The 72,089-nt window shown below is 39.6% G+C and overlaps 3 protein-coding genes across 4 annotated transcripts; 2 read left to right on the top strand and 1 right to left on the bottom strand.

Moving 5' to 3' along the window:
• Nucleotides 1-8,354: 8,354 nt before the first annotated feature.
• Nucleotides 8,355-12,851, bottom strand: kcnf1a (potassium voltage-gated channel, subfamily F, member 1a). Its single transcript, XM_053231604.1, has one exon. It carries the CDS (start codon nucleotides 11,984-11,986, stop codon nucleotides 10,535-10,537), a length of 1,452 nt encoding a protein of 483 aa, XP_053087579.1. The 5' UTR covers nucleotides 11,987-12,851; the 3' UTR covers nucleotides 8,355-10,534.
• Nucleotides 12,852-15,829: 2,978 nt separating this feature from the next.
• On the top strand, nucleotides 15,830-20,232 carry erh (ERH mRNA splicing and mitosis factor). Its single transcript, XM_026917555.3, has 4 exons — nucleotides 15,830-15,978; nucleotides 16,572-16,659; nucleotides 16,757-16,877; nucleotides 19,721-20,232. Exons 1-4 carry the CDS (start codon nucleotides 15,976-15,978, stop codon nucleotides 19,821-19,823), a joined length of 315 nt encoding a protein of 104 aa, XP_026773356.1. The 5' UTR covers nucleotides 15,830-15,975; the 3' UTR covers nucleotides 19,824-20,232.
• Nucleotides 20,233-20,461: 229 nt separating this feature from the next.
• Nucleotides 20,462-38,788, top strand: smek1 (SMEK homolog 1, suppressor of mek1 (Dictyostelium)). 2 transcript variants are annotated; one of them, XM_026917778.3, is made up of 15 exons: nucleotides 20,462-21,495; nucleotides 21,577-21,632; nucleotides 22,475-22,573; nucleotides 23,035-23,652; nucleotides 28,107-28,184; nucleotides 28,277-28,393; nucleotides 28,926-29,042; nucleotides 30,459-30,590; nucleotides 31,956-32,058; nucleotides 32,377-32,535; nucleotides 33,851-34,020; nucleotides 34,419-34,561; nucleotides 34,831-35,021; nucleotides 35,789-36,000; nucleotides 37,561-38,788. In XM_026917778.3, the coding sequence occupies exons 1-15, from the start codon at nucleotides 21,354-21,356 to the stop codon at nucleotides 37,678-37,680; spliced, it is 2,457 nt and encodes an 818-aa protein (XP_026773579.1). In that variant the 5' UTR covers nucleotides 20,462-21,353; the 3' UTR covers nucleotides 37,681-38,788. The 2 variants fall into 2 exon arrangements, with proteins under 2 accessions (XP_026773579.1, XP_026773580.1); XM_026917779.3 differs by having other exon boundaries at nucleotides 34,834-35,021.
• The last annotated feature ends 33,301 nt before the right edge of the window (nucleotides 38,789-72,089 follow it).

Consider the following 72,089-nt stretch of genomic DNA (forward strand, 5'->3'; position numbering starts at 1 on the left):
GATTTTAGATTCTAGAGCTATAATGCAATCTGCTGTATATATGTGGGGTAAAACAAGGCATGAGGAGCTGGATTGGAAGAGAGCAGAGTGGGATAAAGAGGCGGGCATCTTCACAGACAAGCTGCATGCAGACAAGCAGCAGAGAGAGCAGCAATTTTCTTTTTATAAACACTTCCCGGGTTTTTTTTCCCCTCTCCCTGCTTGGTAAAGGTCGGTCTTGATTAGTGTTATTATTTTTCCTTTCCATATTTAACCACAGGCTTAGTCAGCCGCTTCAAGGAGGGAAAAGTGGAGAAAAGGGAGCAAAAAAAGCAGATCTTCTCACCTGTAATGAGAAAGTGTAATTTAACTTTAATACCAAGCTCTGCAGTCTGCAACCTCTGCCATTCTCTCTCTCTCTCTCTCTCTCTCTCTCTCTCGCTGTCTCTCTGGAAACTGACAGAAGGTAGACGGGTTTCATAAATGCCGTCATTATCCGCCAACTCACTCTTTTAAATTAGAGCGGGTTGCCATTGTCTCGGCGCGCGTTCACGTGTGCGTGCGTGTGCGCGCGCGCGCGGTGCAGCGTGTTCATTAGGCGGTAATGCTGCAGTCAGTGCGGAGGCGCTCGTGATTGACACCTGTTGTTGCGAAATTCATTTCTGCTCCCGACTGACAGCTAAAGCACATTTCGCTTGACTAACAGACCTGTTTGAAATCATTCTCGCACAGCAACTTGTCTAGTGCTGGATTACAGGGTTCATTTATGTCGAGCTGAATTTAGAGGTGCAAGCTGTGCAGCAGTGGGAAACTAAAAAGTACTCAGAGCATCAAGTCTCACGCGCACAACTTTTAGCCAAGGGTCTAGAATGAAAAGGGTTCACTGGGTTGTTCCTCCAGGAGAACTTCAAGCAAAAAACCCACCCTGAATGACAGAATCAACACCATTTCTTTTAGAATGAAATTCTGTTTTAGTTTGAAGTTTTTTTTAGTCACTTGATTAACAGTTTCCTACATTACCCATAAAGCTTTTCAGCTACCTGCTAATAGTGGCACCAGCGGGACAGTTTCACCTCTACCTGAACAAAGCAATGCAGCAGCACTTTAGTCCTCAATCTGTCCATTTCTCTTGTCTGTATACTCTGCTCAAAGTACACAGCTTTAGGTTCCAAAGCTGCAACTTTCAGTCTAATACTGCCATCACACTCATCATCTTGTAGATAAGTATCTAGCAGCACTGAGTTTCTGCCATAACTCACCACAACCATGCCTATATCTGCATTGCGTTCTGGAATTGCTGAATGCTGCTGGAAAACGGTGATTATGAAAAGAAGCTTGTGCTGTTTAGTTTGTAGGAGCTAACAGTGAAACCGGACAGTTATCCCTTATGCTTTAGATTGTTTACCTTTATTTTCTAATAAACCCCGTAGTTACTGTGCTAGCATTGTCCTTCTGTGACATCAGCATGGCACACAAGCACTAACTTCTCACAGGAATAAAGACAATACAGTACCAACCAACATAATAGCACCAGAAACGTTTATCACATCAGGAATATATATATTAAAAAAAACCATATCTAATATGCTTCATGGTGGACTTTTCATTTAAAAGTTTTACGTAAAGTTCTACAACAGAGTGTTTCCCTTAGAGCTAAAACATACCTTACATATCTATGTGAACGTATATGCTTCAAACTACACAAAAGTAGATTTCACTTGTCATTGCATTCAGAAATGTGTCACGGCAAAACTTATAATGCAGTGTAAGCTGGGTGGATTTAGTGATTTGGGGGCCCTAATTTACCTCGCTTATCCTTGAGCTTCCTTCCTTTCCTTCCTTTGCATTTTTAGGGACCCTTGGCTTCTGGGGGCCCATAGTGGTTGCCTACCTTTGCCTCGTGCTAAGTCCGCCCTGATGTAAGCGCAAGCTGCATTATGAGCATTCCAACAAAGCATGCTATAGTCAGCTAAAGACAGAGGCTAGTATCTCCCCAACAGCTGTCATGGCAGACCAGCAGTTCAATCAGACGCTGGTTGTTTCATGTAAACATATATATGATACATCATCAGGACTGCACTCAGATCAAAGAGCAACGGGCTACTGGCATTCTTGCATTTGAACTAGTGCGCCTCTCACGATTTTTTACATTTGTCAGTTCGTGAGACAACGACTTGTCCTTCAGGTTCTTCTAAATATTATTCCTATATTTATATAAGGTATTTATGTACATACAGGTAATTTATATATAAAATAGTTATTTTCTTGCCTTTGGAGTTGTGTATGTATGATGAAATCATAGGTTCAAGCCTTTCTCTAGCTTGCTAGAAACAGATTTGCAGGTGTTCTTATGCTGCATTCGTGGTGCCTTGTAAGTGGTAATTTTCAACTGTAATATCATTTCCCACTTGGGGACTTTCGACATGTGAAGTAGACAAAAAAAAACATGGCTGCTTCCACAGAGTGTGTCTTTTGTTTGCTCAGACATGCTTGATTACCTTTTCAGTAATAAGCAATGTCAGTGTTACAGATTTAATCAGGTACTGTGTCTGTATATTAACTGATCTAAAGCCAATACTGCTATAAACTCATGTAAAAGTAGAGAAGGGGGACTTTACACTGTTCACAGTGTGAGCAGCCATGTTGATTTGATGTCACTCTGTAAATGGGGAAGGAACTGGTAGTTGAGAAGACTACTACAAGTTGACAAGTTGAGATTTCAAGTTGATGGGGTATTTTCTGTGGCTTTCTGCTTTCTGTGGCTTTTACTGGTTGTAGGAGTGAAATTCTAGGTGCAACTTCACCTCGAATACAGCAGTACATAGCTGATGAACATCACTGACAGTCATCTTTGGGAACTCTTGCAGACACTGAATGAAAAATACTACCGTTGCGAGTGTAGTGAAAGAAAGAGAAACACTGGAGCAATTTTAAGAAGAATGGGGAAGAGTTTGTGCATTTAGCCCATTGAAAATTACTGGCAAGAAATTGCATTTTCTGTTAATTCCGTCAAGAAGAAGAAACTATCAAGAGAAAATGGAAACAGTTTGGGGACAGATTTGTCCTAACCAAGTAGAAGTGGAATGTTGTCAATAGTGGAGATGCTGTGAGTGGCTATTCTGGAAAGGCTTGGATGGCTCTATAATTTCATAAAGCACTGTATGACTTTCATCATTCGGTAATGTTACTGGAAAGATTTCAAAGTTTTAAGACACGCTCTATCACCGTCTTAAGTACTGAGCCACAATAACGTAAGAACACACATTGAGTCTCTCTCTCTCTCTCTCTCTCTCTCTCTCTCTCTCTCTCTGTTGAGCTACACATACTGCTCCTGTGATATCAGTGATCCTGACCCCTTCTGCTCTCCAGACTGATCCATCCTGATGCTCTTACATCTGGTCTTCTGGTTAGAGTTCTCATCACCTGAAAATCACTCTCTGCTGCTGAAGATGGCCCCACATGGGCAGCCTAAAGATCAATGAGATTACTGTGGATGGCACCATACAGAATCCATAAAGATAGCTGTGGATATTCTTCCTTGGATAGCCTTAGCACTGCAACGAACTACGAACAGTTTAGCGCTCAAGTCTCCATCATTGAATGTTGATAACTTCAACAAAATAGACTTCAAGTTAAAACTACAATTCAGTTCAATTCAATTTTATTTGTACAGCACTTTTAACAATGGACATTGTCACAAAGCAGCTTTACAGAAATAAATACATTCAAGATCTAAATTTTAAGTGTATGAATTTATCCCTAATAAGCAAGCCAGAGGCGATGGTGGTGAGGAAAAACTCCCTGAGATGATATGAGGAAGAAACCTTGAGAGGAACCAGACTCAAAAGGGAACCCATCCTCATCTGGGTGCACTGGATAGTGCAATTATAAATAAATCCCTTCTATAACTGTGTACTACATGGACAAATAATTCAATTTTATAACCAGGAAATTCATCACAGCTTTCACATGACATATGTTTGTTGAACCTATCCACTGTTCACTGATGGAGACTTGAGTGCAATTAGTTCATGGCAATTACAGTCAAAAGCCATCATAGCATAACTGTTCATATGAATTGTGGTCCAAAGCCATCTTCATGGTTTTTAAGTGGTACCATCCTCAGTAATCTCAATGATCTTCAGGCTGTCCACATGGGGCCATCCTCAGCAGCAGCGAGGGGTTTCCAATTGATGAGAACTCCAACCAGAAGTAGGGCATCAGGATGGATCAGGCAGGTCCATCCACTCCTCTCAGTTCATGGGTCAAACAGGTTTGCTCTCCTCAGTGAGGCATCCACTGAGAAACCTGAAAGAGCTCTGGTTATGGGAGGCTCTATCTTAAGGTACATGAAATTAGCTAGGCCTTTAGGGGCACCAGCAGCACTAGTTAGGTGTATACCTAAGCCAGGGAGCCAGGGCTCTGGACATAGCAGGTATTCTTAGGGTTTCAGGCAAACACAGGTTTTCGAAGATAGTTTTTCATGTAGGAGCTAATGATATATGCCTTCGTTAGGTCGTAGGTTACTAAGAATAACATTGTAGAGGTGTATAAATTAGAGAAGGCGATGTCCAATGCAGTAATATGCTCTGGCCCCATCCTGACGTGGCATGGCAGTGTAGCTTACAGCAGGTTATGGTTGCTGAACTGCTGGATGTCCAGGTGGAGCTTCAAAAACAATGTGGGCTTTATAGATAATTAAATTTGGGAAGGTGCTGCTCTCATTTCTTGCAGCATAGGTCATACTCTCAGTACAGACCTAGTTAATCACTAACAATCCAGAGCCAAGGCCAGGGAGCAGACAAGCAGGCTAAACCGACCGTCTGCTAGTCGTCACTCAGGTTCCACTATATTGAGACTGTGTCTGTTTCCCGAGCTAAAGAAAAATGTTAAAATACTCAGAAAGTTTGTTTTAGTTACCTAATTAATGTAAAATTATATCATACTGAATGCACAGCCAGCACCTTTGATCTGAAGCTAGGACTGCTAAATATTAGATCTCTTATGTCTATAGTGCTTATTGTTAATGTAACTATTACTGACCAGGAATGTAATGCACTGTGTTTAACAGAAACGTGGATTAAACCAAATGAGTATGTAGCATTAAATGAAACTAGTCCTCTCTGATACAGTTATATACATCAGCCCCGTGTAACTGGCAGAGGAGGAGGTGTCACGGTTATTTATAATGATCTAGGCATCACACAAAAATCTAGTCATAAATTCAAAGCGTTTGAAGTTCTTTATGCCAACACAACATACATAGCCACAAAAAATAAGTCTACCCACTCAATTCCACTAATTACTATTTACAGACCTCAAGGGCCATATTCTCAATTACTTTGTGAATTTGCCGATTTCATCTCAAACGTGGTTGTTTCTTTAGATAAAGCCTTAATCGTTGGAGACTTTAATATTCATTTTGATAACCTGGAAGGTCCTCTGAGAACAGCTGTTGTGTCTATTCTAGATTCAGTAGGGGTTAATCAGAACATAATAGGACCCACTCATAATGGTGGTCACACTCTTGATATAATACTAACATTCGGATTAAATATAGAAAATATAGTCACATTTCCACAGTCTGAAGCTATTACCTCATCATTAGATCATTACCTCATCTCATTTAAAATGTGTCTTAATCATAATATATGCACCTTGCCATGCTACCATGTCTAACGTACATTCACATCAGTAACTGCACAGAGTTTTATCAATAATCTCCCAGAGGTTCCAACCATGACCAGATCACTGTCTGATCCTGAAGAACTTGATCAGGGAACTAAATGTTTAGAGTCAACGTCCCGCTACATGCTAGATAAGGTAGCTCCATTTAAAAGAAAAATAATTAGAGAGGAAAAAGCTAGCACCCTGGTATAAGGATCACACATGCACCTTGAAACAGACCACTCGAAAATTAGAACGTAAATGGTGTTGAACTAAATTGGTAGTATTTCAAACAGCATGGATGGAGATCCTCCTGAGCTACAGAAAAGCTCTTCATGCTGCTAGATCAGATCTGTCCACTCTAACTGAAGATAACAAAAATAATCCTAGATTCTTATTTAATACTGCAGCAAGATTAACTAGGAATAAGACCAGAAACGTGCACACAATCATTATATAGCAGTGATGACTTCATGAATTTTTTCACTGGCAAAATTGAAAATATCAGGCAAAAAATTCAGACTATTAATTTAATAACAGTTTTATAACTAACCCCTGCAGATAATAATATAACATCAGATATAATATCAGATCACTGATTAGAATGTTTATTCCCCTTTGAGAGACTGAACTAATTTCACTAATTTCATCATCAAAATCATCAACCTGTATAATAGATCCGTTACCTACTTGTTTCTTCAAACAGATAATTCCAGAAGCAATAGAACCTCTTCTAAAAATAAATCAATTCTTCCCTTAGCACTGGCTATGTACCTTAATCTTTTAAACTAGCAGTTATCAAACCCCTGATTAAAAAACCTGATTTCAGCCCCTGTCAATTGTCCATCTATAGGCCAATATCAAACCTCCCCTTTATTTCTAAGATCCTAGAAAAACACAGCAGCTATGCTCATACCTACATAGGAATAACATTCATGAAATGTATCAGTCAGGATTTAGGCCTCATCATAGCACAGAGACAGCGCTGGTTAAATGATAAATGACGAACTACTGGCCTCTGGTCAGGGTTGTGTCTCCTTGCTTGTGTTGCTTGACCTTAGTGCAGCTTTTGATACCACTGATCATGCTATTCTCCTCGATAGACTAGAAAATGTAGTAGGCATTAAGGGAATGGCCCTCTCCTGGCTCCGGTCTTATTTGACTGATCATTATCAGTTTGTAAATGTAAATGGTGACTTCTCTATGCATACTAAGGTAAAGTTTGGTGTTCTGGAAGGTTCTGTTTTAATCCCATTGCTCTTCTCTTTCTATATGCTACCTCTGGGCAAAATTATTCATAAACATGGTATTAGCTTCCACTGTTATGCTGATGACACACAGTTGTATGTTTCAGCAAAGCCAGATGACAGACACCAGCTTAATAACGTTGAGGAATGTGTAAAGGACATTAGAAACTGGACGCTTATTAACTTTCTCTTACTTAATTCTGACAAGACAGAAGTACTTGTACTAGGACCACAGGCATTACTGACTCCAGTCTTTCATTTGAAACTCTAGATAATATTACTAGGATAGCTTTCTTTCATCTCAGAAATATTGCTAAGATAAGAAATATAATGTCACTAAATGATGCAGAAAAATTTGTTCATGCTTTTGTTACCTCTAGGTTGGATTATTGTAATGCCTTACTGTCTGGATGTTCCAGTAGATGCATAAACAAGCTCCAGTTAGTCCAGAATGCAGCAGCGAGAGTCCTTACTAGAACCAGAAGATATGACCACATCACCCCTATCTTATCCACACTGCATTGGCTCCCAATCAAATTTCCCATTGATTATAAAATACTACTGTTGACCTAGAAAGCAGTGGTCTCGCACCACAGTACCTGAGAGAACTTTTGGCCTTTTATGATCCGTCACGCCTACTTTGATCAAAATGTGAGATTAGAATGTGACATTGAATATAAGAAACAAAAATCACCTGGTCTTTTTTCAGTCTTCAGCTGTTGGGTGAGTCTGTGCCCATGATAGCCTCAGATTCTTGTTCTTGGCTGACAGGAGTGGAAGCTGATGTGATCTGCTGCTGTTGTAGCTCATCCACCTCAAGGTTCAATGTTTTGTGCAGGCTAAGATGCTTTTCTGCTCCCCACGGTTGTAAAGAGTGATTATTTAAGTTACTATAGACTTCCAGTCAGCTCAGACCAGTCTGGTCATTCTATTCTGATCTCTCTCATCAACAAGGTGTTTCAGCCTGTGGACCCTCCGTTCACAGGATGTTTTTTGTTTTTGCACCATTCTGACTAAAATCTAAACTCTAAACTCTAGAGACTGTTGTGTGTGAAATTCCCAGGAGATCAGCAGTTTCTGAAAAACTCAAACCAACCTATCTAGCACCAACAACCATGCCACAGTTAAAGTCACAGAGATCACACTTTCTCCTCATTCTGATGTTTGATGTGAACATTAACCGGAGCTCTTGATCTGTATCTGTATGATTTTATGCATTGTGCTGCTGCCACATGATTGGCTGATTAGATAACTGCATAAATGAGCAGGTGTTCCTATTAAAGTGGATGGTGAATGTAGTATACAGTTATAGAGGATAAATTATTTATAATCACACTATCTGGTGTCACCCAGATGAGGATGGGTTCCCTTTTGAGTCTGGTTCCTGTCATGGTTTCTTCCTCATATCATCTCAGGGACTTTTTTCTTGCCACCATCAGTGACACCCTGGCTTCCTCATTAGGAAAAAGTTTATAAATTTAAAATATCGAGAATTTATATATTTCTATAAAGCTGTTCATGACAATGTTTATTGTTAAAAACACTGTACAAAAAAATTTAATTGAATTGAGTATGTACAACAGGAACATGCAGACGTTGTCATTTGCGTTTGCATGAAAACATAGGATACGTCTCGTCCATTATAGTAAAGCATTCATATACAAACCTCTCTGATCAGTTAACCATGGATGGTACAGACACTTTTTAAGAGTGTAGAGGAAGTGGTTAGTAGCTTCAAAACTTGTAGAAACTTCTAGATCAACAATTTTATTTTTTTCTGACAGGGAAATTTAGTACATGTGTGACAGATGTAATTTCACATAAATCCTACAAAATTCAGAATCCGCATATGCTGGATCTATTTACCGAGACCAACAGAGTCGGGGGAGTTTGAGCTAGTGTGTAACCCAATCCTGATCCATGTGTATTTCAAACAGAGGAAGAGATTTGGTCTGAGTGTCCAATGCATGACGCATATTCTTCTTTTAGATCATGGCTTTAAGTGAGCAGTGGGTTTTATCTACTGAAGTATGTGGGTCTGCTGTGTGTCTAGCTGAATGAAGAGTTCTAGAAAGGACTTGTGGAGAGCAAACTTGTGCATGCAAATGTCTAAATTAATACTTTAATCATGCACAGTGTCTGTTGTAAGGGTGAGTGCGTGAATGTGTGTGTGTGTGTGGTACGAGACTGAGGGGTGTGGGCTGATTGCAGGCTATTAAGAGTGTCTGCTCATCTGTCCACCCACGTGCCAGCTCTGTGCCATATCTCAGACTCCAGGCATGAACACACAAAGCAAACACACAAAGAAGTACACACACTCATGCTCATTGCACATCCATACCATATAGACATAGTCCAACATGCATCACCCCAGCCTTTTGCTTCACTCAAAACCCACACACGCCTCCTCTTCCACTCTTGTCTCACAGTACATGACAAATGGCTCACATAGTGAGACACTCAAAGCACTGCTGCAGAATTTAAACCTCCTTTCTCAAACAGCACACACACACAGAGGTCACACATCTTAAATGCTCATAAAAGCCTGCCTTTAGACTCACATCACCAAAGAGCTTTGCTGGAACATGCATTAGATGCATTTAATCGCATACAGTATACAGTCAGCATTTAAGCGATTTCTATTATTTGTGATAGATCTTAGCCAATTGCATCATACCATCTATAAATTACTATTAGAACAATTAAAGCGCTTAGCTATAGTTCAAAAAGAGAACAAAGGTTGAATAGAAAATCAATGCCTTTTCCCCCAGGGAGAATGGAGGGTCAACAATGATGAAGTGCATGAAAAAAAATCAAACAATAGAAGACTTATTCCTCGAAACATTCTTTACTTAAGGCATTTTTGACTATTTGTTTAATATTTAGGTCTAAGCATACATGCTTTTCAGAAATTCACAAGCTGGTAGACGTCTAAACACATACAGTAAGTTATGTAAAGAGGTAGCATATAAATATAATATAATATAAATATAATATCCTGCTGTTATACATACAGTGCCTTGCATTAGTATTTAAACTTTTGCACATTTTGTAGTGTTAAAACCTGGAACTGAAATGGACTTCACTGGGATAGTGGAATACTTACGTAATCAAAGGAGTAACCTTTTTTTTAAATAAAGATTTTCTATACATAGGTTTTTCTTCACCCTTCATTTTTATTAGCTATTTTCAGTTCCAGGTTGTAACACTACAAAAGGTGGGGGAAAAAAGCTCAAGCAGGTGAATACTTCTGTAAGTAAAAGTATTTTCATGACAACAGAAGCGCTTATAGATTGTTTTGCACTTTGAAGTGTCTTATTCTTCACACAGCTTAGCATAAAAGCATAATAATTCTGTTGTGCAACAGCTCAGTGAATATCATAGATTAATTTGATATTGTGTTGAACAGTATTTAACACCACAAATTTGTTAATACTACATTTATCCTGGATTGATAAAGATTTTCAGTGGAAAAAATTCCACCTGGCAGTTTGGCTCGGCTTCATCAGTATATGAAAAATCAGCCTTATTTGTATGCAAGCAGTGATTACAGTAATAGCTTGTAAAAGACTCTGTGCTCCAAAGGTTCCATGAATGCACTGATATCTTCCAATCTCAAAATGTAATACTGTATCCCTCCACTATCCATCTCTCTTTTTGCATTTCTGAAATGGTGTGCTCTGTCCAGCATCCTCAAGTAATGGAATGTGGCCATCACTTTGTGAAGTAAGATTGGCACAGTCCCACGCCACTCGATCACCCATCAATCGACTTGACTTCTGGAATTCCAAACCACCAGCATCCACAGGCTCTCCTTCCTTGGAGCGCAGTGCCATAAGCTCTATCTCATGCTTAGCAGCAGTTTCAAGAACACGCTGCTTGCTGTAGAATACGACAAAGTTGTTGATGATGGGGTGTATGGGCAGCGCAATGGCAATGACACCACACAGGAAGCTGACGGCGGCGTTGCACCGCCCCAGTGTGGTCTTGGGGTAGATATCACCATAGCCTACTGTGGTCATGGTAATGATGGCCCACCAGAAGGACTGCGGGATGCTGGTGAACATGGTCTCCGGGTGGCTCTGCTCCACCGTGTAGCCGAGTGCTGAGAACAGGAAGATTCCTATGCCCATGTACATGAGCAGCAGACCGAGCTCCTTGCAGCTACTCCTGAGTGCGTACGTGAGAGTCTGCAGGCCTGAGGAATGGCGTGCCAGCTTGAGGACGCGTGCCACACGCATTACACGGAGCGCCTGCACCGCCTGCTGCACGGTGGCCAGCTGCAACACGGCAGTGCCAAGGTATGACAGCACTAGGAGCAGGTAGAAAGGCGCAATAGCCAGAAAGTCCACCACGTTCATAAAGGAGATGGCGAAATGCAACTTGCTGGGCGCCGCAGCTAACCGCAGCACATACTCCACCGTGAACCAAATGATGCAGGCTGTCTCTATGGCTTCCAGGCTTGGATTCTCAACTCGATTTCCATCATCATCCTCCTCATGCAGCTCAGGCACAGTGCCCACACACATCACCACAGACGAAAGAAGCACGAACAGAAAGGAGAGAAGGGCAATGGTGCGTGCTCCCCAGGACGACTCCGGTTTCTCCATGAGCCTCCACAGGAACGCCCTGCACTTTCCGCTCGAAGGGCTTCCCTCCATGTCATCCAGAATGGCGCGGACCTTCTCAGCAATCTCAGACAGCTCGTCCTCTGCTTCCTTTAGGTTGCTCTTGCAGCACTCGTCGAGCAGGTCCATGTCAACTCCCCAGAACTCCATCTCCTTGCTGAAGCGTACCGGGCACGTGCCCCTGGCCATGTGCACCTCGCCATACTGATACACCTCGGCGATGCATCTGAACGCGTCCGGGTCGCGGTCGAAGAAGAACTCGCGCGTCGCCGCGTCGTAGTCGTCGCAGAATCGCGAAAGATCGCACGAGCTCTCCGCGGCGCGGTCGGCGAGGTGCGCGAGGCGCGTGGCTGGGTAGCGCTCGAGCTCGCTGGCGCACAGGACGTGTCTCGCGCCGCCCACGTTCACCACGATCTCCGCGTCCTCGCTCGCCTCCGACCGCGTCCTCCTCGGCGTTGCCCACATCACGGCAACAGCAAGAAAGTGTCTTTTAGTTTAAACCACGTCGAGTTTACGCATCTGCTACGGCGGAAACAAAAACAAATAAATTATATAAACGGTGCAACCGGCATGATTATCTGTTTACTGCATGACGAGCTCGCGTTTCGGGTGTACAGCGGCGCCGTGCAGAGTGCAGTGATCCCGCAGAAGTGTACAGAGAAGAGAGCTCCAAGCAACCAGTGAGGTGGAGAGGACTAACTGATGAGTGTCAGAGAGAGAGAGAGAGAGAGAGAGAGAGAGAGAATAAGAGAGAGATTGACAGAAGAAAGAGTGAGAATTAATAGCCTTGTATTTGTAGAGAAAGACGGGTTTCCAGTTTTCAGTAGTAATTCTGACTACTTTAACATTGCAAATGTTTAAAATACAGGTTTTCGGTTGCACCCCGTTCCCATACCTTTGTAATTTTTTTCACATTCAACCCAAAACTTAACGATCAGACTGGAGAAAAAGGACCTGATCCACCACCGGTATTACTGCTGCGGATTTAAGCAGAGAATCGGTGCGCAATTACGCACATGGCACAACATCAGCATTACAGGGGAAAAGTCTCCCTCTGGTGATAAACAGCTCGCTTGGACTACATGTTTCGGGAGGATGCTTATCTCAGATTTAATGAATGAATACTATTCACGGACCTTCTAAAAATGAATGGGTATGTTTGTGAATAAATGTAAAAATAAACATATTAACATAAACACAATGTAATAATATAATAATTAAAATCTGACATTAAGACTGTGTATTCACCTCTCTTTTTCCTCGATCATTTATTTCTGTTAATTTTGCATTTCCTAAATCCTAATCTTAATCTCAGTATTTAAATCCTTATTTATTTATTTCTGTATTTTCCTGCCCTTACATTAATAAGAGGGATGTCAGTTAAACATGTCACAGAATTCCTACTGCTGGATTGACATTAAGTTCTGCAGACTGACTATACAATGTATAAAATAAAATTTAAAAAAGACTAAAAGAAGCACATACATAAAAATATAAAAATACATAACTACATTCTCACTAATACATTGAATATTAAATGGGAGGGCTAAAATCTAATTAATAATTAACTATTGAGCAATGCATTATATCACAAGGTCTCATCCATGTCATAATAAGAATAATGTGTGGAAAACTCTTAAGACACTTTAAGACAGATGGGCAGCTACAGTTCCCTCCAAAAGTACTGGAAGGGCAAGGTCAGTTCTCAAAAGATGAATATGACAATAGATCAGAATTTCAGCTTTCATTTCCTGATATTTACATCTAGATGTGTTAAACAACTTAGAACATGGCACCTTTTGTTTGAACCACCCATTTTTCAAGTGAGCAGAAATATTGGACCATACTGTGACTAACAGTTGTTTCTTGTTGTCCAGGTGTGTCCTTTTAGATCGGTTGTTTAAACAATAAATAGCTCTGAATGTCTACTCTTGGGTTTCGCCTGTGAAAACTTCATTTGTTGTTAAAAAGACCAGAGAGTTGTCTATGGGAGAAAAGCAAGCCATTTTGAAGCTGGGAAAAGAGAGAAGAGCCATTGCACAAGCATTGGGCATAACCAATACAACAATTTGGAATGTCCTGAAAAAGAAAACAACCAGACATGGAACAGGTCAGTCAAGGAAAACAACAGCAGCTGATAACAGAAACATTGTGAGAGCTGTGAAGAAAAACCCAAAAACAACAGTCAGTGACATCAACAACCTCCACAGGGCGGGGGTGAAGATATCACAATCCACTGTTCTTAAAGACTTTGAGAGCAGAAATATAGCAGCGATACCAAAAGGTGGGAACCCACTCATCAGCAGTAAGAATCAGAAGTACAGATTGGAATTCGCAAAGAAATACAGAGATGATCTACAAAAGTTCTGGAACCAAGATTAACATCTACAAAAGTGAAGGAAAGACCAAAGTGTGGAGAAAGAAAGGATCTGCTCAGGATCCAAAACATACGAGCTCATCCATCAAGCATGGTGGAGGTAGTGTCATGGCTTGGGCTTGCATGGCTGCTACTAGAACAGACTCACTAATCTTTACTGATGATGGAACTCATGATGGTAGCAGGAGAATGAATTCAGAAGTCTACAGAAACATTTGTTCCAATTTACAGAGAATTGCATCCAATCTAATTGGGAGGAACTTCATCATGCAGCAAAACAACGACCCAAAACACACTGCAAACAGAACAAAGGACTTCATCAGGGGAAAAAAGTGGAAGGTTTTAAACTGACCAAGTCAATCACCAGACCTTAACCCAACTGAGCAGCATTTCACCTCCTGAAGAGGAGACTGAAGGGAGAAAATGAAATCTGGATATCTGGAAATGAAAGCTGAAATTCTATGATATAGTTTCATATTCATCTTTTGATCTCAAACCCAAATGTCTTCAATGTACAGCAAAAACAAAAAAAATGGGCCTTGCCATTCCAATACTTTTGGAGGGGACTGTACATTCATAATTTCTAATTGTTTTAAGTGTTTCCAGTCTGTAATGCCCTGCTGGCTTAATGCCATGTTTCCTTCAAATATGAAACATGGTAAAAAAAAAAAGTTTTAACTCTTTCATTCAAACAAACCAAAAACCCCACTGTGTAATTTGTACTTTACTTGGACAATGTGTGCTTTGTCCATCTACTTTTAGTTTCTCCTCCAAAGGTCTTTTGGTTAAAAAATAAAATAAAATAACGATAGAGTAAATAACTCACCTCATTTGCAATGTATTTGTCCAGCGATTGTATTTCACACATGCTTTCTCCATCACTGCTGATGAAGTGTTATGGATGTGTCAGGAAAGCAGGATGAAAAATATCAGCGCTTATGGAGATAAAATCTATTCAGTGTTTTACTCTCTGTATTCAATCTCTGGCATGACTGATGTCTACACTCTGGGCTCGAAAGAAATCAGCTCCAGCCTCGCTTCATCAAACAATAATTTTTCTTACAACCATTGGTAGTGCTGTTGCATTTGACTAGATGCCAAATATGAAACCTCACATCTGATCTGATTAAAAGACTGGGGGCTTGGCCCTACTCGCCCAAACAATTGTTTACGCATTCGACAAATAGAGAATGAAACAATACGAGGAAAAATAATGAAGGATTGTGTGATGCATCTGAATGAGAAGCGGAGGAACATTATCAGCCATAGAAAATTAATCAACAGCTTCTGACCTTTCAAATTCGACAACTGAGCAGTTCTGTGGTATAATACTGAATTCTTGAATCTAAAATCTCAAGATGAACAATAAGCTCACCATCATCCCAACGGTTCCCTGCCACACTGACACTTACTGCGCCGTATATGCAGTTTATTATACACATTCAGTTCAACAAATACTCATCTAGAAGTCATCCCTATTTAAATGTTTGTTAATTTTTTTTATTTTGTACATATGAAAAAGCTTTCATTGTACATATAATCATTTACAGTGCAAACGTCTTGTAGTAAAACCATGGTAATATCCTAGTCACCATCACTTACAGTAGTAAAAACCATGTATTTTTGGTTACCATAAAGCACCATAGCAGAAGCATGGCAATGTCATAAGTAAAATCATAACAGTGTCCTGGTCACCATGAGGTAGGTTAACAGAGTAAAACCACAGTATTACAGTTACCATAGCTAAACTGTAGTTAACCATTTTTATAACCATAGTGAATTTTCCTCAGGGGCGCTATAACCCCATCTATCTTGTGTTGTGGTATCTTCTTTAAAGGAACAAAATGGAGTAAAGTGGTAATTAATAAGTAGTGGTGACACCGGTCACAATCTCTCTTTGTCTTTTGAGCTTCTTTTCTGTTTGCGAGCCTGTTCGTGACCTTTATTTTGAAAACGGGGCAAGCCATTGTCGCCGGAAGTAGACTTTTGTGTTGTTCATGCCGTTGCAGCTGTTGTAGAAAAGAGCTGCAAGCGCTAACGACAGTCTCAGTTGTCTTCGTTACTTTTACGTCTAAACATGGTACGTATTCCAGTTGCATCTTGATATTGAATAGTATGTAGTTGTTATCTATCTTGTTAGTTGCTAAAAAGGTATGCTGTTGTTTCATCAGTGTACTTTAGCTAGCTACCATGTAATCTGTTAGCATCGTGCTTTAACCGTCACGAATCCACCAACAGCTAGTCTGACGCGCTGGAAGGAAAGATCAGCGCGGTTAACATGACTCACAGCCTCTTTTAAATGTTGTTAAAAATCAGCAGTACACAGAATGATGTACTAGCTAGTTATCCTAGTTAGGTTGCTAACTAGTCTGTAAAACGTGCTGGCTAACAAACAGCCCGAGTCCCAGGCTCAATCCCAAATGGCTTCCTGCTCACTTCCTACGCGAACTACTTCCGGTGGGAAATAATGGCTTTTACACACTGTCGTGATCTTTAATTAGATATAATACGAAGCCCTCTGGGATTCACCATTGTGTAATATTTGAAAAAGTGTACCATCCTGGAGGTAAAAGAACCATCACTGTTTTAATAACTACCTTTTTGTAGCCAGAGCAGAGTTTAAATTTCATTCACTTGCTTCATGGTTCTGATATTTGTGTTTTTGTGTTTTAGTCTCACACAATTCTGCTGGTTCAGCCGACCAAAAGACCAGAGGGAAGAACATATGCAGATTATGAGTCTGTCAATGAGTGCATGGAGGGTATGCAAAAAAACCAAAACAAAACAGTTTACATGAGTGCATTGCTAAATGCAGTTCTGTTAAAAAAAATAATAATTCTTCCCATCCCATTTTCTAGGAGTGTGTAAGATGTACGAGGAACATCTGAAAAGAATGAACCCCAACAGCCCGTCCATCACGTACGACATCAGCCAGCTGTTTGATTTCATTGATGACCTGGCTGACCTCAGCTGTTTAGTGTAAGTATCTGTGTCTGTGTAAAAGAAAGCAGGATGTCGTTCGTGTACCTGCTCCCTGTTACAGACTTAAACTTAGAAAAAGGTTTAGTGTTTTGATTTCTGTTGCTAAAGAACACTATATGGTCAGAACTGTGTGGACACCTGACCATCACACCCATATGTTCTTGTTGAACATCTCATTCCAGATTTATTCCCACTTTGCTGTTATAATAAGCTCCACTCTTCTGGGAAGCTTTCCACTAGATGTTGGAGCGTGGCTGTGGGGATTTGTGTTCATTCAGCTACAAGAGCATTAGTGAGATCAGGCGCTGATGTTGGGATGGTGAGGAGGTCTGGGGTTCAGTCGGTGTTCCAGTTCATCCCAAAGGTGTTCAGGGGGGTTGAGGTCAGGGCTCTGTGCAGGACACTCGAGTTCTTCCACTCCAGCCTTCATGTCTTCATGGAGCTCGCTTTGTGCACAGGGGCATTGTCATGCTGAAAGGTTTGGGCCTCTTAGTTCCAGTGAAGGGAAACTGTAATGCTACAGCATACAGACATTCTATACAACTGTGTCTATCAAACTTTGTGGGAACACTTTGGAGAAGACCCACATTTGGGTGTGATGGTCAGGTGTCCAAAAACTCTTTGGCCATGTCAGCCTTGCTAATACTGGAGGTGTGGTCTAAATGACAATGGGCTGCCTTTCAGTTTAATAAGTAAGGGTGTACTTTTATTGGAAAATAATTAACAATGGGGTGGTGAGATGTGGCCAGACATGAAGTGACGTTACTACTACCACCCTAAAATTGATTATTTTTCCTATAGCAGCATGCCCTCAAGTGTGTGATTCCTCTTACACCACTGCTGTTTGCCAGTGTTTGCATTTTTTTTTAATGAATTGAAGAATAATTCATCATACTCCAACATTTTATATTCACATTGAGTAATGTAGAATATCAAAACAAGTTAGTTCATGTTGTCATGTATGTTATTTAAGCTATAATATTTGCACCCTCTTTTTCATGAAATTAATAAGACAAAAAAAAACCCACAGCTGGTCACATTACCGCAACTGCAAAGCGCAAAGTCCTCTGTGAACACTTTCCTGTGGCAGGAAACGTACTGACTTACGATTTGCTGATGCGAGACTCCTCCCTTAAATATTAAATAAAGTTCTCCTTATCGAAAGCATCACCATATCAACCATTCTATATTTGTTAAAATCATCATCATATTATTATTGTTGGTTTATGTTGAGCTTCCACCAGAAAAAGTCGCCATGAATTAGCTGTATGTTATTTCTATATTATCAGGTCAAGCACATTAATATACAGTCTCCTCTGAAAGTACTGGAACAGCAAGGCCAATTCTTTTTTTGCTACACATTGAAGACATTTGGGTTTGAGATCAAAATATTAATATTTAATTTGCTGATACTTACAACTAGATGTGTGCAACAACTTAGAACATGGCACCTGATTATTAGTTGAGCAAAAGTATTGGAACAGATAGCCTTAGCGTAAATGACACTTAATATTTGGTTGCGTATCCCTTGCTGTAATAAATACATCAGCCCGGTGACGAACTGACAACACCAGACTGTTGTATTCTTCTTTTGTGATGCTTTTCCAGGCTTGTAGAGCAGCTGCTTTTAGTTGTTGTTTGTTTTGAGGGGGTTTCTTCCTTCAGTCTCCTCTTCAGGAGGTGAAATGCTGCTCAGTTGGGTTAAGGTCTGGTTATTGACTTGGCCACCATCATGAGCTCCATCATCAATAAAAATTAGTGAGCCTGTTCCAGAAGCAGCCATGCAAGCCCAAGCCATGAGACTACCTCCAATGTGCCTGACTGATGAGCTCGTATGTTCTGTATCATCATCAGATCCTTTCTTTCTCCACACTTTGGCCTTTCCTTCACTTTTGTAGAGGTTAATCTTGGTTCCAGAACTTTTTAGCTCATCTCTGTATTTCTTTGCGAATTCCAATCTGTACTTCTGATTCTTACTGCTGATGAGTGGGTTTGCATCTTATGTTATGGCCGCTATATTTCTGCTCTCAAAGTCTTTAAGAACAGTGGATTGTGATATCTTCACTCCTGCCCTGTGGAGGTTGTTGATGTCACTGACTGTTGTTTTTGGGTTTTTCTTTACAGCTCTCACAATGTTTATCAGCTGCTGTTGTTTTCCTTGACTGACCTGGTCCATGTCTGGTTGTTAATACGCCAGTGGTTTCTTTCTTTTTCAGGACATTCCAAATTGTTGTATTGGCTATGCCCAATGCTTGTGCAATGGCTCTGAGAGATTTTTTCCCTCTTTTCCCAGCTTCAAAATGGCTTGCTTTTCTCCCATAGACTGCTCTCTGGTCTTCATCTTGGTTTATCCTTTTTAACAACAAATGCAGTTTTCACAGGTGAAACCCAGGGCTCAAACCAAGAGTAGACATTTAAACAATCAATCTAACACCTGTTAGTCACATGCTCCAATATTTTTGCTCACTTGAAAAATGGGTGGTTCAAACAAAAGGTGCCATGTTCTAATGTTGAACACATCTAGATGTAAATATCAGGAAATTAAAGTTGAAATTCTAATCCGTCGTCTCATTCATATTTTGATCTCAAACCCAAATGTCCCCAGTGTATACTATTGGCCTTGCTGTTCCAATACTTTTGGAGGGGACCATATACCGGGGATTTAAATTACAGCCGACACTACTGTCCAATTATAGAAAATTATTCACCAATCAGAATCGAGAATTCAACAGATTAAATAAATGTAATCATTAAATTAATATGGGTTAATTACTTAACCCTTGAGATATCATTCATGTGTATATAAAAACTTGTGAATGTCTCTCTGCTGTTTTATTCAGGTACCGGGCTGACACACAGACCTACCAGCCTTACAACAAAGACTGGATCAAAGAGAAGATCTATGTTCTGCTGAGACGCCAGGCCCAACAGGCGGGGAAATAGAATGAAGGAAACATTCTTGTGGGCTGCACTGATTTTTATTCCCCAAACCCTCCACAGATTTGTTCATTTGATCAGAGCTACACTGCATCACTGGGCAAGCTAGCTGGAGCTGGCGACATGCTTGTAACCATTAAACCGTTCATATATAATGTGTACATTTCCCTTTTTTCCTCCATGTTTGTTTCAGATTTAACCCACAATGTTATGAAAGTGGTTTAAATGAAAGCTTATTGTGTTCGCAAGGGTTCGGTTTTGTTGTGTGGGTTTGTTTTGTTGTAATCTTATGACTTTATCCAGTTTTATAAAAATGGTGGTAACTATGTTAGGTGATGTTTCTTTTGATCAGCTTTGTATTTTATTTTATTTTGTTTTGGTCATTTAGTACAATAAACAACTTGATGGAAATTAATTATGTGGTTCACTTGTGGTGTTTATTCCTAATGTGCAACAGAGCACAGTAGGCTGTGACTGGATTTTAAGGTCCACTAAAGCAAAGCAAACCGGTTTTTAGTCTGTTTTGTCGCTGAGTCTCCATCTTTTTTTATTTTCTCCCTTTGTTTTGTTTTCTTGGCGTTTTTGTTTAACCCTCTCGTGCTATTTGGTGTACTGTATCTTTAAATTGTGGCGGGCCGCCCCTGCGATCTCGGCGAGGGAAACCCTGTAGTAGCTTTCTGAGGGGACCCAAGATGGCCGAACACTTACAGTGGGGCTAATCGCTGATCTCCTTATAGACATTGTCATTTGATGGTGTTCAGCGCTCACGTTACACATTTATAGTACCGGAAAGTCGGACGAGTTTGCCCATTCGACCAGTTGGGTTTTGTAATGTCCGTCTGTGTATGAGGAGAGAGGCTGGTCCTTCTACGGCCCGCAGCCAGAACATGGCGGAACACTTGGACAAAATATAGCTTTGCTGCTAGGCTGCAGACTCGCTTATAATGAAAACACTGTACCGTATGTGGCTCTTTCAACACTTCATGAACACAGCGTGTTTATAATGGGCCATTAAGGTATCGGTACCGCTTTAGAATTTTTTCTACACTCGGTTAGACATAAATTAGAGTCACAATGTTGAAGGCGAGCAGATAGCCTGCTAGCTGACTCGCTAGGACAGCTAGCTTAGCTAACTAGTGTTTGGCTCCGTTTGCTCGTAGCAGTTATCAGATGTGAGAGGGCGTCCGAAATTATATGTGTGTTATTATAAATATATATATTTCCTCCTGCTGAGTTGTACGTATCTGATGCGAATTTTCACGTTGCCTGCACGCCCACAGCCAGACAGACTTCAAAGTATAAAGTTATCCACGTTTGGGTGATAATTGAAGGACTATGTTGCGGCTAAGTGTCAGTGTGCAGCTAGCCAGCGTTAGCGCCGCGCGTCATTAGCGGGACAACAGGTAGGGTGTAAATGTCCAGTTCAGACGGAGCCGTGCAGCGGAGAGTCTAACGAGAGGACGAATCCGGTTCTGGGAGTAATATCTGTGTAACAAGGCAAACAAAACTCCGAACCTAAAGAGTTGACTCGCAAGAATGACTGACACTCGGCGACGAGTGAAGGTCTACACTTTGAATGAAGACCGGCAGTGGGATGACCGGGGCACGGGGCATGTTTCCTCCGGCTATGTGGAAAGACTCAAAGGCATGTCTCTGCTGGTGCGGGCGGAGAGCGACGGTAAGATCACAACGCAACCTGGATCACTATAGAAATACATTCATCTGTCACTGTCACGCATAAAACGTCTATTTCTCACAGGGTCTCTGTTGCTGGAGTCAAAAATCAACCCCAATACAGCATATCAGAAACAGCAGGTGAGTTGGAGGTTTATTTGGTCGTGTTTCTGAACGTTTCCTCTCACTGATCTTGTTTTATTTTTTGTGCAGCAAAAGTGCTTTCACACCTATTAGTCTGAAGCTGGGAGAAAGTGATACTTTGTTTGGTTTCACACTGCACATAATTAAACCAACAAAACAAAACAAAACCATGATTGAGGGGCATGTAGGGCTGGAAACATATTTCTAAAAACTCAGTTATTCATTCGTCAGGAATACAGGATCGGAAGAAACAACTTTTACCAAATGCAGGTAGAAATCCAAAAAAAAAATCACCCAAGCATGGAGAACACGGATAATTATATAAATATCTAGGTCACAATGTGTTGTGTATCATATTCAGCTTTGATATTCTCTGTTTTTGTTGGTCCAGATATCCAGAACATGAAGTGTCTTTAGTGCTACAGCTCTGCTCTTTGGCTCGGTTGAGCAGCTTGCATCTTAATAAATAGGCACGCAACCCAAAATCCTTGGCATGTTTGGTACACTTCCTGCAGTTTGGTCAGTTCAGGGTCAAATCACTTTCTTACTGAAATTGAACTGCATTATATTTTTTCCTTGGAAACTGATCGAGATACCTCGCTCAGACTGTCCCGGCTGTTTTGGCCACCGAGAGAGAATACACACTGGTGTTAGATTCAGACAGACTAAACCTTGCATATGTGAATGCACTCTAAGGCTACAACCAGGAACACCAGATCCAGGTCATAATGAGGTACAGCATCCTGTCTGGTGTGAGAGCTCAGCAGTTAGGGCCTCAAATCGCAACTTTTAATTTTGTTTGAACTCTGACTTTTGCTCTATTTCTTCTTGTGTTTTAGGACACATTGATTGTTTGGTCTGAAGCTGAAAACTATGACCTGGCCCTCAGCTTTCAGGAGAAGGCTGGTTGTGATGAGATCTGGGAGAAGATATGTCAGGTGATCTGAGCACCCACACTTTCTCAAGTCATGTTTTTTAAATACTATAATAATGAGCATGGTCATATTGAAGACATTGCTAGTATTTTTGTGTTAATATTTTTTCTATTTTGAATATTGAGTCTTAATATAATGTACCTGTAATATGTATGCAGTAGAATATATCTCTGTTCTATCCAGTGAGGGAGATTTATTAATGTATCTCTGTTCTATAATAAAGGCCAAGCAAATAAACATAGGACACTTCTAAACCATGTTAACATCCACCCTCAGACATTTTGCTTAGCAGAAGTGCGCAGAAAAAGTTGAGCTTGTGACTTAGAGGATGTAAGTATCGGATCAGTGTCTGATATCGGAAGAAATCCAGAGCCCTTATGCTGGTATTGTATTAAAAAAAAGAGACGTAAGTTGGATTGGTGCATCCCTAGTAACGTTACTTGTTTGTGTTGTTATTTCTGCAGGTTCAGGGTAAGGACCCATCGGTGGACATCACCCAGGAGCTGATCGATGAGTCAGAGGAGGAGCGTTTTGAGGACATGTCCTCTCCCGGTCTGGAATTGCCGCCGTGTGAGCTCTCGCGCTTGGAGGAGGTGGCTGAGCTGGTGGCGTCTTCACTGCCGTCTCCGCTGCGGCGCGAGAAGCTGGCGCTGGCGCTGGAGAACGAGGGCTACATCCGCAAGCTCCTGGAGCTGTTTCGTGTGTGTGAGGACTTGGAGAACCGCGAAGGCCTGCACCACTTGTACGACATTGTCAAGGGTATCTTCCTGCTAAACCGTACAGCTCTCTTCGAGGTTATGTTCTCCGATGAGTGTATCATGGACGTGATCGGATGCCTGGAGTTCGATCCGGCGTTGCCACAGCCGCGCCGCCACCGCGAGTTCCTTACCACCACGGCTCGCTTCAAGGAGGTTATTCCCATCACAGACCCTGAACTGCGCCAGAAGATCCACCAGACATACCGTGTGCAGTACATCCAGGACATGGTGCTGCCTACACCCTCTGTGTTTGAAGAGAACATGCTCTCCACCCTGCACTCATTCATCTTCTTCAACAAGGTGGAGATTGTCGGTATGCTCCAGGTGGGTCTCGCCAACATCTCAAAAACACACACACACACACACACAATAGTGGATAAAGCAGGTCTGGTGGTATGCAGATATTAAGGGTGTAATGATATAGCGTATCATAGCCACGCATTTAGAGCAGCTTTGCTTTTTATTCTGATCATTTTAAACTTTAATTGTGAATTAATGATATGATGTTGCCATGATATCCAATGATGTTTATCGCTAATTATTTTATATTACCAGACCTGCCAACCATTTTGCATAGGAGCTCCGCAAAACATTGGAGTGCACTAGTAAGATTTTTTTATCGCTTAAAAATACACCAAAAGAGCAGTTGTTTTCTTCACAATAAACAAGAGATGAACAAATGACGACATGTGAATCTAGAATGATCTGCGCAGGTGTTTTGAGCTCTCTGATATTAACAGACGCATCCTAGAAGCCCTGCCTCCTTTCCCCCAGTCTCACGCGCTCTCACTTCCTGTCAAAGTAAATGGAAAATATTTTGAGTTCATTAATGTGAAAGAAAAATCTATCAGTGTATGTTCAACTTGTTCAGCATATCTAAGATTAGACATGTGTATATTTAACATCAGTTTATTAGTTAATAGCGATGATAAGAAAAAAAGTTGAGTCAGGTTTAGGCTGAAAGAGAGAAAATGAACAAAGATTTTGACCCAAACAATAGAAAAGAAAGTGCCAATTTTTACTCATACATATAATGTTAATTAAGATGATAATTAGAAAGTGATTAAATATTGTTTTTTTTTTTTACTGGAAATGCTCTTTTTCCTGTTTTTTCTGGGGGATTAGAATATTGTAATAAGCTATTTAACATGGTAAATAATGATCAGGGAAAAATCAATATCACATAGGACTATTGTGAAATAAATTGTCAGCCACACAGTGACACCCTCAAGCATTTTAGTTTTAGCTTTTATATTCTTTTTTTTGGTTTTTACCAGGACCTACACTAGGCCAGAAGTTAGAGGGAGGAAAGACGACCCCTAATCCTATACTTTTAGTTTTTGCCCATTGTCGGTTTTTAACACTTCTCTCTGATCTGTAATCACTGTAATCTCTTAGTCTTGTGATTTTAATCGTAATTTTGCAGGATATCTTCATGGTGTCACCGTTCGCTGCCACGAGTTCTACTGAATATTTGCATTTGTATGGTGTTCATGTGAACGTAGTGATTACACTCAAGTACAAACCAAAGAACGGACGTCTGTGTCCAAGCGAACCCACAGTGTAATTGCAGTGTGAGGACCCTGAGTCTGTGTAATATACGTTACTGCACTGATACTGAGTTACAGGACATTCTGCAGTGCTACAGAAATACTGTGTGTTCTGGATATCAGGACGAAAGACAAACAATAATGCTGCATAGTAGGCTTGTGCAATATAATAATTTAATCTCTCCACACTATTTTACACTGAAATGTGACAGTGATTTTTACTTCTGTTATATATTATATTAAAATATATTATATAATATAATATAATATTATATTATGCATTTTGAGTAGAAGCAGCACAGTTTAACATTGAGGTACGCTGTTACGTGTTGCTGATTTGCACAGATGTTCTGAACACTGACGCGAGCTGGAAGCCCCGTCCTCTTCACTGAACCTTACATGCTTTAGACTTATTCTTGGGGTGTCATTGCTTTCTATCATAGTAAATTAATATGAAATAAAATTTGACTTAGCTAACATTAGACAGGTATACAGACAGATCAGTTAACTATATTTATTAGGGGTGTAATTAACATTATGGCTGAAAACGGCATTTGGGGTTTTTGGCTGAAAAAGTAAAAAGGTTAAGATTAAGAGGAGGCAGTGGTACCCGCTGCACCGCCGCGCTGCCCAAATAATGTTAATAGTGATGGTAATTAGAAAGTGATTAAATATACTGTTTTTCTTCTTGCATCTCTCAGTGTGCACACACTTGGAGCATAAACAGACAAACAGAAAAATATCGGCTATGTGGGCATTAGAGAGCGATGTGTAATATTACACTTTCTACTCTCCTCCTAACCTGAAAAGGTGGAAATGTTCATTTTCCTGTCTTTTTTAGGCTATTGTCTCTGGATGACTTTTAAAATGGTAAATTGCAATCAGGGAGAAATCAAATTTTTTTAAACAACAAATGAACTGTTTATATTCTGTTGATTTTCATATTTCCTGTTTGTGTTTGACTAAGGTTTGTTTAGGTGTTCTGCTTCTTAATTTTGGCTTTTAAATTTTAAATAATGTGCAACGTGCAACCAAAACAAACAGCACGCAAACCAAAGGCATATAATCGACTGATTCAGACTTTGCAAACTGATAGGTGTATTACAGCATGTGCTGTATGTGGTCTTGTCCATGTGGTTAATCAGATAATCCAAATAAAACTATTTTTTCAGAAAGAAATAAGTGAGGTATCTGTGGTGTAATTAGGCCAATATGCTGATCAGAAAAAAGAACGTTAATGGAAAGTCCGGTGCTTTTTATTTAAGCAGGTTCCTGTAGAGGAGAAGTAACGTGTAATGTTTCAGACAGGAGGGGGTTGGTTCCCCTGGAAACTCAGGGAGCTTTCCATCAAGCTCCTTTATTTGCTCTAAAGAGCCAACCTCAATTAGACAGAACAATTCCTTCTCAGTTTATTTGTACATAGGTTATTTTGCAAAAGAAGCACATTTTGGACCTCTTTCTGAGGACAGTATTTTCAAACCTATTTTATTTCAAACATTAATAAAGTGCATCCCAGTGATATCAACCTGTGGGATAATGACCAGTTCTTTCCGTGGTTTTCATGGGGTAATGTAAATGGAAAGAAATGTAAAGCATGTCCTGGACATTTTGCTGTTCCAGCATTTGCGTAATTGTTAGCTTTATGATTTGCTGTTCCTAAAAATTAATGGTGAATACTTTAGCAGTGGGGGAAGGAAATATCTGAGCTTGGTTTATTGATTTTAATGTAAGTGGGCATTATTAGTGCACATTCCCAATTAAAAAAAAAAAAAAAAGAGTGATCATTTACTTGATATCAAATATAAACAGAAACTTGTGTGTGCAATTACAAAAATGCTTTATTTAACAATACTAATTTAATAACCAAAAGCTGAACATTTTGGCAAAAACTGTGCAGCTGATTGAATAAATGTAATATTTGGTTCTGAATAATTTTGTACTGCCACAGACATTGTACATTTGCATTTCTGTAGTTTTTTTTTTACGTATTAAAAAAGTAATCGCTGATATCTAGCAACATTTTCCGTTTGTTAGGGTTTATACTTGAAGCATATATACAGTACTGTGCACAAGTCTTAGGCACATGCAAAGAAATGCTGTAGAGCAAAGATGCCTTCAAAAAAATGAAACTAAATGTTTCTACATTTAAAAATATTATAAAGAGCAGTAAACAGTAATAAATGAAACAAACTCAATATCTGGTGTGAAGACCCTTTGCTCTGAGGAGGAAAAAACAGTATCTCAGGTAGAATTTGTACAGTTTTATAAGGAAATGAGCTGTAAGTGTTACTGAACATCTTGCAGAAGCAGCCACAGTTCTTCTGGAGACTTTGACTGTCGACTCGCTTCTTATTTCTGCAGCGAAACCCAGCAGCCTTCATTATGTTTTTATCTGAAAAGTGTCTCTTTATAATCTGCTGCTTTCTTTACTGACATACAAACATTTTTCTGTAACATTTAATTTTGTGCTGGAAAACTAATGTTTGGAAGTCTACAGTGTTTTTATACTGACTTGATAATGTAGAAGTCTTAAAATAAAAATCTATAATAAAGTTGGTTGAGGCAGGGAGAAGTGTCTGGTTGTGTACCTGGAAATGTTATAAAGAGACACTTTATATGATATTTAATGATAGCGTTTACGTGATCCATTCAGACTCGCAGCGTATAATGAACGCAGCGTTAGCTGAAACATTTTCTAGTGCTGTTATTGATGCAGTGGCATTTCATATCGCGAAAGACATGGTCCCCTTTTACTCTGTCGAGACTGTAGGGTTTATTAAGTTGTGAAAATAGTAAGAGCACCATCTGTAGCAAATCATGCAAACACTGTTTCTTTTAAATATCCCTTATTTAAATATTTAAAACAACCCTCCATTTTCCAAAGTCCATTCTAATTAAAAAAAACTTTGTTTGAAATAAATTGCTGCATTTTTTCCTAATGCATTATGTAATAACTAAAAAGAGAGAATTGAAAATCGTTCATAAATTTGAAAAAAATCTAATTTTTGGTGGGGGCAATATCCTCCTGCACTACTTCAGTTTACAACTCACTGCACAACTAACCAGGAAGTCAAAGAGCTCCCAAACACCAAACCTTAAAGACTTATGGTTATTGTTATGGCCCTGAACTGCAGACAGCTTCACGATGCGACATGATGCCCCAACTGAGCACAGGAATAATCCGCTAGTCTGATTACTCTCCACTTCATTGTTCTGTCTTGTTTCCAGGACGATGAGAAGTTTCTAACTGAGCTCTTTGCACAGCTAACAGATGAAGCCACAGACGATGACAAACGGCAAGAACTGGTAATGAAGAGATCTTCACTGATGTACAGCATAAGTTTTGCATGCTGTACGCTCCCTTGTTGCTGACCTGCTACTTTCTTTTTGTCTTATAGGTCAATTTTCTGAAGGAGTTTTGCGCCTTCTCTCAGACTTTACAGCCACAAAACAGAGATGCGTTCTTCAAGACCCTCTCCAACATGGGAATTCTGCCAGCGTTGGAAGTTATACTGGTGAGTCTGAATCTGTTTCATTAGAAGCTAAAAGATCCAGAATACGATGCGATATTGATTACTCTGGGCAAGTTTGATAATAAAATTAGAGTTGTAAGAATCCAGCATTCTCATATTTTAATATATTAGCTTAAATCTTTGAATAATTAGTCCTTACTGAAGTATGTGTAGTGTTTCTGGTTCTTTTTGGAGTATGTCTTACTAATATATAGCACAACACTTGCAAGGTAATTCCTTTCTGAAATATCAGTGTGTTTACTTCTGTTTATGTAGCACAATGTTTCCTGTGTTTATGTCTCCAAGTCTGTGTGTATGTAATTGTGTAAAATGTCAAAATGTGTAAAAATATAGTGACTATTTAGTGATGGTGTCATGGTAGGGGTTGAGTTGTAAATCTCTTATTATTCAGCATGAAACTGGATAAATATGTCATTAATAGCTGAATGCTCTATTTCAGATAAAATAAGTAAGAAAACAATGACACATTGATGAACGCTGTTTGAGTTTGTGCTTATTTGCTGTTGATCATCAGGGGATGGATGATGTGCAAGTGCGGGGTGCGGCTACAGATATCTTCTCTTACCTGGTGGAGTACAACCCCTCTATGGTGCGCGAGTTTGTCATGCAGGAGTCCCAGCAGAATGATGACGTGAGTGGCTCACACCCACCCATGCCACCGATTAACCCACTTCCTCGTTGTCCCAAGCAGATAAAACATGTTTAAGGAAGCAGACACTAAAACCCCTTTCCAGTGCTTTAGCATTCTCTTAATGGCAGTAAATAAGAAAAACCTTTTTTTCCATAGATAGGAGGTCCATGATTTTTTTTTTAAATTAAAAGAAGTGGGAATCACAGCTCATCATTTTCAAAGTTATTATATTTATCATTAGGTTTTTATAGTTATTAGTCTGTTTGACTCATTGAATTGAATAGGTTTAATCCACGCTCCAAAAACAAGTGGACCAATATAAGTTCAACTTAGACCTAATGTGTTCTGTTGGTGGAAGGGTTATGATTACTGTACACGTTTAAATAATGAGCCCTGAAGGGGTCTGTAGAATTTATTTTACAGTTAAAGTGGTCCCTGGCTGCAGAAAGTTAAGAACCCCTCTTCTATGTAATATAAATTGGAGATGAGCATTTGGAACAGCTCGAGTATGCAGTGGAGAAATGGGTGGGGATGATCTCTCTAAATCCTGTTAGCAAGAATTTTTGGCTTTGGCTGTTCTGTCAAGTCTGCTAATTTGGATGTACACCCAAGCATGTTTTCATTCAATATTTTCTGCTTAAATTAGCAGTAATATACAACTGGGTTATATGCCATTTTTTTTGGGCAACCGACCAAAAAAGGATATTATGAATTTTCTGTGTCTCTAAGCCTTTAAACACGCTACTTTAAAAAAAAAAAAAAAAAAAAAACACTGTTTCTCTTACAAATACGTTCTTTGTTTAAATGTGGCACCAGAAAATCTGGTTTCAGAGCTAGAGCGATATTTCTAATCTTTTTTTAAAATAAATGAATAAAACAAATGAGATTGGGATTTTCTCTTATGACCCCATTTGTAAATCAGCCCCTGCTCTAGACCCTTTGTACTCACTTCTTGCAAGAATGCATGGATCATTAACTGGGAGAGGGTTAAATGCAAATACAAGCTGGAGGGGAAATCTAGCCTGGAACACTGACACAGCAATTTACTGTGCATCGACTAACGTAAATTTGTGCATCCTGGTTGGAAAGCTACAAGTATGAAGTTTGAAGGGAAAAAGTGAGTGGTAATGGTATGCCAATAAATGTCCTGGGTTTGTTGTAGGTAAGACCGTAAGATATTTCTTTCTTTAAAAAAATTCTTTAATGGACTTTAATGTAGGATCAATAACGGCTGATGCTTGTATTTCTGCTAATCTCTAATATAAATGTAGTTTTTAAACTGTTATTATGTGCAATAGAGAAGCACACAAAGTTTCAGGCAGGATAAATTATCTTTAGTTGAAATGAGTTAATGTTTAATATGATATCATCTGTTTCTTACTCTCCTGTGTCTTGCGTGTGTCTTTATTTCTGCAGGATATCTTGCTGATTAATCTGATCATTGAGCACATGATCTGTGATACGGACCCTGAGCTGGGGGGAGCCGTGCAGCTAATGGGGCTACTGAGGACCCTAGTGGACCCTGAAAACATGCTGGCAACCGCTAATGTGAGCCTTTGTTTGCCCAATATGAAAGACCAACTAATAAATCAAACTTCTGTACTTTATGTAGGATTATATACACCGATCAGCCATAGCGTTAAAATCACTGACAGGTGAAGTGAATAACATTGATTACCTTGGTACAATGGCACCTGTCAAGCCATGGGATATATTAGGTAGCAAGTGAACAGTTAGTTCTTGAAGATAATGTGTTGGAAGCAGGAAAAATGAGCAAGTGTAAGGATCTGAGCGACTTTGACAAGGACCAAATTGTGATGGCTAGATGACTGGGCATCTCCAAAACGGCAGGTCTTGTGGGGTGTTTCAGGTATGCAGTGGTTAGTACCTACCAAAAGTGGTCCAAGGAAGGACAACCGGTGAACCAGCGACAGAGTCATGGGCGCCCAAGGCTCACTGATGCACGTGGGGAGCGAAGGCTAGTCCATCTAGTCTGATCCCACAGAAGAGCTACTGTAGCACAGACTGCTGCAATAGTTAATGCTGGCTGTGATAGAAAGGTGTCCGGACACACAGTACATCTCAGGGGCTCCGTAGCTGCAGAGCGGTCAGAGTGCCCATGCTGAGCATCAGAACTGGACCATGGAGTAATGGAAGAAGGTGGCCTGGTCTGATGAATAACGTTTTCTTTCACATCATGTCGACGGCCGGATGCGTGTGTGTCGCTCACCTGGGGAAGAGATGGAACCAAGATACACTGTGGGAAGAAGGCAAGCTGGTGGAGGCAGTGTGATGCTCTGGGCAATGTTCTGCTGGGAAACTTTGGGTCGTGGCATTCATATGGATGTTACTTTGACACGTACCACCTACCTAAACATTGTTGCAGACCAGGTACACCACTTCATGGCAACGGTGTTCCCTAATGGCAGTGGCCTCTTTCAGCAGGATAATGCTCCCTGCCACACTGCAAACATTGTTCAGGAATGGTTTGAGGAACATGACAAAGAGTTCAAGGTGGTGACTTGGCCTTCAGATTCCCCAGATCCAAATCTGATCGAGCATCTGTGTGATGTGCTGGACAAACAAGACGAACTTACAGGACTTAAAGGATCTGCTGTTAACGTCTTGGTGCCACAGCGCACCTTCAGAGGTCTTGTGGCCTCGACGACTCAGAGCTGTTTTGGAGGCAAATGGGGGAACTACACAATATTAAACAGGTGGTTTTAATGTTATGGCTGGTTGGTGTAAGTACACTATGTCTTACTCTCAACCTGAAGCAGCAGCAGCTGTGCATTAGCTGTGAAGTAATAGATTTTAGTGTGCTAGTATGATATAGGCACACATTGCTTTAGCTGTCATTTTGGATATAATCAGTTGTTTTTCTAAAATCAAAACATTTTTTCTCTTCTGCAGAAAACAGAAAAGACAGAGTTTTTAAGTTTCTTCTATAAGCATTGCATGCATGTGCTCTCTGCTCCATTACTGGCTAATACCACTGAGGAGAAACCCAGCAAAGGTGAGGGAAAGTGTGTGTGTATATGTGTGTGTATATGTGTGTGTGTGTGTATATGTGTGTATATGTGTGTATATGTGTGTATATGAGTGTGAGTGTGTGTGAGAGAGAGAGAATGTGAATGTGTTTGAGAAAATGACGAATATATTTTGTGTGTGTTTAACAAACTGAGCAGGGGAAGTGAGCTGGAATGTGTGATGAATGTGTGGGTTGTATTTCAGATTTAAATATTCTGTATGTCAGTGGCGTTGAAGTACTTCGGAGCTAACCATTAGAGACAAAAACATTCACCCGTTTTGCCCTCTGGGTTCCTTTCTGCAGATGATTTCCAGACATGCCAGTTGTTGGCACTGATTGTGGAGCTCCTCACTTTCTGTGTGGAACATCACACATATCACATAAAGAACTACATTATCAACAAAGACATTCTGCGCAGAGTGTTGGTGCTCACTGCATCCCAGCATGCCTTTCTAGCTCTCTGTGAGTAATCATAGTGTCTCGCTCACACACACACTCACACACACACACACACACACACACACACACACACACACACACACACACACACACACATGCAGTCTCTAGTAGAAGGGTGTGCTAGTGAATGTCTCAAAATATCTCTTCAACTAAAATATTTTTTCATATTAATTTATGGGTTATTTATGTTATAGGTACGTTATGGGTACCACCATACATTTTTTTTTTTTTTTTTAATTTTTTTTTTTTAAATTTCAGATTTATAGGGCTACTGTAACGTTTTATAGTAACTGTATCATGTAAGTAACATATGTGTAAAATACGTCACTAAAAATTGAAGGAATATTCCTTGCACTGACTTGTGTAGTGGAAAGGTGAGATTGCGTGTCCTGACATACCTTTTCAAAAAGTCAGGAGGCGTATTTGCAAGGGCACCTTTTTTCTGCTGTCACATCCAGCTTTGAATGATTAATGCACAACAGGGTGTGTTGTTTTAGGAATATAATCCATGCCGTCCATGTATGTGTTATTACCCTCCAACACGAAGCAAAGGGGTCTGGTTTATACTGGAACCTAAACTGTGCATGCACATGGAGAAGCAGCAGCACTAGGAGCGGCATTGTTCACACACTCACCTGCCAAACCTGTGTACATGTAGAGGATTGAATTTGACATTCACTAGAACTAAAACACCCCTGATTGTTAGGTTTTCATGTCAAATTATAAACTGTTTAGCGATTTCATGCTGTTTCTCTTTAAAACTTACTGCCGCCGTCATGTGTGTTGTCATGTGTCTCAAATCAAAAACTCTGTCCTTGCATTCAGAAGTATTTACTAATCTAGAAAGTCCAGATGACTGGTACTCAAACAGAGCTTTCATAAAGTTTGAAGTCTCAAAATTCAAACATTAACTGTAATAATAATAGTGAAATAGACTAAAATGGCACATACACACTGCATTTAAATGTGATGCCTAAATGCAACTCCCAGTAACATTTAAAAATAGATGCACACAAAGTCTGTCTTCATAGGTAGAGTGATATTTCTGATCAATTTGTAATATAAATGAATAAAACGAAAAGGAGACCCCATTTGTAAACCAAGCTAGTGTGGAAAACCGTGGATTATAAAACAAGAATTTGTAGACTAAGCCTGTATGTTGCTTAACTAAATTTTGTGATGTAATTTATTATAATGATGAGTTTAGACTGTGTGTGGATCAGTATGTTGATGATTTTAAATTGGGTCAGGTGGATGGGGATTCATTAGCACATTTTACCTGTGCAATATTAATCCTTATGTCCTCTCTACTGTCCAGGTTCTTTGCGTTTTATGAGGAAAATTGTCGGCCTGAAGGACGAATTCTACAACCGCTATATCATGAGGAACTTCCTGTTTGAGCCAGTGGTCAAAGCGTTCCTCAACAACGGTTCCCGATACAACCTCATCAACTCAGCCATCATAGAGATGTTTGAATATGTGCGTGTGGTGAGTACACTCCACGTGGCAGACGGGATTTTCCACATGTCGTTTCCTGGAGAACTGTTACGTGATTTTTGCAGATTGCCAATAAATATTGGTTTGTTTATTTTCTAGTGGTCTCTTTAAGAACATCATCTTATATTGTAGTTTGATTGTTTATTTATTTATTTATTTTGTGAAAGAGCCCTATGTTGAGAGTCTCTTAATATTATCTGTTCTAGGAGGGAAAAATATGACTTAGATTTAATAAATTCCTATTAATTGTGATATTCACCGTTGATATTCACGTCCTATTGATGTAAACTGGTTAATTTTTTTTCTGTATAGAATTATGTAGAGACCATTTTTCATTAGTCATTGCGTTATTAGTTTAACTGCCTTTCACCTGAATTTACCGTTTGTAGGAGGATGTGAAGTCTCTGACGGCTCATATAATAGAGAACTACTGGAAGGCCCTGGAGGATGTGGACTACGTCCAGACGTTTAAGGGCCTCAAGCTTCGGTATGAGCAGCAGAGGGAAAGGCAGGACAACCCCAAACTCGACAGGTCAGTCATAGCGTATTTTATTTGATCTATGTGTAAATGTAATGTAGGGTCGATTTTAGTGTGTGGAGAATGTTTTCATTGTAACTGCATTAAATTATTTTATGTATACATGTGCAGTGTGTTAACTAGGAATGTGTTGTTTCATTCCCTGTATTAATTGATGAACTACACAGAACAAGGGTTATGTATTCTGAGCGACTTTCCAAACCTCCTGTGAAATGAGGTTTCTGTTTAGCAACCAGACGTTATTTTCTTGCCGTATGTTTTAGCAGCATGCGATCAATTCTACGAAACCACCGTTTTCGGCGGGACGCGAGGACGTTGGAGGACGAGGAGGAAATGTGGTTTAATGATGAAGAAGACTTGGAGGACGGAGAGGCGGTAGTGCCACCCTCAGACAAAATGAAGAATGATGAGGACCTGATGGACCCCATCAGCAAGTTCATGGAAAGAAAGAAATGTAAGAGTCCATCACCTTGTCACTAGTGGCCAGTATGACTTGATCAGGTATACTAGTTGTAATTTGTCTTAAGGTATATAATATATAGTTTGTACCTTAAAACGCACCTGTACCTGGCTGTGGTATGGAAAGTGAGAAAACAGTTTATTACACTTAATCCACTTTGCATGCATTGGAACAGACTGGAAGACTCAGTGATGCGGTAATGACCACACAGCACGGTGCCACTGATCACCTGCACATTGCTCACTCCGCCTCGGTTTTTACTTGTTACTTGCAGAGAGGGTTAAGGGCCTCGCTCAGGGGCCCAGCAGTGGCAACTTGGCGGTGCTGGGGCTTGAATGTTAAAAATTTAAAAACATCTTTAATATGGTGTCAGGTTTCACTGGATGTCATTTCAGTATTTCACTTCGGATGTTTTATAATGGATGTTTAAATGATCATAAAGGAGTAGTTGAGATGTACTGTGTGTGCACTGCTCCTGGTGTAAAATGGTATTATTCTGCAAACCTGAGATATCTGAACTATGTTCATTAAAATTTTTAATGGAGTTGTACTCAACATTACAAGGAATTGTATTATGTCATCCTGCAAGCTTTATATCTTTATCTCTCACACCCATGGGGGAAAAAATGGGAAAAAAATTAATGGATTTCAAACCCGAGTGTTACACTGAGCTGTGTCAAAACCCATATTATGTTTTTGTCATTTATAAGGGTCACATGATCCTCATTTCATCTACTATTCTTGTTGTTTTTCTCTCTCAGTAAAAGAGGCAGAGGAAAAAGAGGTTTTGTCGGGGAAATCTAGCTTGTCTGGGAGACAGAGCCCCAGTTTTAAGCTGTCCTTCTCCAGCTCGACCAAGCCCAGTCTGTCTTCACCTCCCACAGCCTCACTGCATCCTGGCTCGCCCGGATCACCGGGATCCCCTGGCACGGGGACCAGGAACTCTCCGCCCACGGCAGCTGTCACCACGAAGGTAACTTACTGACTTGTGTGTCACTTAGTCATATATTGATGTGTTATTTATTTGTTAATATATTGCAAAAGAAAAGATTTTTCCACATTGGGATGTGGCGCAAACCAGAAGATAACCTCATAACTTCAAACCACTTCATAACTGCTGCTGTTATGAAAGTCCCCCAGGAAATACAGAAGAGTTTTGAGAATAAAAACTTTATTGTACACATCGATGTGATTGTCAAAGTTGAAAGAGTAAAACTGCTGACCGATCACCTGGTGCCACAATCAGTGTTTGTGCTGCAGGTTCAGAACACAGAGCAAACCCGATAGTAGCAAGACAGGTCTTGTTAAATGAGATATGCTTCTCACTGTCATGATCTGCAGAATGAATTTACAACCTGTTCATGGGACTCTGTATGATTATAGTGAGCAAACAGTGTTAGTGGGTTGTCTTTATACCAGAATAATGCTTCCTGTCTAACTAAATGTGTGAAAGCCTACCCAATATATAAGTTTTTAGGTCATTTATGCAATAACATATTCAGAGAGGCGTAGCTCATTGGATGATGAAAAGGTCTTCACATGACAACGAGTACCACTTATCTATCACCTTATGCACATTTTATCCACTTATCTTATGGCGTGACATATCAGGTCAGAACACCCTGGTACAGAATACACTCACAAATAATAAGAATCAGCATAAAGAGATTTTAAGCATAAGAGAAAGTAAAGGAAAATCAAATAATTCCGCAAGGGGAAAGATTTTCTGTTATAAAATTTGTTGCTGTGCGATTAGAAATCTGTAGGTGGGACGTTGGCCCTACTCTTTCTGGTGATATTCTAGGATTTACACTGTTAAAGATGTCTGCTAAATGCTTTAACTGTAAGTGTCGTAGGTGGCATATGATGATGTGTGTGTGTGTGTGAGAAGTCTGCCAGTGCGAACTCCAACCGCTCTGACTAACTATTATTATTATTATTATTATGATTATTATTATTATTATTATTACATTATCATCTCAGGGTGACTGATGGCAGTTTTATAGTAGACTTTTCTCCCCTGACTCAGTAATGCTTTAGTTTTAACTTTTAACCAAAATACCTGTGCACACTGTAGCTTTAAACAGACTTTTCAGTACTTTTCGAATGTTAGTGATGAATTGCTGAGAATGTGACGTTGCATGTTGAGTCATTAATCTCACTAATGTTGACATGACAAATGAAAGCTAGTTCATGAGTAGCTATTAGTGATGGCAGGAGGCCATGGTAGTGTTTACAATTGTAATATTTATGCAGATTAATAAATCCTGGCATTTGTAATGAGGGTAAAGGTGTAAAGATGCTCATGTGTCATTTCTTAGTTTCTTCTGCATTTAAATAAAATTATGCAGTTTATGATTGTACATAGATTCATCAAATGGATTAATACAATTCACGTGAGGAAAATTATTTGTCAGTCAGAGCAATCAAAATAACTGGTCTGTTTACAACGTTTTTCTACTTCTATAGAGCTCTAGTACACAATCATTTGCTAACTCTTAATTATTTTTGTTTTTTGGTGACTTTGTTTTAGGGTGGTTTGGTGGGACTTGTGGACTATCCTGATGACGATGAGGATGATGAGGATGAAGAAGATTCGGACAATAAAGAGGAGAGCCCTCCGCTTTCCAAGAAATCAAAGCTGAGCTCCTAAAACACTCCCCTGCCCACCTGGCACGGTAAAGCTCGGAGGGAGCCTTATCTACAAACTCATTTCAGCGCTCAGCCTAGAACTCAGAATTCAACCAATATGAACGAATAAACAAATGAATGGATAAAAGAATGAATGCTGCCCCCATAACCCCCATCAGCAGTCCAAGCAGGGGTTTGCCATGTGGAAACAGAGAAAGGGAGAGCAAGAAAGAGGGAAGAAGAATCGGTCTCGGAGCGAAGAGGAGAACGTCTCCATGCGGGGAGTTCAAGTGCCAATCGGAGACGGAGTGAAAGAGACTCAGAGCAGAAAGAGAGCAAGATAAAACTGTGGGTTTGGACAAATGATTGAAAGGATTTAATAAAAATAATTTCAACAAAGCTAAAAGTACTGGGGGGTAAAAAACACACACATGCACACACACACCCTCTCTCACGGAGACTGGTGCCCTATAAAGCGTCCCAGGCTCGGACCAGGACACACTGCCCCCCCCTCTCAGGGAAGGACGCCACATGACCCAAATGGACCAGCCAATCCTGAACCACCGCTCACCTTCGCTGATTCCATTCTCCATTTCTTTCTCTCTTTCCTCTATCCCTTTTTTTCTGCCCCTTTTGGTCTTTTTTTTTTTTAATTAACCTCTTTTGGTTTTTGTTTCTGGAGCCTGACAGAATCCCGGGGGCAGAACAGTCTGGGTTGTCATTGTTGATGTCATCGTTGTCCTTGTGGCTCAGCGGAAGTTCTTCCTCTTTCAAAGCCAGCGGTTTCCTCGTTTTTTTTCTTGTTCTGTTCTTCTCTTCCTCTCCCTTTTTTAAAATGAAAAAAGAGACCTGCCTTTAAATGTTCAGGACGTTTTCAGTCGCACTTGAACAGGTTTTTAAAACCTCATTAGGGGGAAGAGTTAGTTTTACCCTTTTTTTTTTTTTGCCCTTTGAAACTGCAGATTTTTTGGAAAATTTGTAAGCCTGTCTTGATTAAAGATTGAGTGGAACTCTAGATGTGATTGATTTTTTTCCCCCTTTTTGTCATATCTTCATTTTTCTTTTACATGAGTGTACTCTTAGTTGGTGGGTATGTTTGGGACCATTAAAAAGATTTTTGCTGTAATATATCTCATGGCTGTGCTGGTTCCCTGAATGGTGTTCATTTTGCTGGTCTTTTGTACATGCAGTATAAAATTCATTAACAAATATTACCCTTACTATTCAGCAGTGTCATGAATTCAACTTTTAACTTGCTAATAATTAACTTTTACATTATTATACAGCTGCCTGCAGTGGTGACATTAAATGGGTTTGGTGAAGCCATGCTTTTCATAAAGCCATTAAAAGCTGTGAGCCAGATCTTTACATAGGACAGCACTACTGAGCACCACCACTTGATGCCACCAACGCTCCATATCCTTCAGCTATAAGCGTAGTATAGGCTATGGCCTAAAGCAGCTGTTTCTGGAACTCTGTGTGTTTGAGACCCATCTCAGAAATGATCTAACAGGGATGTTATTACTAGATAAAGACAAAAACATGTAGGTTATTGTGTGTGCAGCACTGGGATTAAAGACGAGGATATTTACATTGAGTGGCCAGGTTCACTTAACATGCTTGGATGCAGGCATATCTTTTTGGTAAAATTATTACAATTAAAAACCCAAAGTTTGAATTATGACTTTTACAGTTGCATTCTGATTCAACAGAAATGAGTTATCTCACCTTTCAGTGGTTGTGGGGGGTGGGGGCTAACTGGTGTTTGAAAGTTGTGGGTAATAGTTGACAAAATAGATTTAACATATCAGTTGATAATATTCTAAGCAGTATTGCTGTTCAATTTATATAATACTTTTAACACTTTTAACAATAGACATTTATGATTATAGCAGCAGTATTTAGGTTCCATTCTTTTGTATATAATTAAACCGTAGTACTTTTGTGTTTTTTTTTTTAAAGTAAAATATTCATCTAAGCTGCATTTTATTTTTGATCGCCGTTACAAAGTAAAAAATTATTCACTTAACCCCAGAAGTATGTAAGCCAGTTAGTATGTGCAGATTTGAAATAATTTGATTTTGAGACCCAGTCAAAATAAAATCGTACACTTCCGTTGGTAAACACTTTATTGAGCAGCAATGTCTGAGACAGTGCAGACAGATGAGGATCCCTGTCCCAGTTTATCAGGTATCTTCAGTTTAAATGCTTTAAAGGAAACAGCTTGATAATGATCTGAAAATGATATGAGCTAAAACCTGTGGAGATGTCGCCATTTCACAGCTCAACATCCTGAGTGGGGCTGAGTTGGGACTAGAAAGTCTGATCTTGTGATGTTTCGATGTTTTACAGTATGAAAGCTCTAGATTAAACTTAGGATGTGACTTCAGTGTTCAGTAGTGATTGCCTGATGTGTTAAATGTAAGTGCTGCTACAGCCTATAGGTCATGCTCAGGACAATATGTATGGATCATCTTTGCTAGATTGCTGGAAATATGTATGAATTAGCATGAGCTAGCTAGTATAATATTCAACTAACAAACCTAGCAAGCTACTGAAACCCCAACTTGAGCATTGCTCACTTGGTTAACAACTGTTAGTTCTTCAAAAATGTCTTCCTCAGATATGGTAGATATACTTTAAATCGTGTAGTTATGATATATAACATTTACTAGGCAGCCAAACACAGTCACATAACTAGGGCAATTTTGTCCTCTCTGATAGCTAGATAGATGATTAAAGAAATCCCAAAGGTTGTCTGTAGAATGCTTGTGGCAGTGTGGAAATACTGGTGTAATACCCACGACAAAGCCTACTGAAGAAATTAATCAAGTGCAACATTTCGCCATTAGCTGACCCAGTTTTTTGTCATGGTTATTATTAAGAAATATAGAACAGAGTAGAAAATAGAACATAGTGGGATTAGTTGTGTCATTTGTAGACATGTCAAAAAGTAATTTGTATTCATTCAAGTAATTTTCTTCACCAGATCACTTATTTACTCTTCACACACTCTGTCTCTCACTTTCAGTAAGCGCTTCATCCTGGTCAGGGTCGCAGTGGATCCGGAGCCCATCCCGGGACACTGGGTGTGAGGCAGGACACCCTGAATGGGACGCCAGTCCATCGCAGAAATCAGGCACTCATTCTCACCTAGGGGCAGTTTAGCATGGTGGCATGTTTCTGGGAGGAAACCGGAGAACGCAGAAGAAACCCACACGGACACGGTGAGAACATACCTGCCCAACACCAGGCTCGATCCACGACCCTGGAGCTGCGAGTCACAAATGTTCCTGGGATAGACTCCGGATCCACTGCGACCTTGAGTCTTACTGAAAAATGAGTGAGTGAGTGAGTGAGTGAGTGAGAGAGAATTCAGCCATTAGGACAAAATACTTTATTTGATTGCATATTGAATGTATAGCCTAAGTAATGCATGCTACCATGAAATCTTCCTTAACTCATCACAAGTCTATGCGTTATGCTTTGCCCTCTAAACCTTGTGCACATGAACGCCTTTGTGCGCTCTGGATGCAATATGGCGCGCTTTTGGACAGCTTTAGGCCATGAACCAGCAGGAGCTCAGTCGCTCCAATGGTTTAATCCTGTTTCATTTCGCCCGTGACCAGTTGCGCCACTTGAACGCTGCATGATAGACTCATCACCCTGAGATGCCATTCAGACCCTATGGCCTGCATGGCGAGAGGGAATGAAGCGGCGCGCCGTGGCTGGCTGATCCTCAAAGTGAAGGCACTTGTCCAGAGGGGTCTCTGGCTCTTCGTGTGTGGCTGGGGTATGTGGGAAGCGGCAGGCTGCTCGTTTTGATTACTGACCTGAAGGACTTTTCTCAAGTTCTGGCTGCTACAATTTGGCCACAAGTTCCACATTTTGAAAAGCTTGCTACTTTCTGTACACAGAATTAAAAGTAGCTAACTGCCTCATTTATTTGTCTTTGGCTCTCACTATGCTTTCATTTGACTAGGAGTGAATCAAAGAAAAAAATCCAACAAAACGCGGGTGAATCGATTCACTTCAAAGAATTTGTTTGGAAGAATAAAAACAATCTAATTTCTTTTCTAAAGCAGCTTAATCATGCTTGTATAGGCTATGTCCCAAACCGTACTGTGGTTAAGGTAGTGTGCGGTTTGGGACGAAGCCATTTGATTCAAAGATTCGATTCTTCCAAACAAATCAAAACCTGTGTTAATCGACTCACTTCAAAGGATTTGTTTGGAAGAAAGAATCCGTAGTTTCTTTTCCACTGAAGCAGCCTAATCACACACAGGCTATGTCCCGAACCGTAGGCTTAGTTTACCGTAGTGTTATTATTATAGGCGCTAGAGATGACCAGCAGATGGCGCGAGCGCTCAGCGATCGCTCTCGAGCAGAAACAGGCGCTTGTGTGTCGGCGCGCGCAGTAAAGTCTGCTGAACCGGAAATCCGTGGCGCTCTTAACCAAACAGCGGCACAATGTGCGCCTTTCACGCGGCCTCAGCGGCGCGCGCTCACAGTTTGCTCGCGCTGTGACACAAAGCGCCCGGTGTGTGTGTGTGTGTGTGTGTGCACGCGCGCGCGTGCGTGTGTGTCGGCGGCGCTCCGTCGGTTTGGGTGATTAATCACCGTGTTAAGAAGCCGCGCGTGTCCGTCCCGCGCGCCCCGGTAAAGAGCTGTGCGTTCATGCGCCGCCGTGTGAAGCATCAGGGGTCAGCGGCGGCCCGTGGCGGGGAGAAAAGCGCGCAGTTCCGCATATGGTTGAGATTAAGACGCTACAGTAAGGAACTGATGCGCGCCTTCGGGATTTGCTGAGTGAGCGCCGCGGGACTTGGAAACAGAAAGAAAGGCTTTAGAAGAGTGATGCGTGTATGCTAAGAAAAGGGTTATAATAGATTTCTTTGTGTTTTTTTTATATTATTATGATTATTTCTAAACGTTCAGCTTTCCCGTGCAGTTTAATTTATCTTTATAATTTATCTAAGCCTAATGTACCCAGACACCTATACACATACAGAACATGCCATCTGTCATCATGCATTATTACTAAATAGTTCTAATTATCATCTATTCACTATGGAAACAAATAAATTTGACATTTTTGAAATACAGTTCACACTGAGCAAAAATAAACATTACAGTCATGTTTCCCACTCAGATGGGCCCCATTTTTCCTCTAAACATCATTCCCATAACAGCTTTTTTTTTTAAATAATGGAATTTTGTTTATAAATCATTTGTGGAAAAATGATTGGCTCCCAAAATATTATTTAAAATAAATGCAAAAAAAAAAGGATGGAAAAAACAGGAGATGGTCAAAGGCGAGAAACATTACTATAATAGCTGAAACTATTTTGTGATTTAGTGCACGACTTCTCACGTCTCTGCTTTAACACTGATGATCCGGTTCATCAGTGATTACCTCGATGACGTTTGTCTGAAGGTGTGAGAACTCAGGACTGGAGGTGAGATCCCTTTGCTTTAAAGCTGAGGAGACTAAAACCTGTGCTTTTATAATGGAAAACAAAATGACCAAATGAATGTCTAAACAGTTTTCTTGAGTTTAAATACAAAATCCAGTAAGCTTCCTCATAGCTCTGTGTTGAAGGACCAGATGCTGTGCTTCTAGTATCTGAGAAAGTTCACCAAATGAAATATGAGCATCTGTAATGTAAACGATTGAATTTGTGAATTCGTAATTGCACGCTCATGTTGCAGTTTCTGGGTCTTGACCATTGTTCCTGCTAATGCAGTTTACTTGCTGTTCCTACAACACGCCATCTGTCATTCCTACATCGAGGTGCCTTGTCACCTTTTAGATGTATGTAGCCACTGAATTAGCATTAATAAAGATTCTTTCTCTTTGTGAAACCTTTGTTTTTTACACTCTAAATGTCTCATTCACTGTGACTTACAACCAACTGCTAAAGAGAGAAATAGTCCTGAGAACATGGTCTAAAAGAGCTCTGGCTGTGTGCACTAAATGATTTACACAGTCGTGTTTATTTCAGTCACTTTTAGAGCAAGAATTTTAATGTGAATAAGCTAATTGTGTCTTTATAGTACGAGACTTACTGGATGTGGAGGGTTAGAGCTGGAAATGTTCTCACTGGGAGCCATATTAAATTTACTCCAGTGTAGTGTTACATGAATGAAGGCATGGAAGTATCTGCTGCAATCAATAAAAGGCAGAAGGAATAGGGATGATTGTGCCTTGTGGGTCTCTCTCTCTCTCTCTCACACACACACACACACACACACACACACACACACACGTGTTGGATTCCTGGAGTTCATGTGTTAGAGGATAAATATAACTACTGTGCTACAGTGAGTTGCTGCTTTCATTGGCAGCAAGTTTCAGGGGTTTTAATGTTACAACATCATCATTAAAGTTTACAGACTTAACACACATGACTGTTACAGTGTTAAAGCTTCTGGAGAATGATGCTTAAGTAGACGTCATGCTCAGTATTTTCAGCCCCAGACCTACTGTGTTGCTGGCTCTGGTGTTACTAGTGTGAGGGTCATGACTTTGCTCTTCCTCTCTCTGTCTATCAATAACATTGGGGCCTCAAAGAGCCTGGGGAACATGATAAGAGAAACTTGTCAAATGCCTCTTTAGCACAACGCTGTAGTGCCTCTCTTTATCAAATAATGTTCTGTTGGAAAGGTGTAGAACAATAAAATTGTGCGGGTTTCACTATCATGAGTAGACGTGAGATAAACACATTTCCAGATGTTGTGTAATGACACGATGGAAGTAAAAATATCTTCAGTGGTAAGTGGGAGGTTGATTGACCTCCGTTCGCCTTTTTTCACTGCCGGAAAATGTTTGATAGCACTGAGGTCTGGATACAGTAGACCAATTGTGCTCCGGCACATTGATTCGATTATGAGAGAAATCCCACTTGTGTCTCGTAGCTGAAAAAGACAGAGTGGACATGAAGTTTTAGTACAGGGAGTGTTTCAGGGAGCTGATTAACATGCTATTTCATCTTTTGAACCCCACTGAAAACATGTAAATTTGCTTCAGCAATAAATAAGATGAAATAAATGAAATAGGAATTAGGAATAATTAGTGTTCAAAAACACTGCATCCCAAAGTATTTTATTCCTCATACACCACAGCACATTTTTTTACTAATTAAAGAACAACATAGTGTACTTTTTAATCCATTTAAAGTTACGTTTAAAGTTGTGAAACGTCTGCAAAACGTTAGTTCCTGTTATCACTTATGTTGTGAACAGTTGCTACCTCATCAGCATCTCTTTTTTCTTTCATGAACTTAATAAGACAAAAAAAAAACAAAAAAACAGGTAGTCATGTTACTGACAATCCACAATGCCCTCTGTCATGAACACTTTCCTACTTATTTCTTATTTATGCCAGAAAACTGTTACAAATCACTGGCACTGGAGACTCTAATGCTAATAGAGTTTTAGATGCTAATAATTTACTCGCAGAAAAAATCTCTGTGTAGAAACCATAACATATTAGAACGTTATAATCTAAGCTACTGTTATCTGACCAATCAGAATCGAACATTTAATGGTGCTATTGTAAACTCACCTGGCACTTTATTAGGAACACTTGTACACCTAAACATTTATGCAATTATCTAATCAGCCAATCATGTAGCAGCCGTGCAATCCATAAAATCATGCAGATGAAGTCAGCAGCTTCAGTTAATGTTCAGAATAGGGAAAAAATGTGAGCTCAATGATTTTGACCGTGGAATGATTGTTGGTTTGAGTATTTCTATAACTGCTGATCTCCTGGGATTTCAGTTTCTGTTTGCTGGTCTTGAGTTTGGGACGTCCCTAGAGTTTACTCAGAATGGTGCAATAAAGAAAAACATCCAGTGAGCAGCAGTTCTGTGGACGGAAACGCATGGTTGATGAGAGAGGTCAATGGTGAATGACCACACAGGTTCTAGCTAACAGAAAGGCTACAGTAACTCAGATTTCAACTCTGCACAATGGTGGTGAGCAGAAAAGCATCTCAGAATGCACAACACGTTGAACCTTGAAGCAGATGGCAGAACAGGCTACAACAGCAGAAGACCATGTAAGTTTCCACCTCTGTCAGCCAAGAACAGAAAGCTGAGGCTGTAGTGGGCACAGGCTCACCAAAACTGGACAGTCCAAGACTGGAAAAACGTAGCCTGGTCTGGTGAATCTTGATTTCTGCTGAGGCACATGGATGCTATGGTCAGAATTTGGTGTCAATTGCATGAATCCATAGACTGAAGGAATGTTTCCAATATCTTGTGGAATCCATGCCAGGAAGAATTGAGGCAGTTTTGAGAGAAAAGGGAGTTTAATAAAGTGTTCAGTGAGTGTATAAGTCAAATGTTTATCAGGATCAGCATACTAAATTCCCTAGTGTTAGATAAAGGGTGTGGTCTTTAAGCATTTACATAAGATAACCTATGTATGTATAAAAATAACTGTAATTCAGCCCATTACTATCTTCCCAAATTGTCTGTTTATTCATATGCAATGTCCCAAACCACATACTACTATACTAAATAGTATATCTCGCACTTATCCATACGGCTCCCATAATTAAATGTAGCAATATGCAGGTTAAGCTTGTAGCCACTGTTTCATTTCAGTCATCGTCCAATCATCACCGTCCAGTTACTTCTAAAACAGCATGGATTTATTTCTTAACTTCTCTCCCACATCAGCTTGTCAAGTCTTTTTTTGGAGCATCCAAGCCCTTATGTTTTGGTGGTGTAAGAGGCTTGGAGTGGTGCTTGTAAGTGTAGTGGGCTATTATTAGAGTGTTGTGCCAATGGAAATGGAGCCCTGATGGGCCCCAGAGCAATGCTCTCTTGTTAGCACTCATGATATGTTATGGCAGTGGTTCAAACAGCTAGACACCTGTGTCAGAGCCTCTGTGCAAGTTATGACAGCCATTTTCTCACCCACTCACACACACACACATATGGCATATGGTAACACAGAGTACTCAGGAGAGTTTGGGGCAGGGGTCAGCAATTCAGTTTAGTGATGGGCCAGTGTTTTCAGAGCACTTCACTGGTGGTGAGTCTGGTTTTATTGGTACACAAATAGCCTACCATATACTAACTGTTTGGAAATAAGACATTTCTGAATAATCTAGTAATATGCAAGAAAAAAAGTGATTTTTGGAAAAAAAAAAAGAATGGATGAATTTTTAGGTTTCCTGTGTCACTGGTGGGCCAAATACTTTTGTTAGATTGCAAGCCATCCAAGTTAGTTAATAACCAACCTATAATCTATAACAGGGTGGAAACCACTTGAGCAATTGTACCTCATTACTATCCTTAAGTATTATTTTGGGGTATTTATACTTTACTTGAATATTATTTAAATGAAATACTCTTGAATACCTGTACTTAATTACATTTCCGAGAAAAAAAATGCAAGGAGGTACAAGTAATTAATTTTAATTAGTATATTTATAATTTTATTTAGACCTTCAAAGTACTCAGTACAAATCTCAAAGGTCTCTTCTTCTCTCATTCAGTCAGTGACTGTAGACTATACATCAGTTAAATAGGCTCAGATTAACATGCAATCATTTCAGTTTAGCATCCAGTCAAGTTCATCAGTGTAGAAACAACTATCAAGAATCATGCCAGTGTGTAATCTGCCATGATCTTTTCATGCTACACAATGTAGTTAGCACTATAGCTATTCATGTGTGTCTGAAGATGGATAATCCACAGGACTGCAGTGTGAAACTTGATGATGAGTGCTACTGGCCCTACCTCAGTGAAATGTTTGAATATGATGGAGTAGCCAAAGACTCATATAAAATGAGGTGTCTCATTTGGTATACAAGAAGGCATGAACTCCACGTGATTAGAACAAATAGAACTAAATGCCTGGCTATTCTGGCTATATTCTGACTATATTCAACTAAGTTAGCCTGTCTTCTTTGCTAATAGCAGGTTAGACTAGCATTGGTTCCCATAACTAATATAATTATAGGTAATGGTGCATAAAGGTTAATTACATGATATTTTACTTCTGATTAATTCATTAGGAACTATGTAGTGTTAGTCATTCGATTCAATTCAATTTATTTATATAGCACTTTTAACAATGGGCATTGTCACAAAGCTGCTTTTCAGAAACCTGGATATAGATTTAAATTTGTCCCTAATGAGCAAGCCAGAGGCGACAGTGGCAAGAAAAGCTCCCTGAGACGACATGAGGAAGAAAGGCTCTAAGCAGTTATCTGTTCTTCTAGGTGAAGTGCCTGATAGTAGCTTTTAAGGCACAAATCTATGATCTGTGGGGAAGTAATGATACTGCTTTACTGTAAAACCCATCCATTTATTGATATTTAGAAGGATAACCATGGGAGACCTACCAGTACGAGACTGTCAAGAGGGTTATGAATTCACTGTGAAACAGTCCAGCACTTCAATGCTCTTCAGTATTTTTCCAGCCATCCAGCACATTTACATGAGAGGAAGGATGAAGGAACTAAGACGCATGCTTGTTTTTTTTTTTTGGTCCCAGTCAATGAAATTACCTTTTGAGGCTATTAAAGTGGAAAGACACTCTTTATTAGGCTGATGCCTGGCCCTTCTTTAACTGTATGTTTTCTCTCCTCTGGGGACCACCTCACCCAATCTATCTCCATAACGTCTCCTTCTGAGACCAGTGATGAAGGCAGAAAGCAGCCAGCGTGTGAAAGGTCATGGCAATCAGTAGGAAGTCTTTCCATATTTATGAGACAATAACTTCTCGTCAGTTTCCTTTCTAGATAAGGGACGATTGAACACTTAATAGAATATAGTAACTGCTTTATCTTGGTCAGAATCATGGTAGAAATCGAGGTGGAATGTTACTGCAGTGTTGGCAGTTAAAATGAATTGTGCATTGCGTCCTTCAAATTCTCCTGAGGGCCAGGTAGAGAGCAGGGCTGAGGTGAGAACACACAGGGCTTTAGGTTGAGACAAAGCCCTGCTACTGGGCTGTATTGTTGATCCTCTGCGATTGTTGCTATTGAATTTGTAAGCGCTTTTTTTGTGAGAAAGGCACTTTGTCTAACATAAGTGAGAGGAATGAGTAACCATAACAATAAACCTTGAATTCTGGTAACTACCTCCAGTACTGGAGGCAGATTTGGACTCATGGAAGCAGCATCCACACTTTTGGCTAGTGTGACATCATGAATAACTGACAGCATGAGTGAAATTAAATTGCCACAGAGTGATGCTGTTATCATAATAGAAAGTGAGTGCTTATCTATATGTCAAAACACACTTAGAGCAAGAAAAATGAGTTTGTTATTGTTTCAAAAGATCATTATTATTGGCATCCACTACTTAGAAAGTTCATTTGCAAGTAGAATGAATTTAAGTTTGATTTTTATTGATGAATATTACACTCAGTTTGATGTACTGTTTAAAACCCAGGAGAAGGTCGTCCTGCCCTCTATGCTGCTGCTCTCAGAGTCTGTTTATTGTGCTGCAAAATCCTTCTTTGCATGACTGTAGCTCCATCTGCCATACTACAAATCAACCCCACTCATCCAAAAACTCAGGAACTCTGACCCACGGCCTGGAGTTTTAGTTCTCTGTTCCCATGAGGCCACAGACTAATGCATGAGCGTTTACACTTTTCAGTTGAGAGGTTCTGTGATTTATCCAATCTCACTGTAACTAATTTAACATCAATTCATTGTAGAAGGACAAGCAACTGGTGTGTCTTCCTATAGTCATGAGCCAACAATAGATCAGTGTGTCATCACATATTCTGAAACAAGACTTCTTTAACACGTCCATGCATTGACACACTGATCAAACAAAAGGAACCAAATTGCAAGCATCAGTTATGAATGTTGTAATCAAAATGTGTTATCAAGATAATTTATACCACAGTGCTAATTGATCAGTGGATGGTCCACATAAACAGATTAAAAATGTGTGTAATTACTGATATGGTGAAGTTTTTTGTAAGCATTTTTGGAAGGAGTCTCCAGTGTCTGAGAGTCTCCAGGATGGGCTCCAGATCCACCGTGACCCTATTTTTCCTTACTTTATAAACAATTAGAGAAGCAATCATACCAGAAATGCTCATATAGATCACAATATAACATCGTCCATATTACAATCCTGTTTCATTTTATTCTATAGATGCTTCTTTAAAAATTCTGATTTTATATTGGTAGCTTATGTGGTACAAAAGGCTGAATCCCAATTCCTGCTTGAACGCTATAAGCTTGCCTACACTGTAGAGTGAAAACATGTAAAGTACAAACATGGGCTCTTTGACCTGCTATTCTGTTAGTTGATTTTTATTTCTTGCCTGTCTGTTTTATTGGGCTATGAGGGGATATATTTGTTCCTTCTGTCACCTTGGTGAGTGTTTTGTTAGTATTTTCTGCTGGCTCCATGGCAGGCACCATTAAAAGTGAGAGACACTAGCTGACAGGTCCAAGTTGGAGTTGTCCAACTCTAAACATTAAACCCTGTGTTGGAATGGGAATCCAGAGATCACAGGGAGAGGTGGCAAGTAATCACAGTAAAATTGTGAAATAGAATTTTAAAAACATAACCTTGATGCACTTAGCTTTCATCTTTGCCCAGTAATTAATCACTATTTCTTGTGTGGAGTTATTCAAGTGTGGTTTTGTAATTTCACTGACTGGTCTGACTGATTATTTGTATTCTGACGTTCACCAGAATATGACAGTTTACTAGAATAAGAGCACGCCAGCATTCTCCAGTCATCCACAGAAATAAACACTAATTAGTATCTTCGAATTGTAAAAATTGCTGCTGTAATCGTGAAGGATGTCCTGTGCTCATCCCAGAACCCTTTCAACACACTTAGTACTGCTTGTTTTCCTCTTCTCGCATGTATACTCTAATGATTTATAATCTGTCTATGCGGTGTCACCCAAAAGGGGATCGGTTTCCTTTTGAGTCCAGTTCCTCTCAAGGTTTCTTCCTCATGTCATCTCAGGGAGTTATTCCTTTGTCACTGTCACCTCTGACTTTCTCATTTGGGATCTAACTATAAATCTACATCTGGATTTCTATAAAACTGATTATACAAATAAAATTGAATTAAACTGATGTTGTGAAACTTGCAGAACAAACAGGGAAGTGCATTTCTCTTAAAACTAACAAACAAATTATTTAGCTATTTAAAAAAACATCATAACAGTCTTTTTTTTTTAATCATTTCCCAATCAGCATGAATCCAGTAATAAAGACAGATAAATCTGCTTAAATGACTTTTGTTAATATTTTGATAATTACAACCAACTATGTTTACTAGACTTGTGGGTGGGTTCCAACAAATAACAGTGCCCAGAATTTTGGAAGTCGCACACACATCTCTGTTTTGAATGCACCCATTTGTACTGCCAGTTGGAAGAACCAACTCCATGGTCAATCTAAAGAGTCAGAAGAGGTCACTGCCTTTCCTTGAACTTTGTTGACAGGAATGTTCATGACCAAAGAGGTGCTTTTGACTGAATGGGTGCCCAAATATAACTGGATAGTTAGGGGCAAAAAAAAAAAAAGGCTCTGTAATGGGTCTAGGTCAAAGGTGAGAAAGGCACCACATGCTTCCAGGTCTGTCAAGTGTAGAACTTCTGGTTTCAAGTTTTCAAAGAATCTTCATTCATCCGTATACTCTAGTGTTACCATGATGGTTAAAGTCAACACACTCTGGCACAGAGATGAATCAGATCATTGTTCGAAGACAAATCCTCAAATATGCTGCTCTTTGTAACAAACAGTGCTTGTACAGTGTGTATTATATATATATATATATATATATATATATATATATATATATATATATATATATATATACACATAATGTGAATTTTAATTTGTAAGATTAATAAGAAGCAAACAGCACCTTTTCCAGAGAGCTGCAAATGGAAGTGTGTGTTTTATTAAATGTGGCCAATCTGAAGTCATTGGTCAGAGGTGAACACAGACAAAAGTGAGTGCCAGATGTCTTCTGGGTTGTAGAGGTCAATGTGAACAGACGGACAGATCTCAGACCTTGCCCATGCTAAACAAGCAGAATCTTACCCCCGATCAGTTTCACCCATCGATTGCCTACACTTCAGCACATATACAGTTACACACACATGCACTCATATATGCACATGTGTATAGTGAAATAAAATCAGGCCTGCTGGGAAGTATCCACGCCTGGTCCCCTGTGTCAGGAACTGAGCAATAAAACATCCTAAACATCTCTACTGTGGAGACTCCTGTTACATTAGGATCTATGTGCTTGTGCGTGTGTGTCTGTCTGTGTGTGTCTGTGTGTGGGTACGGAAAAAGCTGTCTTGAATTGACAACACAGTAAAGAATTCTTACATACTCATGTGCAACTAGGTGCTGTGTTGTTGCTACAAGTGCAGTTCTATAAAAAGGAAGGGACACTTCTGACAAATGTTGTGAAACATGTGAACAGCCCTGTCAGTAAAACAATCAAGGTCTGACATAAAATCTGGCTTGGGTCAAAGGGTCTGGCTCTTCCTCTCTGGCAATGCTGTCAGGCCATTGTTGTCTCCACTAGCTAGCAGATTCAACACAAAATCTTCATTCTAATGATCTGATTGTTGCTAATCTATGTTGATCAAAAATAAATAATAATTATAAATAATTTATCTTCTATAACTGTATACTATATAGTGAAAAAGTGCTAATTATGTAAACTTATGAGCTTATGAGCAACGTTTGAGTATGAGCATCAAAGTAATTTCTGAATTAATTATAGTTTTAACATAAAGTCTATTATATTGAACTGAAGTTATTAACTGTTCAATGATAGAGACTTGAGTGCAAACTGTTCTTAGCATTAGCAGTCCTAAGGCTATCCAAGGAAGAACATCCACAGCCATCTTTATACTTTCTATGTGGTACCATCCACAGTAATCTCATTTAGGCTGTTCATGTGGGGTCATCCTTTGTAGTAGTGAGTGATTATCAGGTGACGAAAACTCCAACCAGAAGTAGAACATCAGGACAGATCAAGCAGGTCCAGAGAGCAGAAAGAGTCAGGATCACTGGTAACTCTGGAATAGCATTTGTAGCTCAACTGAGAGAGAGAGAGAGAGACAGACAGAGAGACAGAGAGAGGGAAGAAAGAGGGAGTGAGAAGAGAGAAATAATACAGATTATTAGGTATGATCTTGTCCTGTAATTGTTTAAGAAAATGTACATTGTGCTTGCAGATTGCAAGCAGGGACTCCAGCAAGACTAGGTATGACAGCATAACTAAAAGGCAGAACAAATATAAACAAATATATTTTCAGCCTAGACTTAAACACTGAGTCCAGAACACTAAATGGAAGGCTGTGGGGCTTTGTAAGAGAAAGCTCTGACCCCTGCTGTAGCCTTCACTATTCGAGATACCAACAAAGAGCCTGCACATTTTGACTGAAGTAGACGTGGCGGATCATAAAGGATCAGAATTTCACTCAGGTACTGAGGCCAGTGCTTTATAGGTCAATAGTAGTTTTTATAATCCATATGAAATTTTATTGGTAGGCTAGTAAGGACTCTGGCCGCTGCATTCTGGAGTAAGTGGAACTTGTTTATGCACCTACTGGAACATCAAGACAGTAAGGCATTCCAATAATCCAACGTACAGGTAGCGAAAGTATGAACTAGCTTTTCTGCATCATGTAGTGCCATTAAATTACTTATATTAGCAATATTTCTGAGATAAAAGAAGGCTATCCTAGTTATATAAAACTCAAACTAGAGACTGGAATCAATAAACACACCAAGGTCTTTTACTGCTGCACATGATGAAACAGAAAGGCCATCCAGAGTTACTGTTACCAAAAGGCTGCTTTTATCAAAAAGCTGCTTGTGGTCCTAGTACAAGTACTTCTTTCTTGTCAGAATTAAGTAAAAAGTTAATAAGCATCCGATGTCTAATGTCCTTTACACATTCCTCAACTTTATTAAGTTGGTATCTCTCATCTGGCTTTGCTGAAACATACAACTGTGTGTCATGAGCAGTGGAAGCTAATACCATGTTTATGAATAATTTTACCCAGAGGTAGCACATATAAAGAAAAAAAGCAGTCAGCCTAAAACAGAACCTTGCAGAACACCAAACTTTACCTTAGTACGGGTAGAGAAGTCACTGTTTACCTCCACAAACTGATATAGATCAGTCAAATAAGACCTGAGCCAGGAGAGGGCCATTCCCTTAACGCCAACAACATTTTTTAGTCTAAAAAGGAGAATAATTTTATCAATAGTGTCAAAAGCTGCACTATGGACAAGCAAGGAGACACAACCCTGATCAGAGGCCAGTAGTTGGTCATTTACCACTTTAACCAGCGCTGTCTCTGTGCTATGATGAGGCCTAAATCCTGACTGATACATTTCTTGAAGGTTATTCATATGTAGGTATGAGCATAGCTGCTGTGCTACAACCTTTTCTAGGATCTTGGAGATAAAGGGGAGGTTTGATATTGGCCTATAGTTGTATAGCTGACAGGGGTTGAGGCTAGGTTTATTAATCAGGGGTTGATAACTGCTAGTTTAAAGGATTTAGGTATAGGCAGTGCTAAGGGAAGAATTGAGTGTTTTTAGAAGAGGTTTGATTGCTTCTGGTAGTATCCATATGAATAAAAATTTGGTAAGGGATGTAGTACACAAGTTGATGATTTTGATGAAGACATTGGTGAAATTATTTCAGTCCCTCAAAAGGGAGTAAAATATTCAAATTTCTGATCCGATATGAATATATTGTCATCTACATGATTGGTTATCAAATTGACTGGCTTTAAATTAATAGTCTGAATTTTTTGCCTGATATATAATTGTTCCATTGATTTCTGGTCCAGAAGCAACCCCTAACCAGCCCTGGGGTGCTGACACATGCACCCCCGCCTTATGTCTAAAAATGTAACATAAGTATTTGGACAAGTGGCTGTCCTATTACTTCTTAGCCATCTGTGTGACCTTGAATCTATCTGCATGTTTTTGGACAGTGGGAGGAAGCCCATGTGAACATGGGGAATACATGTGAAACTCCATACAGATAGTAACCTGAGCTCAGGATCAACTTACCCACTTGCACTGCCACTTTAATTCCACTCAAGTCTGCTGCTTATATCTACAATGTTTACACCCCACTGCACTACCACATCACACTCGTAGTCTGTAGTATTATTATTATTTTTAAATAGATTTATTCTTATTTTATTTCATTTATACTTGTTAATTACTTTTAGTATACTTTCTAACTCTCTGTGCTGCTGTAGTACATGAATTTCCCTCTGGGATGAGCAAAGTGATCTATCTATCCATTCCTGAATAATTTCAGTTTCAATGTCTTGGTAGCCCCCGAGGTGCTCCCAAAACTGCAGATACTCCATTATTCTCCTTTATAACAGAGATGAACAGAGTCTCAGAATTTGATAACCTCATACACCCACCACTATCTGGCTATCGTACACCCACTACTAACTGGCTAATCAGGCATCTTTGTCCTAGACTATGAGCTCAATCAGTGGATGGCTAAAGCCAAAGACACCACTGTACATGTCTTATCATTCCATGTATTTTTCCAAATTCCATATTCCATATCCTTAATCTATGCCCTGATTTGGGTCTAATTTGCACTTCAAGCTCAACACTAATGTAAGGAATCTGTGACACCAAGTCAGCTACCAGTGTTGCTGGTGTGGCCAAGACCTCCTGAGATAGTCCGTTTGATACTTATTCCCATAGATTCTTCTGACAAATTCTAAAGTTAAATTAATTTCATTTCTGGTCATTTTTTCCCCCAAATATTAATACCACTAAAGCAAAGTTGATAATATCAACAGCCCAGTTTTTTCACTGTCAGCTTGTGAGAGGGAGTATGAGTATATCTGTTTTACTTTACCATTAAGTCACACTCTGATGTGGAGAATGTTAGAAAAACAATAAATATCCACTCAGATTGGTAAAAAGAGACTTGTGCACTGCTTGATTGTCCTCCTATGTGTGAGTTTACACACTGTTACTGACAGAGAGAGGAGGAGAAGTGACTGGAGTAAAAAGATCTCCTACTCATTCCTGTTCCATTAATCCTGGTGGAAGAGGCACGTGTATACTTTTCAGTGCCGTATGTGGTGTATTTGTACTCTGTAGGGATAATACGAATCATTAATCATTGTGTCTCTGTGCCAAAAAGCCCTGCATTTGAAATGTCACTGTGATTTGCTGTCCGTAGCACCTGCTACTGTTTTCCAGGCCCAGTAATCATGTGAGATGTTGGAATGGGAGCCTAAATGCCTGGGACACCCCTTTAGTACACTCCCGTCCACCCCCTTGTCTTTCTAGTGTTTCACACAATTGGATCCATGCCATCTACTTGGGATATTTTTAATCTTCCTTTTCCTTGTAGCTCAGCGCTCAGGAATCCTTCCCCCACCAGCACAGCACCGACTCGGTCTGCTTACCATTACTTTTATTTGAAATTCTGATCTATATTTGCTTATCAGAAGCACATGTTGAGGCGGGTGGCTGCCTACATACACACACACGCACACACACACACACACACACACACACAGACAGACCCACAGATGGAACCTAAACTATGGGTTCACTGTAAAATCCCTCCAAGGTGCATACGTGTGTTCATTACAGGAGCACAGGAAATACCTGTCAGTACACAGGAAGCTTGCTGCCATTATTTTGGCTGTTTGATGTGTCTGACCGTGCATGCACTGTCATATGGAGGCGCATACACACCAAACTGAAGTGTTTTCTAACCCTTAGGTAGAGTTCAGATCCAGGTCGGGATTAGATCTGAAGGCCGAACTCACAATAATTTCTCTGTGATGCTGATGTGGGCTTTCACATCTGCAGAAAAAGGGGAGTGCTGATATATGGGGCATGTGGCGGCAGCAGTCTTGAGAAAGATCTCACACTCACAATGGACAACAGTTGTGTTGTTCTTTAACTGGGAAGTGCTTTTTGCCCTAATCACTCCCAGGAGAAACAAGGTTTTTGAGGAGTTGAAAATACTCTGGAGGTAACGCGTAATTTCTACACCAAACATTCTCTATGGGAAATGTGAGGTTAAAGGAATACATCTCTTTCTCTCTGTCTCTCTGTCTGTCTCTCTCTCTCTCCCCCTGAAATTAGAATTTAAGCTGCATAAATAAGGTTAAGACTCTTCTTTCCTTTGAGACCTGGTTTATATGAGTTTGGGAAATGTTCTTGCGATCAAAAGATTGAAAAATAGTCAAGGCTGTAGATTTCCTAGAAATGTGTTCCTGTTTAAAGCACACCGGTCAGTACTCCCCCATGCTTCTCTGTGTTTTTAGGATCCACCTGAGGGGAGACCCTTGAGTTTTTGTGGTTATGCTAAATTCCAGTGCAGCCATGCCAGTTTGGGGTGGTCTCTCTCTCTCTGTCTCTCTCTCTCTCTCTCTCTGTGTATGTGTGTGTTTCATAGGCCCCTTGTTGAAGCTTAGGCCATCCTTTCTGACAGAATGTGCCCTATTCACTCTCTCAGAGCACGGACCTGATTGATTTCTTCCTTTCAATGCCTTCTTTAAAGACTCAGAACACAGTTTGTGTTCATGTAACCTGTCTCAAAAAAGTGGTTGAGCGATCTGGAAACACAAAAAAAAGCTTTAATTTCCTACATTTCTGGAGTAATCATGCAATGTGTTCTGTTTTTATGTTAATCCTAACCACAAAAGTCAACCTTGAATGGAAAGGAATTCTGTGTTACTTTTGCCTCTTCTACTTTCCACACTTTTAGAAAACAGGTTCTTCAAAAGGTTCTAAAGGGTTTTTAGCTTCCCATAAAGGTTGGCGTTTGAAACATTTTCACACTTTGTTCTATGCAGGACCTTTAGGGGATTCCACCAGAGGGATAACCAAAGAACTCTTAAGAACTTTTTTCTAAGGGTGTACTGACGTTCCATCACATAAGCACAAATTTCTAAAGATAAATTGTGTAATTGCTATTTCCTCAAATCATGTCTGTATTATTGCCTTCATAAACTTAAAACTCGAGGAACTTGTTTAAGTGTCACTGCCTAATAATTACTATTTGCATACTTTAGTTCTAAAAATCTCATGCTCGCTTCTGAACTGTCTTCTCCAACAAGTCCTATATTTTAAAATATTGTGCACAGGTTAATAACTTAGTAACTAGTAATTACTAACTAAGTAATGAATATCATGACATTTGACATTTCACCCATTGATCATGATTGAAATACATGAGAAACTGTACATTATAAAGCATAAAATATATACTCACCATCTACTTTAATAAGAACAGCTGTACACCTGCTTATTTATGCAGCTATACAATCAGCCAATCATGTGGCAGCAGCACAATGCATAAAATCATGCAGATACAGGTCAAGAGCTTCAGTTAATGTTCATCGGAATGAGGAAAAAGTGTGATCTCAGTGACTTTAACTGTGGCATGGTTATTGGTACCAGATGGGCTGGTTTGAGTTTTTCAGAAACTGCTGATGTCCTGGAATTTTCACACACAACAGACTCTAGAGTTTACACAGAATGGTGTGAAAAACAAAAAACATCCTGTGTGCAGAGGGTCTGCAGGCTGAAACACCTTGTTGATGAGAGAGATCAGAGGAGAATGACCAGACTGGTCTGAGCTGACTGGAAGTCTATAGTAACTTAAATAATCACTCTTTACAACCGTGGGGAGCAGAAAAGCATCTTAGCCTGCACAAAACATTGAACCTTGAGGTGGATGAGCTACAACAGCAGAAGACCACATCAGCTTCCACTCCTGTCAGCCAAGAACAGGAACCTAAAGCTATTATGGGCACAGACTCACAGAAGACTGAAGACTGGCAAAAGACCAGGTGATTTTTTCCCCCTAATCCCCTAAAACTGTCCAGTTTGGGTGAGTCTGTGCCCGTGATCATCAGGATTGAAACTCATGATCGCCACACACTTTTCTGTTGTGCCACTTGGAAGCCTTAATTACATTTTTATCAGATATGAAGATTCAACATTTTTAAAAAAAATGTAAGATTCAGGTCACCTGTAGGTTAAGATGCTTCCTGTCTTATCTTCTATTTTCTGCACCAAGCCCCTGATCTGATATGATCATCTGTGTCTAATTTGTCTCAGTGGTGTCTTGATATCAGAGTATTTAGACTTTTTTGTTTGACTTTTGTTTTGACATAGTATTGTGAATGTGAAAGCTACGGTTCTCATCTGTGTTATCTTGTTCCAAGTATACTTGTTCCTTGCATACGTGTTCCTAGTATCTATTTCCAAATATCTCATTCTTGACCTTGTTTACCACATCTGTATTCTGACACTTACTGTAGGTTCACCACAGCTATCTGTGCCCTGACAACTGCTGCAAACACACACACTGATTTTTTTTGTCTACCTTTTGATAGCCACATTTTCTGCAGTGTTTATTTTAGCATATAGGCAGAAGTACAATAAAAATCCTTGCTTATAATTTTCATAATGTAACCCATGACAGAGAGTTACAATTTCCCAATTAACCATCAGGTAAAATTTATTAAACCCATGGTTCAGAGATATGGCTGTATTCCAGAGCATTGTGGTCAGCTGATGGTGTTATAACGGTTCCTTTACTTGTCACGTTTAAGCCTTCTCTGAAAACAAGTCGCTGAGACTCGGAACATAATGACCAGGAGCAGGGCTTTGATTGGCCGACAGCTCCCAGCGCTAATTAGGATCGATTTAACAAATCCCCCCTACTCCTCCCCCTGTTTTACATATGTGATCTTTATTCAGATTGGCCCTCTCATATGCAGATGAGTAGCCGCATTGTTGTGTGGAAGAGGAGGCACGTTACGCGTGTGTGTGTGTGGGATGTGTGTGTGTGTGTGTGCATGCTGAAGCAGATGAAGCCTCGCTTGTGACTGCACAAAGACAAAACGCATTAACTGAGGGGAGGAGAAAACTGCCAATTAAAATCTACAGCCATGTTCCCGCGTGCAAGCTGATTGGCCAATTTAGACCTAGAACAGCATGAAGGCTGCAAATCTCAGCTTTAGCTCCTCTCTCTGCCTTTGCCTCTAGCTAGGTATTCTTTTTTTGTTTGCTTTAGAGATTAGAAATGTATGAGCCTGCTTCACCCCTCCCTCACTTACTAGTTCCCTCACTCTTTCTCTCTTTTGCGCTTTCCGTACAACCCATACTCAGATCATGATCTATTCTGAGGAGGTGATGTCACCACGCTGCTGCAACCTGCAATAATGTCACTGTTGATGCAAAACTGTGCTGATGTTGCTAATAATTTAAGTGTTGTATTTTTATATGTATTAAATGTATTATTACATTAGTCTTTAGAGCAGTAAGGGTGAGTGTAAAGATACAGTAAGAATACATGCTATGCATCCTCTCTCTCTCTCTCTCTCTCTCTCTTTCCCTGCAGACAGCATGCACTTGTTCACCCCTACTATAAATAATATATCCGCACACACACACACACACACACACACACACACACACACACACCTACCCTAATGCATAATGCATAACATTGTCTCTACTACTCATTTCTGCTGGATGTATGTGTGTGTTGGACATGTCTGATCAATACACACGCATACACACACTCAGAATAAAATTATTCTTGAATTATAACCAACTTGGTCAAGTTGAAGCAGGCCATGTGACATGTTTTATGTGAAGAAAAGATGAGGGGTTTTCATCCTCTAAAAGCTCCTTCCCCTATTCAATGCAAGAATGTCGATTTTGTCACCGTAGTGTGTGTATATGTGTATTTCCTCCTCTTTGGATCCATCTCAGTATGAATAAAGTGGCTGGAAGGGAAGAAAAAATGCCTGCATACCACTGGGAGAAAAAAGGCACAAGAATGCAAAAACTCAACAATTAAAAAAAGGCTTCACTCTTCTGTAAAGGATTTTGCTTCAGCACATTGAGATCTGATGGCTTCTGACAATGAGTTCCCCCCCTCTCCCCATCCATTGCATATACCCTGGGGGGGGTTGGATCTTGGGGGCCTCTTGGCTTCTGGGAATTTTCAGCGTGTAGGCGGACTCACTGTCCCCACCTATAATGTTGAACTGTAGCCTCAGCCGAGCGCTGTGTGTGAGGTCGTGCCGGCCGGGGGCGACCCCGGGGCCCCTAACAAACGCCACTGAGGCTCATTAAGCAGCAAGAGGGAGTGAAATGAGAAGTGACAATGGTAAACTGGAGCACAGCAAGAGAGGAGCATGTTTCAACCTCCGAATCGCCGATCCTGTACTTTCAGGTATACAAGAGTCACTTATAATTATCCATGAAACACAGCTTCTTAGCAATGGGATTGTGAAATTATGTTTGGCTTTGCCACCTCATCAACTCACATCGTCCATCTGCCACCCAGCCAGAGCCGTTACCCCATTCTGCACCCCGCCATTCTTCTATAGCCCCTTCTGACATGCTCGAGCTGCCCTCCCGCCAATCTGCCCACTCGTACTGCCCATTCAATTCCAAACTGCAACATTTCTACATGCACAAAGGCTTCAAACAAGGCCGTGTGACAAAGGACAGGGTTTCTGATTTTCTCTCTTTTACATCACAGCCTCTCTCTTTCATCAGCATGTTATGGCTTTAATTGGTTGCGACTGGAAATTCATGCACCTGGATGAGGTGCTGGAATGGGAAGTGCACCATGACGGAATGCTATGGGAATATTTTTTCAAGCTTTAGCTGCTATGTAAGTACAGTGACCTCAACATGAACATGATGTGTCACATGACTAATGGTCCTCTTTGATATCAGATACAACGGAAATTGTCTTTGTTTTTGAATATCTGCTGGTATTTTGGTTACGCTCTAACATGCCATTGCATTCTTGTGAACTCAATGAACCTTTTTTTTTGCTTCAAGGTCACATTCAGGACTGCAGTGTTTGGTGCGCGGTGCGTGTGAAGACGTTTCACACCACAGTGTAGCAGTGAAGGAGAAAAACACAGAAGTGTGCATGAGAGAGACAGATATAAAGAGTGAGAGATTTCTGTCTGTGCATTACCTATTAATCACAGAGGGAGGGCTTTGATTAGCTGTGCTCATACAGTTGGGCTGTCCTCCTTCTTGCATGTCCAAACGTATGTAATGTACATGTGAGCTTCCTTTTGTTCACTTGTGCATGCTCACACACACACACACACACACACACGCCTTTGTTTTACCCATTCTCCAATTATAATCCACACACAGTCTTATTACTGTAGATATATCTATTATTCCAATCAAATTATTCTAATTTCACATTAATTAAACCTATGCATTAAACGTAATTGTGTGCAATGTTGAAGAAACACATTATTGCCTAATACATTATTTTAATACATTATTATTTAATAAAAATAATTCATTTAAAGATTTAAAATCTTGCTTAAGGCCACACATATGTCATCATGACAAGGGCAATTAAAATCCGCAAGAACAGCACTGTTGGCTGTTGGTTTTAGTTTTTTTAATGCAGCGAAACATGATTTTATCAGGATCTTTTTTTTTTTTTTTTTTTTTTTTTTGCAAAGCTGTCATGTTGCATTTTTTGAAAAGCAGACAAGTGTCTTTGTTCTGGAGATGCTCTCTGGGAAAGGCGCAGTGGTGAGGGTGGGACTCGCAACCTATTCATCATTTTCTGCAATAGGGAAAGGCTGCTAATGTAAACATGGAGGACTGAGGAATGTTCCATATAGACCACATCTCCATGTGTCCTTATAAAACCGTCTGCGCACTCTCCTTTCCTTTCTTCCTCTCCTCTTCATGGCCCCCCTCCTCTCCGTGTGCAGGATGTATAGAAAGCGAGGGATGATCTCACTGAAAGGTTTCTGAAAAAATGGTCAGGATTTCATCATCTCTCCCTCGTTTTCCTTCTCTCCCCTCTTCAGTGTTACTGTCTGCCTCATGGGGGCAGCACGGGTCTGCGTTATAGCCTGAAGCCACGCTCAGTCTCTCCTGTCTCACCAGCTGAAACAGCCAGACTGCCTCAGACAAAGAGCAGAGATAGTCAGAGAGGTAAAGGTGTGAGGGCAGGAAGCTCGAGGCTGAAGATAGAAGAATAACACAGTGGAAGATGTTCTATGAGCGATTTAGCTCCAGTGAAGAACATCAATCCAGCTGCTTCGAACAACAGCTGGTGCTCAAATACTACTCAACAAGGGGGGTCTGCCGTTTGTGTGAGCGTGTGTGTGTGTGTGTGTGTGTGTGTGTGCGTGTGTAGGCCTGCATGAGGGGAATGGGTTGTTCTGAATAATGCAGCTTTGTTTTAGGGCCTCACTAAAGGTTCAGTTCTGTAACCACGTCACTCGTTTTGCTGCACAGCGCGTCAGCTGCGTTCACTCATCAGGTCAGCGTTTCAGCTGTCCAACAGTTTCTACTACTGTGTGTGTGTGTGTGTGTTTAATTTTTTTTTATTTCTTTATGGGGAACAAATGTCCTCACAATGATAGAAACAGTGATACCTTTAACTTTGTGGAGACATTTGTCTTATTCTCATTAGGGTTTTTTTTTTTACCCCAAAACTGCAGCTGTTATTTAGAAAAGCTAAAAGATAGCATTATTTATGCGAATAGAAATACCCCACACAGATAGAATTACAAATGTGTGTGTTAATAAAACTCCATGAATCGGCAATCTGATCTGAGATTTTACATTAAAAAATGAAACAAAAAGTGTGTAACTGTGGCAGTTTACATTAATCATACAAGTTTGTGTGTACTAATTCTCAGCTTCTCTAATCTCTAAACCTGTTTTTGATTTTTTATTTCTGCTGAACCCCTTAAATATGCCCTAAGATTACAAGCAGGCTAACTTTAAGTAAAACTTGCTTGCTGAAAACTTATTTTTACTCATCAGCTTTTGCTGCTGTTTTAATCTATGCAACCTAAACTTGACTGATTTTTGTGGCCAGGTTTTCATGTTTTCTTTTCAAATGCTTTCGTTAAGAAGTTCCCGTATCCTTGGGGAACAGTTTGGCCTCGTCACTGTCTGTGCACCTAAATCCAAAGTTTTAAATACTCCATCCTGTACTTACAGAACTATTTTGGAACTTTTGTTGTCTGATTTCTGCTTCCTCCTTTTGTGATTTTCTTTTGACTGACAACATATCTGTCCATTTTAAAAGATCTTAAGGAATTAAAGATGAAACTGTTTTTAGCCACTAAGAATGAACCAGATAGCTAACACTATCATTTACGATTAACTCTAACGTGCTAAGAACAGTTATCAAATGAATGACTTATGAGTAATTCAGTCAACTTCTATCACTTTTTTTCACTTATGAGGTGACAGTAAAATGTTAACATATTAAGATTAATTTGACATTTCCATTACAATCTCATGAAACTGCACTAGAGTATACAAGGAATTTGTTTGTGCGTAGACAAACAATTGTATGGTAATATAACACACGTTTGCTGTGAACAGAAGTGGATTTTATATACAACAAGAGAGCTCCTAACCCAGGCAGCGCCATGATGCTTAACTTTATTAGAAGAAAGTAAAAACAGAGAATGATCTTTTTAGTATGCAACAAATTGACCAACTTCACTCTGATGCACCAGATTCTGACGTCAGCTCCATCCATCCAGTAAACGTTCCTTTTGATGATGCTGTGATCCCCACAATCCCCTGAAGTCATTAACAAATAAATCATTACCAGCCACTTAAGGGGGGGCTCAGGACCCCCTCTCTCTCTGTACTACCTCACATTAAGGCACAATAAAGCCCTGATGATAAGCACAGCTCTGTAGAGGTGAACGCTGTGTACAACTTTTCACCCAATAAGCTGGAATCAAATGCACACTGTGTCTTATCTTCACACCCTTTTCTGCATTTGCCTTGACGGTGATTGTTTCTTGCATATAATCCTTGAGAGTTAATATTTAAGCATAATCCTGATTAGACACATTGTGCAAATGAGGCAGAAAAAAAGGGCAGCGAAGGGCCATTAAGGTTTACAAGTGACTTTAAGGGCCAGACGTCATAAACACAGACATGCTGCGTCCGGGTCGCCAGAGTTAACCCTTATCCTCATGTGTGTTGGTGAAGTCATTAACCCCCGTACCACACACACACACACACACCTCTGCGTCTTTATTTATAACCTCAAAGAGTTGCTTTTTTTTTGTGGTTATTTATTTATTTATTTATTTACTAATGAAAAAGTTAGCTTTGATTGTTGACAGCTAACCTCTGTTGGTGTTTTTAAGGAGTCAGCTGTGATGGTGCAGCGGTTGTGTTGATTAATTTTCTATAACAGCAGCTCAGACAGTAATTTAGGACCAATAGGAACAACTTACACAGGAACATGTATGGTGGACACAGATTTTTAAAAAGTCTAATTGCTGATATGGTGAAGTTTACCATGAGATGTTTATGTAACATTAGTGGAAAGAGTCTCCAGTGTCTGTGCTTTCTTTTCTGATATGGGAAGAAATCTTCAGGACAGAGGGCTTTGTGGTTTCTCAGTAGCATGAAAAGCTGCATCTTATCTTCAAGAAAGGGGGAAAAAGAGAAGCTGGTGAGAGAATGACTGCTTATATCTCTATAACATAAGTGATCAACTTGTTCTGCCACTGTACCACAACATTAAATGTAACTATAAGTCGATAAAACAGTTCTTTAATAAGTAAATAATTGTTAGTGTTGACAAATTGCTGTATAAGAGGAACAAATCAGTTTGGGACATGGTGTTATAAGAAAAATAATCAATGTCAGGGTGGTAATATTTAACCTGCGTCATGTCAGACTATGGAACACAACCCTGTTGCTGATTATTTTCCTATAATACTATACCAAAATGTTTTATTTGTTTAACAGATTGCATGTGAAAAGAATTGCATGTGATTTAGTATGCATCCTTTTTAACAGTAAATAAATAATACAATTTACATTATAGGTCCATAAAAATAGGCAAGAACATGAAAGTAATTTAAAAAGAAAAGAAAAACCTATTTGATTTGAAGCACAGGATAAAAGATCCATTCGGTTAAACTCAATCATAGGCAAATTCACAACATATACACAGCTATCATCCCACCATTTGATGACGAGTGAGGTGTTAACATCCTCTTGGTCATGATGGAACTGTGTGTGCGTGTGTGTGTGTGTGTGTCAGTGTGCATCAGTACTTTCATTTCATTGTTCTGCACATTTGTCTCGGGCCCTAATTTTTTGCCGTCTCTGCATGTTCTGCTGATTAGCATAATGCTGCTCTGTTGTGTAGCTGTCACGGTTGCTGGAATGATTGAGCTTGCAGCTTGGCTGTGGTGAGATTTAGATTTAGCATAAGCAGATATTAACATAATTGCATTCTTCATTTTTATCACTCAGGATAAAAAAGGAGTCTTTTATCATTATATAATCCTTTACTGCCAGTTCTTCGCTGTGGGTAACGTCACTGTGTGTAATATATAAGGAATAAAACATGACAAAGCACACTGTTGTAGGAAAATAATCAATGACAAGGTGGTCTCTAGGGGTTTTATTCCTCTCATATATTCCTCTTATATCAGAGCACTTTGCCAATGACTAGAGTTTTTTTGGATTAGTTTAAGAATGGCACGTCATACTTTTTGATTTTATATTTACATTTAATGTTATGCAACTTTCATGAAACAAACCGGTTCCTGTTATCACTTATGTTATAACGTTCCTTCACCAGCCTTTCTTTAGTTTAATGATGCAGCTTATCATGTTCCCGAGAAACTGGAAAGCATCCTGTGTCCTGAACACTCTCTCATAGTGAATAACTTACTGATCATTGCAAAGAACTCAAACTGGAGTCTCATTTCATAAATGTTAAATAAATGTCTTTGCCATATTAACAATTATACATTTTTCACGTTTTAAATACATTAATTATTATTATTATTATTATTATTATTATTATTATTGTTATTATTACTATGCATCACTTCCCCCCTTACATATCCTTGTGAATTTGCTATTACTGTAGCTATCTACTAAAATATAGTAACATATTAGAATGAGCAAATTAATATAAATGTGTGATTTGAATTGCAGACAGAAAGACTGTTTGAGTTGCTGTTACAGAAAATGAATCAACACCTTCTGACCAATCAGAATCAAGAATTCAACAGTGCTGTGGTATAAAAAAACAGCTGACAAGTGAAAATATCTTGAATATAGTCAAATGTATCTAACATTTCCTATTATAGATTACAACAAACAAAAAAAGACATTTTGATTTAAAGCTTTAAATGATGTTATTCTGTTGCCAGAAAGACAGATGAGTTTTTGATGGAGAACAAACGAACCCACCCTGTGCCTGTTCATGACCCACTTTTGGTCTCATCAGTGACCACTAACAGAGAATGATTTGTAACACCATGGTGTATTGAACATCTGATTAAATGTCAGATGAGCAATATAATAGATTTTATATATTTGCAGTTTCCGATGCTTTACATTCTGTTAGAAGAGCTAGGAGAAGCACAGAGACACATGAACAGGGTTCACATACTGTAACCATATGTGTATGTATGTGTGTATGACTCCTCTCTTTCCTCCTCAGATCAGAAGATCGGCCTCGTTCTGTGTGTTTCATCAGAGCAAGCGCGTGGAGAAAGCATCCGTGCTAAATGTTGTGGTTGTGTTGAGTTTATGCTGTCAGTACTGTATATTTAGGACAAAAGAGCTGTGGATTTGTAATCTTGAAAACTCCTCAAAGATGTGGATTTTTTGGATGGGGGTTAATCCAGATTCTTTAAACAAACAGAATGAAAGCACACGCTCAAACAAACACGGGTATTACGTATGCATTTATGTATGTCTTTGTGTGTGTGTGTGTGTGTGTGTATGTATGTGTGTGTGGCACGACGTTTGGTCCGATGGTACTGGAAGTGCCGAAGTCACAGGAGATCAGTTGCATTGTGGGAGTTCTATAAGTAACCCTTTGCTTTATCTAGCAGCTGTTCCTTATAGATCTGGCCCAGCTCCTGAAACACACCCCGCCTTCTCATCTCTCCCCAGGCCACGAAACTGATCTGCCACCCTGGGCCCACTGCCATTAACACACACACACACATACACCCACACACACACACACACACACACAGTGCACAACCCACACTGCATTCCACGAGACGAATGTTTAGCTTTAATCCCATAATAAGACTCTCAGCTGTCCAAGAAAAGAAAGAGGACTTTCCTCTGCCAGATTCCTCTCTTCTCCTTTCCCCCCTTTTCTTCTTTCTTGAGTTTTTCTCTTCTTTGTTCCTTCTTTCTCTTTTCCACTTTCTTTTCGATTATATAGGAAGAGACCACTTTAGGCCATCGATTTGGCCACTGTATTTCCCCCCCCCCCCCCCCCCCCTTTTTTTTTTAAATCTTTCTCTCTCCTCAGCTAAGACACAGCACAAGGTTGCCTCAGTGCCAGTTGTTTAAGACCACACACACACACACACACACACACACACACTGCTGTGACTCATCAGTTCATCAGTTCATCATTTCTCCTCCTCATATTCTGTTCATTTGCTAAACAAAATTTCTATTAGGAAGTTTTTTGTAACATGGCAAACTGTGCCAAAGATGGTGAGTGAGGATGTGCAGAACAGCAGGGAGGCTCTGTACGGACGCACAGTCTGAGGTCTGCTTCTTAGACTGTGCATCAGGTGTGTGTGTGTGTGTGTGTGTGTATGTGTGGAGGGTGGGGGTTAAAGGGGAAGAGAGATAGAGAATGTGCATGTTAAAATATTAACACTAGAGCAAACAGTTTGAGTGGCTTGTAAAATCTTTCAATATCCAAAGTGATTCCCTTCAGTCAGTAAGAATCTCAGCACTCAACTAATTTTATTTATTACATTTCAATTCTTTATTTTTAGGACATGTTGTAATAATTGGATACGTCATTCGTTACATGATACACTATTCGTTATATGATATGTAAGAAAGTAAAACATGCTCTTATAAGAAAATAACCAACGACCAACCGGAAGTTGATTATTTTCCAATAACAGCATGAGTTTTGTTACTTGTATACCACAGCATTTGCCAGCGATTAATTTATTAATGAACAATATGTCATACTTTTAATCCATTTTTAGTTACACTTAATGTTGTGGAATGTCCACAGGACAAGTTAGTCGTCCTCCCTCCAGACTCTGTATTTTGTCACCCGAGACTCCTTAATTAAACGTGACATAAACATCTCCTTACAGAATGCTTCACAATTTCAACAATTTTACTTCATTAAATTACTGCATACTGTTTTAAATCATTCAATCATTTAAATTATTCAGCTTAGATTATGTGGAGTGTCCACCATACAAGTTCCTGTGTTCCTTCTAACATGTTAGAACAAGTGCATTAATATAAACCTATCGTACATGTCATATGCTGGAACTATTGTCTGTTGTTGTATAAAATTAATCCACATCTTCTGACCAATCAAATTCAAGGATTCAATACACTGAGGTAGAAGTGGCCAATAAAGTCCTGTATACACACTCATAATAATGAGAATATTAATAAAAAAGAGGTGGTGTGAGCTGACGTAATTGACCTGTATGTCTGAATGTGTGTGTGTGTGTGTGTGTGTGTGTATATGTAGTTCATTAACACACAGACATGGGACAGGGCAGATTAACAGGCAATGTTATGACACCTGAATATACGACTCAATCAGTGTGACGATCACACAACATTATTCACAACACAGCTGCTCCAGGGAAGATAAAACACACACACACACACAGAGGATTTCCCAAGACATAATGAATGCATTTGTTAATATACACACAGTGGTACACACATGTAGGCGAGTGGATGTATATACAAGTTTGTGGTAAGTTCCTCCTGTTTAAGAGGCGTTTCTAGTGTTTCTGGTGTGTATGTGTATGTATGTCTGCATGCACGTTTGTACATGTATGTGTAGGAGTAGTTGCAGGAAGTACCAGTTTCAAAGAACATCAGATGGAGGTGGTACAGCCACCATTCCTTCCCTGACATTAATGTAAATTTGATTGCACTAATCCATATGTTCATGCAGGAAAATTTAAACACTCTCTGAAGGAATATCTGATTAAATCATAAATGCAGTCACCATGAGCATGTTTATACATGCATGGCCTACTTCACTTTTTGGAGATAATGCCATTGTTTCCCTAAGGAGAGAGAGGATTTGACACATTGGCAGCACGCTCATGTTTCACTCAAATTGAAAGCACAACTGATAAGATGAGCCTTCATATGTGACGTAGGCAAGACATGACTTGCTAGTTACAATGGAGGATCGGGTAATTATTTGCATGTTTCAAAATCCAGAACTATTTCACATAATCTTAAAGATGTACTAATGTTCTCTCATCAAACCTGTTTTTGTCCAACAGCCTTGGAATCGGTCATCATTGCGCCATAGCTTTCAGATGAGATTACACTTGCTGTGAATTTGTCAAGACCATTTTCTTGCCCTCCAAGGGCTACCAAAGCCAGACCATTTATTTCTTTTAGAGTTAAAGACGTGCTGGATTTAGAAACATGTATGTTTGAAACATGTTTTCAAACATGTCTTGATGATGTACCTCATGGTACATTGCACCTTCATCTGTAGGCGTTGATTAAGAAAAAAAAAAAATCCAAAACAGTGTACAAATGTTTTTATGAGCTTTCTAACATTTCTGCAAAGCTCATATTGTATTAGATAGCTAGAGATGCAGTTTAGCAAATATAGCTGCAAAAACTCTTTTAGGCTATGAATAAAGGTGGGTATAGAGCTAAATTTTGTGGTTATATTTATTCTTTTTCTATTTAATTTATTACATGATAAATTAAATCCAAGAGAAAAACATCAGTTGCTTATAGAAATTGTGTTGTTGTCTATAAAATTTAAGATTTCTTCCTTTTGACTTTTGGAGGTAACCAGATTTTAAAAATGCTAGAATGAATGTGATTGAGATAAATGTAAAAGAGAAGTATACGTTAGTTCAGGAAAGCTGTAGTTTTCAAAACCTTATATAGTAGAAAATGTCACAGAGTTTCACTGTGTGAAGGTTTTTCTAAGGCAGTTACACATAATAGTATTTACAATGCAAAAATAGTGTGAATTTGCAGTGTTTTTGAAAATTGGAATGTTCTGGTAATTTGTAAAAATGCACACAAATGGACTTGTATGAAAAGCGATGAAGGATTTAGATTGGATCGATGTGAGATAACTTTGCTGTGAGATTCTGTAAATGGTTCCTAATTGAGGACTAAATATAATGCATGTTAAAAAGTTGTTTTGGCAGGGGGACTTGGCTGGCCGTGTCTGGTTGGGGGCAGGATTGAGAGAGCTTTTTGTAAATGACTTAATTAGGAATCCTTAAGTCCACACACCTAATCAGAGTCCATAATGGCCCTGTGATTAACCACTTGCCCAACAGCTAGAAAGAGAGTGAGAGAGATAAAGGGATTTAAAGAGCAAATCTTTGTAGTTTCTAGATATTTAGGGTTAGTGTTCAACACTGGATTAGTTCAAAACTGATTTGTATCTGTTAAAATGTCATTAGTGTTGAATTTAACATGTGCTTGCAACATATTGATTTTAAATAAAAGTTTATTGTCTAGAAATAAATAGTTGTCAGCATCATAGCATTCATCTGTCAGTATAGTGAAGGCCATTTGCTTCTATGCCTCTACCTTTCACATGCACAGCTAGTTGGACCCTACATTCCCTCACAAATGACATGATATATAGTTCTGACTTTTACAACATGGCGGCAAATTATACACTCCCAGGCCACTTTAATAAGAACGCCTCTACACCAAGGGTGGCAAGTGGTTTTTAAAATAGGAGACTCACAGGAGACTGCTACTGAGGTATATACATCTATATATGATCGTTTAGTTAGATAGGCTTTTATTGTCATTGTCAACGAAATTTAAAATATCTATCTGTGTGTTCTGTTTAATCTGTATCTTGGTCTGGCCTCCTGATTAATTATCGTCTCTTCTCAAAAGTAAGATAATCAAAAGGCTTTTATTCAAAAGGACAACAAAATTAGCAGCATCTCCCATGTTGCATTAAAAAGCAGCTGGCTACATTAACTTCATTGATAAAGATAGCGACAGCTAGATAACTAAACCTATAAATAAACAAATGCAAATAATCAGACATAGCTTTATACTTACATAAGTATATTTATATAAACTATTTATTTACAATATTTACCAATTACAAAGATAAAATAACATGCTATCTCCTGTTCTTGCCTGATAGGAGTGGAACGTGATGTGTTCTTCTGTTGTGAGACCATTCACCTCAATGTTCAGCATGTTGTGAGATTTGAGATGCTTTTCTGTTTACCATTGTTGTAAAGAGTGATTATTTATGTTATCATAGCCTTCCTGACAGCTCAAACCAGTCTGTTCATCCTCCTCTGATCTCTCTCATCAACAAGGTGTTTCCTGCAGAACTGCTGCTCACTGGATG

Source organism: Pangasianodon hypophthalmus, chromosome 30, assembly GCF_027358585.1.
Source record: "Pangasianodon hypophthalmus isolate fPanHyp1 chromosome 30, fPanHyp1.pri, whole genome shotgun sequence".
In the NCBI taxonomy this organism is placed as follows: Eukaryota; Metazoa; Chordata; class Actinopteri; order Siluriformes; family Pangasiidae; genus Pangasianodon; species Pangasianodon hypophthalmus.

Excerpts from the sequence above, each read along its gene's own strand:
- erh (XM_026917555.3), top strand. Across the intron at positions 16,660-16,756 it reads TGTCAATGAGTGCATGGAGG|GAGTGTGTAAGATGTACGAG; the intron begins GTATGCAAAAAA and ends CCCATTTTCTAG. Across the intron at positions 16,878-19,720 it reads GCTGACCTCAGCTGTTTAGT|GTACCGGGCTGACACACAGA; the intron begins GTAAGTATCTGT and ends TGTTTTATTCAG.
- smek1 (XM_026917778.3), top strand. The coding sequence starts at position 21,354 with ATGACTGACACTCGGCGACGAGTGAAGGTCTACACTTTGAATGAAGAC. Across the intron at positions 28,185-28,276 it reads ATGACAAACGGCAAGAACTG|GTCAATTTTCTGAAGGAGTT; the intron begins GTAATGAAGAGA and ends TTTGTCTTATAG. Across the intron at positions 28,394-28,925 it reads CAGCGTTGGAAGTTATACTG|GGGATGGATGATGTGCAAGT; the intron begins GTGAGTCTGAAT and ends GTTGATCATCAG.
- kcnf1a (XM_053231604.1), bottom strand. The coding sequence starts at position 11,986 with ATGTGGGCAACGCCGAGGAGGACGCGGTCGGAGGCGAGCGAGGACGCG.